General features: G+C 40.0%; 3 protein-coding genes across 3 annotated transcripts in view; all 3 read left to right on the plus strand.

The window, feature by feature from the left end:
- The first annotated feature begins 12,065 nt into the window (after positions 1 to 12,065).
- On the plus strand, positions 12,066 to 42,418 carry VEGFD (vascular endothelial growth factor D). The gene is made up of 7 exons (XM_032680590.1): positions 12,066 to 12,687; positions 29,408 to 29,618; positions 33,618 to 33,808; positions 36,173 to 36,321; positions 37,580 to 37,677; positions 40,079 to 40,274; positions 41,750 to 42,418. The coding sequence occupies exons 1-7, from the start codon at positions 12,598 to 12,600 to the stop codon at positions 41,874 to 41,876; spliced, it is 1,062 nt and encodes a 353-aa protein (XP_032536481.1). The 5' UTR covers positions 12,066 to 12,597; the 3' UTR covers positions 41,877 to 42,418.
- Positions 42,419 to 54,388: 11,970 nt separating this feature from the next.
- On the plus strand, positions 54,389 to 62,985 carry PIGA (phosphatidylinositol glycan anchor biosynthesis class A). Its single transcript, XM_032680563.1, has 6 exons — positions 54,389 to 54,752; positions 54,976 to 55,634; positions 56,177 to 56,309; positions 57,356 to 57,488; positions 58,708 to 58,914; positions 59,912 to 62,985. Exons 1-6 carry the CDS (start codon positions 54,712 to 54,714, stop codon positions 60,152 to 60,154), a joined length of 1,416 nt encoding a protein of 471 aa, XP_032536454.1. The 5' UTR covers positions 54,389 to 54,711; the 3' UTR covers positions 60,155 to 62,985.
- A 3,051-nt stretch (positions 62,986 to 66,036) lies between these two features.
- The window catches only part of ASB11 (ankyrin repeat and SOCS box containing 11), a 13,186-nt gene continuing 7,133 nt past the window's right edge, over positions 66,037 to 72,089 (plus strand). Inside the window, exons 1-2 of the mRNA XM_032680355.1 lie at positions 66,037 to 66,229; positions 69,226 to 69,305. Of these exons, the coding sequence (XP_032536246.1) occupies positions 66,052 to 66,229; positions 69,226 to 69,305 (258 nt within the window). The 5' untranslated portion in view covers positions 66,037 to 66,051. The remainder of the gene's footprint in view (positions 66,230 to 69,225; positions 69,306 to 72,089) is intronic.

The raw sequence follows: 72,089 nt of genomic DNA on the forward strand, positions 1-72,089 counted from the left end.
ACTGCTGTGCTCTAAAGAAAAATGCCCACAGAAGAGGTTTATATTACGAGATTATTATTTACATGCTCAATGTCATCTATCAGATCTGTTTTCCCACCTGCTGGAAATGATTTAGGACCCAATGCTCTCCACTCTTTTATCTCAGTGGGGCTGCATGCCAGCACACTGTTAGGGGAGCACAGGGGCCACCCATGGAGAGCAACCTGGGGGGAAAAGCTGTGACCCTGACAGTACATGTTCCAGCAGGGTGACCTAGATGTTGTATTGCAGCATCTGACTGCTTAGCCCTCCTGTAATCTCTATACAGTAAATGGGTGAATAGGATGATCAGAACACAGGAACACAGCTTTCCCATATTCATATCTGCAGTCCTAATTCTCTTGCTGAGACGTTTACGGCAATCTTTAAGTTTGCTCAATACTTCCAATCAAAAGACAAAGCAGTAATCGGAACTTCACTATTTGTGCTACAGTTTAATTGATGTGGTCTGTATGTCTCAGGATGGTGAGAATTATTGCTTAATCCTTAGTACTAGAAGAAGGGAAGCAGACTCAATGGAGATTAAATGTGGTAGCCAATAAAGGTCATACCCTATGAAAATATTACAATTAGAAATGAAATACAGTCTTTCCAGATAGCTTTTCTTGAGCTTTTACAAATGTTTAGACAGCCTAATCTAACGACATATTTAGAATAGCTATTTTCAGTGAGACCCTTATGAACTGTGCTGTTAGTTAGCATTCTTGGCCCAGGTTAGCAATGGAAAACATTTCTTATCTGATTTGGCTGTATTTATAAGTGAAAGACATGTAAAATGTATTTTGTCTTTTGAAACTTTTTTGATTTACAAAAAATAACTGTTCGTAATCTATCAGAAAAATGGCCTGTGAACATTTACATAATTGTCTTTGATGCTACTCTGCAACTCTTTTGTAAGCATTTTATGTATAAATAACAATGTATTTTACATATATAATCTAGGTTTATATAGCTATTTTTCTCCATTGTTATAAACAGACTTCAGTGATGTCTGGGACTATAGACAAAGCTCTGCCATTTAACCATGAAGCCAGAAACTGACAGTCCATCCCTTTGAAAAGTGAGGAAAGGTAAAATGATCTCATATAAAGTCAGAAGTTCAATATTTTGGCAAACTGGTACTAGTGATGTGTAACGTAGAATTCTTAGAAAGGATATGAGAAAACAAATTCTCCAGTGAGTATATATATCCTTTATTAAAAGGACACTGTTGATATATCCAAATTACAGATTACTTCATAAAAAATTCTATCTGTTGCTCGAAAAATGGTAATTAAGGCTTAAATGGAGACAGAGTGACAGAGAAGACCTTGTGGGACAGCCATGTTCAGACAATGAAATGTAAGTCACAAGATTATTTGAATGACACTATCTGCTTTTTGAAGGGGACTCCTCTCCTTTGTATCATCTTTTGAATTTAAAATATGTACTAGCCATTTCTTACACATAGTCCATGCAACAACAAAAGATTTTGAGCCATCCTTTATATAAATCCTCTATATGTTTTGAGAAAAGTCTGGCTGCAGACATCTAGCTTGAAAGAAGAGGGAAAAGCGCCTTCTTTTTTGGTAGAAACACTGAGAAAGTGTAACTCTCAATGTATTCAAGAAAAAAAATTCTTGTAGGGATTTTGAACTGATTTTAAGAGAAACATAAATATTTCTGAGCAAAAAAAATTTTCAGAAGTGTTTATAAAGAACATACAGCTCAGTTCCCATAATTTATTTTCTTATTTAAATGTCTGTTTTATTCAAAGATCCTGATGATGCCAAACAGAAACTTGAACTTCATCATAGTGTATTGACTGACAGTGACTGCTCAGTTTGAGAACAAGGTACCTCTGCCCTAAATGATTACAGTCTGAAGAACACCTACTGACAATATTTAAGATGAGATTTGTTGACATTGTTACCATAAGCCATAACTGTGGGTTCATCACCTTTGTGACACCTCCTTGCAGCCTTCAAAGTACAAATTTACAAACATACTCTCAGAATTTTAGATCAAAAAGCTCCTAAATATTTCATAATGCTTGTGTTTTTTATTAATTGGTCAATTTTTTCTTGATTTTCGTGATACATACCAATCCTTCAACCTCTGTGTTAATTGTGAAGTTGGAGCTATAAAGGGGACCTTTCTGTTATCAGCAGGATCAGTTTCACATGGACTGATCATTCCTTTTAAATTTCTTTTGCAATTTTAAAAATTCAACTAGACCAGAAAAAAGTTCCTTTTCCTAAAAATCGGACAAAAGGACAACAATAGGCCAGTAGAAACACTTAGCATGCTAACTATTCTCCAGATGAGTTTGTCTCATGTATTGCCTACTTTTCCAGCCTTGGGGATCATCTGTGAGATTGTATTGAGGAGACAGTGTCTCTTTGGGGAAGCAGACATGCTCAGTCACTATGATTCTTCATGAATCTACATCCTGGTGGGATCTTCTCGTTCTCTGTCTCATCTGAGTTTTTGCTGTGTTCTGCTTCCTCTAACACTGAATGCTCTTTATTGTAGCAATAATAATGGTGGGTGGGGTGTTATGCACGCCAGAGAAATTTTCTGCCTGTGAAGTCCAGCTTGGCAGAAAGATTCCTAAGTAATTATCTATTGAAATGTGTTTACTGTATTTGCTTTTGTCCCTCAATAGCAAAAGGCAATTAAAATCAGGGAAGTGAACATTACTTGTATCAAAGGCCAAAGAAGATTCAGAACATTCCTAATTCCACACATTTTCTAAGCCTGGGTAGTCCCTTGGACTATTCATATAGTGCTGAATAAGAGAAGAACAGGCCTTCTCCCTGAGGTCAAGATACTTTTGACCAGATTGCTTCTGTGAGCAGGTTGTGAATCTGGGCTCTGTGGCATTTGGCCAGACATCTCCTCTAAGCTCCATGTAATGGTCCTGTGGCTTTAAGTTGTAATTATCCCTTTCTTATGAATTTTTAAACATTATTATCCTTAATTACTTAAATATTAGATCGTAATTATGTATGTACCATGCCTTAAGGCACGGCAGGAAGACACTTTTGCATGTTTGAAGATGCAAAGCTTGCTTGAAGACTATCGTAAAGCTCTGTGTGAGGGTAATCAGGGAATCCCCTTGCTACAGCCTTCGAAAGAGATCTGTGGAATGATCTATTGCCAGGGCCATATTTGGGTGTTGCTTTGGAGTGAGATATCTAGAGTGGTCCAAAACAGGACCATGGAGCAAGGTAACTGTGAGAGAAGTAACTGTGGAGAAGCAGAGATCCAATACTTACAACTCTGTCACTGTCTCTTTTATATTTAACAATCTAGAGGTGTCCTCAGTTTCCGGGCAATTATGAAAAAAAGGATTAAAATCTGCTTATTGGATTAAAATGTGATTTTCAGTGTCTTTTATGGAGCCTGAAAAGAATTTACATCTCCAGCTCTTTAAAATCTTGTACCTGTCAGACAAGGACTGATCTTTTTACTGAAGAATTCTGTCAAAGCAAAACATTAGAACAGCAAGAGTTGAAGATTTAGGCATGAAGCATGTTTTGCAGTTTTTTTCCAGTGTTTTAAAACTTGTTAAAATTTTTATATTAACTACTAATGTTTTCTAACTTGTTACAGCACTGCTCCACTCCCAGAGGGCTTTTAGCAAACTAAGGTTTAATTTCCTTTGGACTCATGTATACTTGTTTTCTTTGTGGGTTGTTTTTTTTTTTTTTTTTTAAATTTTTATTTCTTTCTTTAATAAGTAACTCCTATTTCGGTATCTAAATAGTGTTCACTTCTTATATTGGATTTTTTTTCTATAAAATTTCTCCACTGCATTTAAAGAATAATGTATAATTCATATGAACTTAATAGTATCTCATTATTTTACTTGGTTGTTGCCTTTCTCCTCTTGTTTTAAACAGCACAGATTGGTTTGCTGCTCTCTTACTGCCCTCCTGAACCTAGGGGATTTTGTTATGAATATCCTGGTCAAAAGGTAGTGCTAGAGGCTTAAGTTCATGGTATATTCATCAAATACCAACAACAGAGTAATTCCCAGATGGATAAGGAGGTCTCTCCGAGCTGTTGTGATGCTATAGAATAATCTGGTTAAAACCTCATGGTTTATAAGGCCAAGCAAACTCTTCTATCCAACACCATCATGAGTGGTGAGTGATCCATCAGGCTTTCTGTGTTATCTGAACACAGTTGTAGAATCTTACACTTGGGAGCAGATGTGGGGAACAGCAGGCAGCGGTCTCATCCATAAAAAAATAAGTTTGCATTGGGTGTGAGACCAGCAGGCTCAGAGATGAATGAATACCAGGGCACTCTTTGAGCTGCTTCAGGATTCCTCCCATCCTTTGAGAAGCCTTGATGGCACCTGGTCTTGTGAACCCTGACATCAACCATGGATGGGCATTAGAGATAAACAGATCATTTCACATAGGTGACTGATCAGATGATGACAGATCTGAAGTGTTGCTTTGATCTTGCATGCAGGCAGTCAGAGCTGGAGCAGCAATAACAACTTGGGGATGAAATCTCTGTAGAAGAGTCAGTTAGCCAAGCCATCTTTTATTTTGTCTTCAGGAGGAAATATAGGGTGAGGTTGACAAACTCTGTTTATGCTTATACATTATTGATAGCAACAGGATGTAATAAAAATAGGAAATGGGGGTTTTCTTGTGAAAACACAGAAATGCTTCTGTGATTTGTGTCAAAAAATCATCCTATTAGAGCTAGAGATGAACTTTATGATATACATACTTTACAGTATACATTTACTTCTCTAAACATTTGAGAGAGATCATTAATTCTCCCCTGCCGATGTCAGGGACCTGATTTATCCTTTTATTGGCCTAGTGTTTGCGAATGTTAAAGCAGTGAAACCAAACGTAAATAACAAACGTTTCATCTTCAAACTTTAATTTGCACCAGATGGATTTTATTTTTGTATTTTTGAGCTGTTGTTACTCTAAAGTGACCTCAAATAGGTATAAGTTCTGAAATTAACTTTCGAGGCTTTGCTGTGATTGTAAACTGGTGTGTGCACACTCTTGGGTTGTTCCGTGCAAGGATAATTATACCAAACCCTATATTTGTTCTCTGATCATCTGCTATATATGGATATATTGCTCCAAAGGATGCTGCTTCAGGGTGCTACAGAAGTAAGTAAGGAAATCACCTGTTGAAAATAAATGTATAAATCCTTCTATTACCATCCTCTTGCTGTCCTACCTCCAACAATGTGGTTTCAGCTTTTCTCACACTTGTAGCAAAATTTTCTCCCTCTGAACCTTTTAGCTTCTACTTCTCTGCCTGTTTTCTCTGATCTTTTAGTTGTCTTTATTTGTGAAAATGTCTATATGGGGAGTGGGAGTCTCAGTTTGGGAGAAATGCTGGGTGAAGGCAGTTGTTCCAAAGGCTGCTGAAAGTTCCTCCAAAAAGCTGCTTTGTTTTCAGCAAAGACAGCAAGAGGCAGGGAGGGTGAAATCTTTAAGCCATCTTGTGTTTCTGGGTTGGCCTTGGAGTTCCTTGATGTCTTTGAGGGGCAAGATGTTTTCACAGTATACTCTGGCCATACACATTGAGGCAAGAATCTGGGACTCAGGCACAGAAATTTTTTTCCAGGGGGTTGTTTCTTTGTATTTCAAGGCCTCATCTCCCTGACAGGACAACAGAACTAGGAAGCAAGAAAGATCTGAGCCCTGGAACTCGGCCAGGCACTTGATCTTGAGGTATTCTCTATTGCTTTTAAGCAAGAACTTTTTAAAATCAGATTGGATATATTAAAATGTCCAGAGAAAGGCCAAAAGCTAATTCACAATTTAGGTAAATACATTTGACTGTGAGACTAGGTATTCATATTTTGCCATTCTGATAGATTAAGTTATGCCTACAGTTCCACCAGTTGCTTATGTTGGTAAATTCTAGCCTGGTGTCTAAAGTGCAAAGATGAAACTAATTTTGCATTTTCTACTTCTGTCATGAAGTCTGCCTACCTCAAAGAAGTGTCATGAGGACTTGGGTGAAACTCTCCAGGAGCACTTGAAGGTGATGCTGTGGTAATGACTGCTTCAGAAAATATTCTTGCACAAATTCAGCTTTAACTGACCAGGCTTGTAACATATATTGGTTTCTTGACCTTTGCGAGTGCAACAGTCATTAGAATAAATGAGTGTTTTCTCACATAACAGATGTTATTTTCGTCATTATAAAGCTGTGTCAGATCTCCCTGATGTCTTGTAGCTGCTCTTGTATCAACTTCCACCCTACAGTTACTTGGATTATGGACTCTACTGGGTGAGAAGAAAATAAATGTTTGAAGTACAAGCTGTACTACTGCTGTTCCACATGGAACTTGCTCAAGACATTACCAGACACTGCAAGGTTAAGGAGGCTGATGTTACCTGCAGTCACATCTTTCTCTTAAGAAATTCTGGGCTTGATGTGCATAATGCAACAAGTGTCTATTCAGTTACACAAGTTGGTGCAAGTTGCACATACCCTTAAGTCCCAGGATAATTTAGCAACAGTGCCACAGGTGCTGGAGAAAATGGGAATGTATTATTATTTTCTTCTTTACAAGAATCCATGAGTTCATCTGTTTTGCTCTCAATGCATTCAGGATTCAGCAGTCTGGATACTCACTGTGCTTTGCAGTTATACTGTCCTTTCTTATTCTTCAGTAGCAGAGGATGAAGCCACAGAATGAATGTAGCCATTGAATGTTCATGTTGAATTCATCCTCTTGGTAACTGCTTCCTTCCTTGGCTTTGTGAACTGTGTCAGACACCTGACTTGAACATGTAGTGATCCTCAGACATACCTAAACACCAGCCAGTGTTCCACAGCCAGTGTTCCACAGCCAGTCTGGAGGCAAGAGCCTGGCTACTGTCAATAAGATAGGTGTGAAGGATAGCACCTGGTCAGAGCTCCCCCTTGCCCTCTTCCCCTTTCTTCCTTTTCTCCTATCCCCTTCCTCTGCACTTTTTTCTTTCCCTTTCTTCTCCTTAACTGTGAGACTTCTTTTATCCTTCTGTTCAGCTTGCCTCACTTCTCTGTAGAAAGAAGTGAGAACTCATAAAAGTTACAAGTGAAATAAAGGCTTGTAAATGCTATTACATGCCTCTGTAATTAAATTTTGATTATTGTTTCAGTTGTGCCCTCATTAATAGTTTTGTAAACACAGATGGATGTGAAGACAAGCAGACACAGAGCTCCCATTATTGTAGATAAGTATGAATTACAGGAATCCAGAGGGAGGTCTTGCTCTCTGGATCAGAGGCCCTGTAGGTTAGACTTCTAAGAAGTTGGAGTTACACAAATAGACAAAATGGAAGCACAGAAACAAAAGAAACACAAATTTCTTCATACTTGGGCTAGCTAAAGCTGTTGCTCAGCACAGTAGCCATCCCTAGAGTGATTTTCCATCTTTCCATGCATTAGACATTGCAAATGCGAACTAGAGAAGGGTAACAAGGCAGCTGTGCTTTTCATGAGGTTGGGGTAGAGCCTATTCAAAAATAGAGCAATTCAAAGGTGTTTTCATCTCTCAGAAGTTCAACCAGCAATGTTTGTTTGTGATTTTTATCTGCCTTTTGCTGACAGCACTCCTCTATTAACAGCAACGTCCCTCCGCGGAGCGGGGCCACAGCATGGGCTGGCACAGAACTGAGCCGGTGGACGGACGCTGTGGTTCGCATTAGCTAAAGCTAAGAGTATGCCTGCCCAAGGGTGTGCTTGCAGCTTGTATAGACATTCCCTAGTGAACTTTCAGCCAGCTAGATGAAGGTATGGATAGCAGTTTAGCTACGGCAGCCTGGAGCGCAGTAGAGGCACAGCAACCAGCGGCATTTACCTGCTTCTCCGACAGATTTTGCAGACTGCTCTGAGCTCTAGGTTTGCTGCAGCAAGTAGACAATTAAGTGATCTAATTTAAGGGTAGTTAAAGTGTAACCTGAGGAGATGAAGCAGCGTTCTGGCTGGCGTGAGGGCTGGCTCTGGAGCTGGCTGGGTGGAGCTGCCCACATCGCTCCTCCAGCCCAGCTACGGCAGTTTTCTTGTGCTCTGAATCTGAGATTCTATAGATGGGATTTTGCATATATTTTTTCTAAATTTTATCAATCCAGTTTAGCTTTAGTGTGATATACAAGCATTTTGCTATTTGACAGAAATTTCTAATGCCAATAGCCATTATATTAAACATTGCTTTATTTAAAAAAATGTTTAATAATTACTTGATAATTAACTTTAAAATGTGTACTGAGTGACTTCAAATTGCCATGTAACTGCAAGGTCATAAGTGTCTTATTAAATCTAAGTTAGATTCTTGTTTGCAATATTGGATAAACCGTCCCAATTTTTTTTTTCTAGGCAGCTTTCAAGAACTGCAAAAGTTCCTCTGTGTGTGGATTACTTAGAGGGAATGTACAGATCTGCTTATAGAATCATCTTACAAATACTTAATGACTTTGTTGGGAATAATGTTATTATCCTGAACATTGTGCCATGTTTAAACTTCTAATGGTGTGGAGTTTTCAAGTGTGATGAAAAAATACTTTATTTGAAGTAAAGCCAATGAACTGCCTTTATTGATGTCTAATTTTAACTTTGCGGTCTGAGACTGATCAATTTAACTGGAGTTTATTTAGGGCATACTGTCACAAACCTTCCGTGATCCGAGTAGTCCTATTGATTCATGGCTTAATCTTGTGTTAAAAGCATGAAACATCCTCCTTTCATGTTTTGTTACACTTTTCCAGATGAAGATGATTTTTGTTGGAGGTGTTCCCTTTTAGTTTTGTCTGGCAAATAGTGACACAAGTCTGGCCCTATCTGCAAGTGCAGTTTATTTTCAGATTATGGAAGGCATTTATCTGAAAGAATTTCAGCTTGAAGAATATGAGTTTCAGCATTGTCAAGAAATTCTGTTCCTTGGGTGTGTACACATCCAAGAAATGCATGAGTTAAATATGGTGCTGTTGTTTGAGTTGTAATCATCTGTACTGACCTTTTTTCTCTTTTTGTGCTGTGAAGTCCAAGTATAGAACTTGAAATGGTAAGTAGTTCTGGTAAATAAGCTGCACTTGGTCTGCATGTAATACTTTAAAAATTAGTGGAAAGTATGAAGAAATTCATGCATCTACCAAGTTCTGGGTCACTTCTCTTCCATCACAAAAACAGAGTATGGAAATCAGTGATTCAGGGTTTCGGTGCAATGTATGTGAGACTGTTACTTTGGAAGAAAGACTCATGCTTCAAATATTATTGAATGAATTATACATAATGTTTGCAGATAAGTAGACTTAAACATCTGAGACATCAATGTCGATCAATATTTGAAACAGACTTATCTAAACTGAATTTTTAAGCTCTAAGTTCCAAAGAACTGAGTCATTACCACGGTGTTAATCTATTACCTGCTCACCCGAAGGTAACATAAACGTTTGAAATCTCAGTTCATTACGCAGTATTTAGCCTTGTTGACATCAATGGAAATGATTATTCCACTACAAAAGTAATGTAAATAGTCCTCCAAATTTTATTTAAGTACTCTTTTATACAGTGCTAGATTTTAAAAGAAATACAAACCCAAGCCCTCCACAGAACTGAGCAGGTGGTTCTACAACAGCTAACTGAGATAAAAGAAGAAACTAGAATGTGTGTATTGTTAACTTGTGTTCATATGTTAAATGAAAACAGAGATGTCTGGCCAGACAGCGAGTCTGTTGACTGCTGTTGCAGGCAGTCTGCAATATAATCTCAACATACTTCTAAGTTTCAAGCTCCAGTGCAAAAGTATTTAAATTCTTCTTAAGCAGTAGGCAGGAAAAATCATAAGAAAGCTGTGTGAAGAGCAGGGCTGAGGTGATGTTGAAGGGAGCACTGATTCATTTCATGAGGTGGAGGAGAGAGAAGAGCTATAGGGGATGGGATGGGCACAGTGGTACGGATGGTGAAAATGCTGTTTCATTATCAGAGTTGCTCTGCTGTCCTATCACCTGGTTTCTCTTGCTTTGCCTTTGCTTTCACTAACAACTTTGAGGCAGATTTAGAGTCCTCTGCGGTTAACAAAAGGTTTTTTTCCTTCTCTGCTAGTCTTTGTGTCTGAGTCCTAAGGGAAAGACTAGGTATTTTTGTTTTCTGCCTGCAGCATCTAACTTGCTCTCATATAAATGAGTTTGATTCAATGCCTGAGGGTCAGTTCAGTCTTCCTGCCAAAAAGCCCACTGAAGCAAGAGGTGGGTGACCTTTTCTGATGAATGGTTTCTTTAAGAAAGATGCAGGTTTGGTCTTTCCAAATGTATTTATAATTCAGAGCTGAATTTGGTAAGTAACAGTGATGAACTAAAACACATACAAAATATTACTGAGATATTTCCCTCCAACATTTTCAAAAAAAACAGCCTTGATTTTCTAGTGCTAGGTTGCTCAGAGTCCTGTAATTGTGGCTCCTTGGCATTTGGCACCAGCCCTGCCAGGGCAACAGAGCAGCTCATCCTTGAACTGTGCTGGAGACTGGCTGTGTAAGTGTCCCACTCACAGGCTTTTAAGGCATGAGGACACGTACTGCTTATTGACTTTTTTGTGAGTCGATTTCTGTGTTTCAGATGACCCCATAAATGAGAGGTAAGTATGGCCAGGCACTTCCTCTAGTTAGCTGCAGGTCGATAGAAAAGTTATTTCCATGCAGTCCTAAGACCATAGTGGTTATTTTCCGTTTGGTCCCTTATCCTAAAGCTGTGCAACTGAGGCTATGGCACATTAATTTCTTTTATCAGGCTTTCAGCTCCTGCAAGGAGATGGATATTAGTATTGCAAGGGAAACAGAGACATTAAATGAGGTCAAGGTGACTGTGCATAAGTATTAGATAACACATTAATTTAAAATTATGAATTAAATAGTTAAAGTATTTTAATGGTAAACTACCGTACAGACATAGGATGACTCCTGTAGCGTGGGGCCTTCAAAACTCTGTGAATATTGCTGGCAGCCTGGGTGCAGGAAAGGTCTGAGGGGGAGCAGCAGGTACACAGACAGAGCAGCTTTTCCACATCCATTTCAAAGAGGTGAAATTCCTGCTGTCTTTGTACAAACCAGTGTGGAATGAGTGGGTGAGAAAGCAAAAAAAAAAGAGAAATGGACTGCTTTCACAAAACAAGTGGCAAAAGACAAAGCTAAAAAGTAATACAGTTACACGTTTCTAAAACATAATGACAGTTAAATGACAACAGCTGGAAAGACTGGATTAAAACAATTTTTTCTCTAATGTCAATTTGTAATGAATATTTAACCTATCATTAAACTAATTATAGGCACAGAAGCGTGACTTGTATTTAAGAGAACACTTCTTGGACACCAGAAGTAGGAAACTAGGGCTCTGAAGTATTGTGTACATGCCTGTTTTATGTTAACAGTTGTAGAGTCTGATTCTGCAAACACTAAGATATGTGAGACTGGAACTACTCTACTGAACACAATATATTATACGAACACAAAAATATAGAGTTAACATGCGTAATTATCAGAGCCTTTGTCTATCTTATGATTTTAAATGTTAGATCTCAGTTTTTAAATCTCCCTTGTTGACTGAAAGGAAATATACAGAGAAAATGCATGCTCATCTTCAGGCAGAAATTATGATTTTATTTTACTGCAATAAGAATAAATTTTGCCCCTTTATATCTGTAACATCATGAGCTTTCTTTTAAAAAACCCAAAATCTTGTTTGTTGTCAAAGGTAGTTCTTAAATTTCCTTTTTAAAAATCTATTCAGAAAATTCTCTGACACATAAGATAAAACACGTTAAAAAAATCTCAGTCTTTCTCTTTTCCTTACCCTCCCTCTTTTTTTTTTTTTTTTTAAGAAGTAACTTAAAATACATGTGCGGTGTAAGAACGTGTGCTGAAGTTTCATGTTTCAGGTAATCTTCTTTAAAATAATGGGAGTCTAGATTGCATCAGTTAGTTTAAAAGCTGCTATGCTATTGGTAGGAACAAAATGGGATTAGAGCCAAAATTTGCCTGTGTTACTGCCAAAGTCTGTATCAGATTTAAGACACATGCTTCTGCAAGCTTCCCTGAAGGTTGTGAAAAAAGTTTTAATACAGAGTTGGATTACAGCTCTCGGCTCAAAACACTGGCCATTACACACCATCTTAAAAGCCTGCCGTAACACAGAGCACAGGATCGAGCAGATTTCTTACATTTTCTGGACCACAGCTGGATTTTGAATGCCTCTTTGTGTCTTAATGGAAGATATATTAACTTCATTAACTAGAATCCATACCTGATCCCTTGTGAGTGTGTATACATACAGATATATATCTATTTAAAACTTCATCATGATTTTATTTCAAGTGTATCTAAAATCTGCTCTAAGAAATGACATTTTCTAGATGGACTTACAATTGTTTTGAGCAATAAAGAGACAGATATTTACTCTTGGATGTTGAAATCCTTTGTGAGTTTATAAGAGAAATTCTGGAACCTTTTCTGTACTGGTGGTAGAGAAATGCATTTTGAAACAGACGCCTCTAGCTGTATGACAACGACTGCGTAGTAACCTGTGGATTTGAAACATCAGAATGTACAAACCGTGGGCAATTGTGAATATTTTCATAGTTTCTTTTCTACATCTGCTGCAAGGATCTGACTATGAGAACGGATCTGTGAAGGTAGGTGATCTTTATTTACTGTGCTTCTTAGTAATCCAGTTGTCAGAATTACCTACATTTAATGTGCAAGGTGATAGTTTTTTGCTCTTTTAATACTTGGTTGTTGAGTTTTTTTTGGTGATGGTTTAGTTGCAGAAATGTTTACCAGCCACAGAGGAAAATTAATCTATAAAGAAGTTAAAGTCTCTGTTTAATGTTACTTTTTTACTAGCTATTAAATACCGGTTGTAAACTTCATTCTTAAGTTAAAATTTTGGTGTCAGTCAGTTATGCAAAATAAAAGCAAAATCTGAAAACAAAAAAAGTGAGTCAGAGCATTTAGAATACTTGTTAAATACACTTTTTTATTTTGGGTATTTATAATTGCAGGAATTGAATTTTTGGTATTGAAATTTTTCCTCTAAAGACACGTGTTCATCTGTTGTTCACTTGTTTCCCAGAAATCAGAGAAACATTTTTCTTTTGCTTAATTAGGAGATGTTATACAGGATTTTAAAATCAACAGCAACTAGAAATAATAGAGCACATTGCCTGGAAATTAACCTTTCTTCTGAATATAATACATGCAACAAAATTTCAGCTGAAGCCTCACCTTGAGAGTAGGTTTATTCAGATCTCACTTTCTGAGACAATGTGAGAATATCCAGGACAATAATTTAGAAACATCAGAACAAAAACTGGAACAAGTTCCTACATGTTCAGTCTGTCCAAAAATGATTAATTCAGTGTGTGGTCCAGAACAAATTATTTGCTTTTCACCAGCAGAGCAAAACAAGATAATATTTTTGTTTTCACTTCAGAAAACCTCCTGCTTGCAAGAGATGACCACACACTAGTCTGTGAACTGCGCTGCATTCTGACCTGTGCTTTAGAAAAGAAATGCTAAGTTATGTGCCTAATTGCAGACTGCTGTTGCCAGCCCAGTAAGTCAGCAGTGGTGAGCCATGTGTGCCTCAGGATGACTGGTGACTAACCCCTCTGCCTGCTCACTGTTCACAAGCGTTTAATTAACAACCTCAGCAATCAGTTCTGTGAAGACATTGGGACCAGAGTAATCAGTCTCGTACACATTACCTTTGAGAACTGCATGACAAATCACTGGTTTGTATATGTAGGAATCACTTCATTTAAACCAGAAGCTGCTTTCTAATACAGAATACTAACCATTGTATAATTGGCAGAGGTGATAATTCTGTCCTCATGTGGGACACAGGTTTATTCAGCATAATAGTAAACCCACTAGAAAGTCCTTTAATTAAATTTTGAAACCATATCCACTTTGCCTAGAGTAAATTCAGGATCTTTTCTTGCTCGTTTAAACTGTTTATAGATTATTCACTGTGATAGGACTGTCCAACCAACATATGTACATATGTGATGATTTTCACTGAAATTAGGGTACTGCTCTCAAGCAGCCAGCTTAGCCACAGGGTACTGTACTTAATAACAATTCACTGATAGTTTCCAAGACTATCCTAAAGGAATCTTGTAGATCCCAATAAAGAGGGCTGTGTTTCACGTGCATTGGCTGCTGATTATATTTGTTTTAATGTTTTAAGAAGGTTGTTTGATTTCTAGGTTGTTTTCTCATGTATGAACTATGGGCTTCTGTGTGCGTACATATGTTGATATACACCACAAAAAGTCCTTGATGTTACAGTGTTGGATGGTACACAGGGTTATGCCTATTCTTACCATTTGCACCTCAAATTGAATTTGCAGAACACAGAAATTACATATTGCATTCACCTGCCATACCTTATTTTTGCAAAGTTCTTTAACTTCAAAGGCAGTATTGCCTGGATAAAAACCCCGAGGTCAGAGTACAGGTAATACACAACTAATGAGACCTAGGAAGGGTTAAGCACCAGCAACCTGCTGTCCCCTGTTATAGGAGTCCAAATAGCTGAGCTCAGCCCAGGATACCTGAAGTTTTAAACTTGTTGATGCTTTAAACCATATCAGGTGGTGTCAGTGTGGTATCATGCAATAGAGTTTTGGGGGGCTAAGGATTTAAATACTCTCTTATCCCCCTTCCTCAAATATCCTGATTAAAGATGTGAACGTTAAAAAGCTTATGTACAAGCTGCCATGATTCAGCAAGTATCTCCATGGTGCTTGGCTTTTCCCAACCCTTCAGAAATGCCATCCTCTTCTGGGCACAGGAATTCCTTTTCCCCACCATGTGCATGAGTGTCTTGCCTGTTAGGCCCAGCTCCTCCTTCCTCTCTCCATTCCTGACCTGTTCTACTCCAACTTTTGACTTGTATTCCCTCACCTCCAGGACTTAGGGTCTCAGTTTCCCCATTGGTCTTTCATTTGTGCTCTCCAAGTGCCCCCCCCTTCCCACTTGCTGCCTCCTGGATGAGGATGTCCTGCTTCTCGGAGAGCATCAGGAGTCCTGTCCAAGCTCCTCATAGACAGGCCTAATGGACCCTTTTGCTTTCCAGTCATGTTTGACCATGGTCCTTGCATCCCTCCTCCATCCCTAGCTTCTCACTTTGTCTCTGTGGTTGTAACTTCCTGTGTTTCCTTTTCCTGACTCATTTCTAGCTCTAGTCTCCAAGGATGCTCTTAGCCTCCTTGTCCGAGTCTTGCCCTCTTACATTAGTGTTCATCTCCTTTCCCTTCCACAGGCAAATCCAGCAGCTTCCTTTCCCTAGTTACTGGATGCCTGTGGCCTGAGGGAGAGGAAGGGCAGTTCTGTGCTCTCAGCCCCATGGGCTGGACCTCCAGCAGCCTGCAGCAATGTCCTGTTCTGCTGATGAATGGACTGGAGTCAGCACAGGACCCATATGTGGAAAAGCCCTGGCAGGCCTCTGCTGCTGCTCTTAGAGGCTTTTACATTTGAGTGAATTTTTTTCAGAGATAGCAGGAGACATATCTGGGCCAAGAAAGATTCCTGAAGTGTCAAAACTTCACACCTGTGATCCACAGCAGGGAAACACCAGACGTTTGCAAAGAGGAGACTGACAGAAAATGTCTTTGAGTTGATAAAAGAGGAGCTTCATCCTCAACTGCGGGCAAACTATTTTGACAGAGAAAGCAAAAAAAAATTATTAAAGTCATTTTGAGGCAGGCATCTGGCATGGAAAGTTTCAGCCTGAACATTGAATGATGTGAGGCACAACTGGAGAACAGGCTCATGATGGGGAATAGTGGGCAGCCTCAAGCAGGGGCAGCACATCCATGCAGGTGTCCAGCAGCGCTCAGCTCTGGAGCTGGGCTAAGGTAAAGGCTGGCAGTCATCACCCTCCCTTGCATGCAAGTGGCTTGGTTCAGGGTGCCAACCTGACATAAAAAGTCTTCATGGAACAGTTAGATCTCCACATGGGTTTTCTGAAGACTGAGAATTATTTTTTTATTCTATTTTTTTTCTATCAGGAAATGCTTTAAAAATTCTTTATTGAAGTTTTTTCCCGAAAGTCTCTTACATTTTGGAACCCCTAGGCTAGAGAACCGCAAACTTCACTGTCTCTATTCCTGCTTCTCCACCACACATTTTTCTTCTCCTAGAGCAACGACAGACATAGGTTATTTTTTCCAGAATTTTGAAATTAGATGCAAAGAGCTATGTCCTATATTCATCAGAGCTGAGGCAAATTTTTTGCCAAGAAAAGCCAACGATCCCTCAGAGCTACTTCTGCCTTCCAACACTAAAACCACCTCTCTAATGAGGCTTCAACGTCTTGATCTCTGAGAATTTGAGTCTCGTTGCTCCTTGCCCTATTCTGCCCCTTTACATTATTAATGAACTGTTGTGAGGCAGGCAAGAGCAAGGGACAACTGGTCATGCCCAAGTTAAGCAGCCTCACAGTCTTTTCCTCTTTAGAGGTCTTCTCCCCGTGGTGAATCCTCCTTTGGTTTGTTAGAGAGAAACCTACAGTGGATAGGCCTGAGGAGTGTCACTGAACTATAAATCTGCTTTCTGATCAAAAAACTGAGGGTTAGACATGCTTAGCTGGGAGGTAAATAGGGGTGCTCTCTGTTACATGCACTGCTTTTTTCACAGCTAAGTCTTTTTTACTTCTTCACTAAACATTGATAGAGCCTTGAGTGGTCGTTTTTGCTCAAACACATCTTCTTAGATTCAACAGTCTCATATTGTCACTGTAAGCTGGACAGAGGGGAAGCCCCTTTCCAAACACAGCTGGCACACAGTCCTTGTCCACTGATGAGAGTGAAGCAGCACTTCCCCATCATCCTGAGGCCCTGGACCACCTAAGTGGAGGATGCTTTTCCCTTGGGAAGGCATGGAAATACTGGAGAGCCATCACACCATGAGCGGAAGGAATCAGGAAGCTCTTTACATCTCCCTTCCTAGAGCCAGCTGCAGTCTGTCTGTCTGTACAATCAAAACAGCTCTGTGAAGAAACCTGAGCAGCAGAGCTGCTGCTTTTGTGTCTGTAATTACTACTGACAATGTTTCTCGGATAGATTGACACACCTCTCTAATAACTGCTTGCAAATGCTCAGTTTCTAGAGAAGTTAGATTCTAACACATCTTCTGTCTCATGGGATGTCTTCCACCAAGGCAGCTCCTGAAAGTACAGCAAACTGCTCAACTGCTAGAAAAAGCAACTGGAAATGCCATTTGAAACAATTTCTCTGTTTAAACTAGGCTTTTCATCCTCAAATCCAGCTTCCTTTCAAAGTTAGGAAACTCTTTTAAACAAATATTATGAAATTGTGGTTTTCAGAATTGTTTTATTATCCCAGTTTTGTCACTGCTGCTTTTGATTCTCTGTGATTACCATCTCTGATAGGCATGATGAGCCAAAAATGTGTGAAAATGTACTTGCTGCATTCCTGCAGAAATGATTGTTTGTGCTTTTCCTTCAGAAATGGGAAGCTACCAGGGAGGTTGTGAGGGAAGTCACTCTGTTCTGACTTATCTGCTACTGCCTTGACAAGGTACACTGAAGGATAAGAGAACAATCCTGTATTGTTACCATGCCACACAACATCCCTCCTTGCTCTTATCAATTTGGAAAGGGAACTACTAACACATTGCTACTTTATCAAGAGCACTTCTTGCTCATGAGAAATAGAAAAAAAATCCCTTCCAGCTGCTGATCCAGTCCAGTCCATCTCAGCTAGGACTGTAATGTCTGAGAATTGAGCAGAGCTTGGAAAAGTACATCAGGCTGTGTAGATTAATCAGATGCAGCATTTGAGATATGAATTATAATAGTTAGATGTTTGAAATTAAGACAGCAGTAATTAAAATTAGCCATCAGTTGTGGCTCTCATCTGAAAACCTTGTACAGTACTTTTTACAGTTACTGCTACAGTGGGATCTGTGTTTCTTTTAGACCTTTCTCTCAGGGCAAGTAAGTCCATTTATAAAACTGGCCTTTGCTGTTTCTTGGGCTTGGCTTTGAGATGTAGTTCCAAAAAGACTGTATTGATCAGCTTTGCTGGGGGGAAAAACAGCCCAAGATACTCTGCTGCAGGGAAGTAAATCTGATACAATAACTTTCCTACAGAAACCCTTATTCCTCAGAGATTTCTTATTCCTCTCACTATGTGCCATTCCCTTATCTACTTCTCTGCCTGCTTCCTACCTCCCCAGCATATTTTGCAGATCTTCATTCACCTTGCTGGGATTTGAGGAATGGAAACAAAATGCTGAGTGTCCCCACTACAGCTGCTGAGATCCCATTTGCCCATGGGAAGAACAAGAATTACTTTTTTTTTTTTAATGCCCTTGTGAAAAAGCAATATATGGGCTTCCATATCAATGAATAGCAGACCAGTTGCGTAGGCTATTTTAGTTTGCTTACATTAGGAAAAATTCAGCTTCCTGAAGGACAGCTGCGTATTTTTTATATTTTCCTCCTAATGTGAGTTAACATGTGCAACCACTCAGCTGGTGGTAGGACGCCATCTAGGGTCCTTGCTGCTTCTGCAGAGTCCTACTGAGTACAACTGACATGCAGTTGGACACGTGGGATTTGGCAATTCAATGTGGGCACCATATGGATGGGTTTGGAAAGGTGTGACTGCCTTCCTTATTATCAGGATGTCAGGATGGGTTGGTCTGAGCCATGCTTTCAGACAGGAGGCACGCTGTGTTAGTTTTGGTTGCAGCGTGATCACTGTTTGAGTGCAGTTGGGGAGGGAATTCTATTTGAGTCATGTTGAATTGTGAGAAAGTTGCATCATGTTACTATATCACATGTCACTTTGCACGTAGAGAATGTGCCACACTAACAGGCAAAACTTTTCACTTTAATTAGCAGTGTGACTAAGAAACCATGTTAGGATACTTTCCTGAATTGCTAGGGAAATATTACTTAAGAAAAATTACAATTCCAGGAAAATGTGTGCATGTGATTGGGGTAACATAAGTTCATTCAGTATTGGCAATGGTTTTGCTTTGTGAAGTGACATTTTGAAACCCAGCTGTCCAATTGGCTAGTCACACTTCCAAAACTTTTACTGAAGTGTCTTGGGGCAAATCCAGAAACCCGTGAAAGAACTAACTGAAGGACCCTTCAACACATTAAAAAATATTTTCAAGTATTAAAAGAATACATAGTCATCTGATTTCATCCAGGTCTCTGTTACTGAGCCATTCCAAACTCACTGTCCAAACCACAGTGACTTCCAAAGAATGGACAAATATCAAAAGAAAGTGACTACAGCCTGGATGTGCTTTTTGTAAACACATATAATATGCTATTTTTGACATGTGTGCCCTGTCACAGTGTTAGACCAGCACTTAACCTCGTGTATAGTGAAGTGAGTGCTACATAATGTTTCTAGCTGTACTCTGTATTCAGCATGACAGCTGCCTCAACTCATTGCTGCAATGCAAGACCATACAAACCAGGAAACAAGTAGAGGCTCAGAAAATGTACTGTAAGACTCCCAAGGCTGTCAGTAGCATTTAGGATGTATCAGCAAGTTGCCACACTGGATGTTTATGACAAATCACCTGTGTTTTTTCACTTATCAAGTGAATATGATTGGCGTGATCACTTTAGGAGGGACCTAGAGGTAAACTCTCAATGCAGATGATTAGGCTGGAAGAGGAAGAAACTCCATACCTTAGCACACCTACTCTTTTCTTCCATCTACCAGTCCAGCTTTTCGATTAATGCCAACAAAGTCATGCACACTGAATGTTGTTACCTTCAAAATCACATTCAGCTGCTGTGAGGATGTTTCCCATGAGAGCCAAAAGACCTGGCTGTGGGGAGAAGGATTTGTTTAATGAGATTTGTAGTTGATACTCAGAATGTTTTCTGGCTGGAAAAAAACCTCCTCATTTTGGTGTAAAGATACAGCTGGCTAAAAGTATATAGTTGTAAGAAGTATTTTGATAAAATATTATAAGTTTCTGATTGCTTTGGACATGAAAAATTATCTGAATTCTTTTGAGATTTATGCTTTCACAAAATCATGTACAATTTTTCAGTTATTTGTTTTAAATATTTTGATTTATTCAAGACAGAATACAGCAACCAAAATGTCTCATCTCTGAGGATTTTGATAATGTAAGCATACTACTAAAGTACAAGAACTCTGATTTGTTTGCTGTAGCACCACAAAAGATCTATTCTAGTTCAAAAGGCCATTCAAAATATAAAACAGCTGTTCTCTTGAAGCCGTGAGGTAGTTAATGTGATTTATTTATGAACACATATCATCTTCAGCTAAAGTAGAAGCTTTTTTATCACACCTCGACCATGAACTTTAGGAAATGAGTAATTAAGTCTCCAGACTTCAGTGGAAGTAGAACTGGAGCACAGCAAGACAGACTCTCAAGAAGGGGAGTCTGGAAGAAACTTTTTACTACATTGAACATTAGAGATGGGGCAGTGCAGAGCTTGCTTCTCCAGTTTTAGGTCTCAGTCAGATGATGTACTGACAAGGTTTTAGCAAAAGCAGCCCTCAACCATCACATCTGTATCAATGAGAAATGTGACAACCCCAGGTCAATGTCTCCCTGTCAGCCGCCTGTCACCTCATACAACACCTGATCAAACTATTAGTTTTATCATTTTATGTCCTTACCAAACCCACAAGTAACATATCTGTCAGTCTCCCTGTAAACTGTAGTGATCAAATGAATATTTAGTCTGGACAAGGCAGTGCACTGAGAGAGCTGAAACTTTTTTAGAAGAGATTTGAGTATTCGTTTACAACAGTCAAGGTTTGAAGGTGGAATGAAGTGTTTCATGCTCCTGAAATTTCATCCATGCTTCTGATAATGATGACAAAGACTGTAATAGCCACTTAAAAATCTCATGACAAGCCCATCTGTTTCAGAGAACAATATTAGTAGGAAGTCAAAATATCTAATTGTTTTTTCTCTCTGTAGTCATGTTCAATATAATTAAAAATAGCTTATTTGTGCACTAATATTACACAATGATGCTTCCAGGGGGGATGCAGCCAGGGATGAGACTTCATATATCAGAAATTCATAGCTGACAGAGAATCAAAATTATGATTTTACTGGAGCTGTTGAAAAGTAAATGCTCTTTCTCTCCTCAGAAGTGAAATACAATGGTGATGGTAAAGTTACTGGAAGCTAATATGTGTCAGACGTGGCAGAGTTAGATGCCTCATGCTAGATGTTTATGGGGTGATGCAGTTGCTTGTTGATAAGGCAGTAAGTGACTCCTCCAAGCCTCATGTTTTCAAGCTGCAGAAGATTTTCTCACTATTTTATTATCCATTATGCAACACCCCAAGGATATAAGATGCTGTATTAGAGACAAAATTTTTTATGATAAAATTTGGCAATAGTTGAGCTCCTGCTATCCCCAACTGTGGTCCATCACTCTGAGCAATATTTTCTGTGTTTTCTTGGGACTCCCTTTTGGGTAAATACCTTCCTCTGTTTTCTCTTATCTTTAGTTTGGTTGTAGGCACCAGTTTAGGTATTATCTCTTTATTTTGTGTTTGTACCTGACTCCATACTCATAGGAGACACCATAATGCTAAAATACTACTAATAATGATAAAAAAACCTCAAAGGAGTTCCTCTTACTGGAGACTCCATGTAAGCTTGCCATTCTCACCAGGAAAATGTAGAATCTTTGTGTTGGCCTCACAATGGCAGGAGCTGCTTTATTTTCCTGCCAAGAGAGAACAAAACTTTTCCACGGGAACTCCCTTTCAGTTTCCTGGCCACATCAGCTCACAGTCTGTGTGCTGTGATCCACAGCATGGCTGGGCAACCACCCCGTAGCTTTGAGACCGGGAATGGAGTGCATTCCCCTGCCCAGCAGCTGCCAAGCGCTGGCCTTCAGCCAGTTCCAGGTCCTTCAAACCCTGGTGCAGTTGCACTTCCTGGATGGTTATATTTGTGTACCTCATAAATTGCTTGTGCTTTGGATAAGGAGAGGGGATTTCATCTCATTTGACTGCTCTCAGCTGAGTGGGATTCAGGTTCCCTTGCTACAGCTAAGCTGGCGATCTGCTGATTCATCTTTCAGCATCAATGGAGAGGAAGAGGCAGTTTGGAGACACAGTTTATTCAACAGGCTTTAGAGGGAGATGAATGTTCCCCCAATGGATCTATTTTTCTCCATTAACTGTAAGAGGAATTTTAGATAACTAGTTCATATTCAGTCAGGTGAATAGAATCATAGAATCAGATTATTTTTTATTTTTGATAATTGTGGGATGTTAGGGAGCTATGGGCACTCTATCTCTGGCAGATGAGCCTGCAATTATAATCAGCTCATACACTGTTGTAAAAACACCTTGGGGAATGTATCATGGAAGAAAAGAAGGTTATTCTCAGGTGTAGCATACACAGAAGCAAAGTTCCTTGGTATTTTCATGTGGCAATGAATCATCTACCTAGTATTTAAACTGGTTTGAGTCTAGTTCTGAGATTAGCCTTCAGGCAGCTCTGGCACAAGGGGAATTCAGCTTTGGGTTGCATCAAGTCTGTCTTCCACATGATTTCTCTTGAACTGAATGCAGTTGCTACTGCTTCATAAAGCACACAACACTAGCATGAAGGTTCAAAATGTCCTCACATGCTGCCAGTACTCTTTGTGTTCAAGTGTCCTCACTTTGAGGTGAAACTTCCACCCCTCCAGATTAGTTAATTTTGAAAGATTTAGTCTGACCTTAGTTTAAGTCTCTGGCCAAGTTTGTGATACAATGGCACTAATAAAATCATCACTCTGTGTTATGCAGCTACAATCTGCTTTTACTGGCAAGATAAAACTGTTACCTTCTTTTTATTGCTAACCGCTGAGAGGATGGATCATAAAACAGTGCAAGGTTATTGAGAGGTTCCTTAATCATTTGTCCTGGCCCGGGACACAGTGAGAATGTTGAAAATTTCCACCAGTATTTATGCAGCACTTGCCACGATAGTATCTGTGACCCTAACTCAGAAAAACATTCCTTATCAGAAGAGCTCTTACACATGTTTAGCTTTAAGTAGAGGTTTATGTCCTACTGTGGAGAAAGACTGTGAGGCTGGGGCTTCAGGAAGGTAGTCGTCTGTGTAAAGCTTTCAGGATGTGTTCTGGGTCTGTGAATGTGCTTGAGTACAGAGTGAAATGCAAGCAGGACTTTCCTCAGATTGAGCAAAATACCGAGTTCAATCAAGCTTTATTTTTGCCTTCTCATGCACACAAAGTATTATTCACCATGCATCTGTTTTCTTAAATAAAAATACTGATAGCTTCTGATGGCCTTGAAAACAGAATCATAGAATCATAGAATTGTTAAAGTCGGAAGGACCTCTAGGATCATCAAGTCCAACCATCAACCCAGCCACCACCATGTTCACCACTAAACCATATACCCAGGTGCCATATCCACATGCCTCTTGAACACTTCCAGGGATGCTCATTCCACCACTTACTTGGGCAGCCTCTTCCAATGCCTTATGAACCTTTCAGTGAAGAAATGTGTCCTAATATCCAGTCTAAAACCTCTCTGGCAGAACTTGAGGCCACTTCCTCTTGTCCTGTTGCTTGTTACTTGGGAGAAGAGACCAACCCTCACCTTGCTGCAGCTTCACATGTATTTGTGCTATAGATCCTGAAATAAATTTAGGACCTTAGCAGGCCATTTTTTTTACTATTATATTCCATATTTTTTGCTATTTTTCAAAATACCTCCAGGAGATCCTGAAACACATCGTTAATGCAAAGATCATTTGTGTCAGGCTGAAAAGAGCAGCACATGCAAAAAAAAAAAGGGTTCTGAAAAGGTGGGTTCTGCTGGCTGTCTTGTACATCAGTTTGAGAAGCGTATTTTTTTCCTAGCCAAGAAACCTAGGAGCTTGTCAAGGATGGAGAAAAGGTGCCAACTGCTGAGCTGCAGGTCCCGATAGGAGATGGTCAACACTAATACTCAAGAAGGAGCCCAGTTTGAACAATACGGGCTATGTGTGGGATTGTGCAACTGTATGACGTGATGCATAAGCCAAATATTTGAATAGCATAAATCAACGGGGTAATGAACTCAGTGCCTGATTTAAGTCAGTGTCCAAGGTGGGAAAGGCCACTGAATGTATCACCACTTTTTCTCTTGTTGCTCTCCAATGCTAACTACTTCTAGCGCTTTTCTGGCATCCAGGATTGCTAGGAAGAAGAGAGATAGCCCCTTATGGTTTCTTTTGGAAGGACAAAAGTTGTAATTTTCCAAAAATCACAATGCTAACCCACGTTATCATTTCCTGATGATGTTGCTCACAGCACAAATAAAGGAAAACAGATATTCCTCTTTGTGTTGAAGAATAATTTTAGAACATATGAGAGGTCAGTGTTTTGAAAAACATACGACATCATTTAATTATGAATATGATTTATCTCTGGGTATGGGATCCATTTTTAGGTAAGGTATTTACAAAAATGACATTAAGAGCACCAGCAAACTGAGGAGATAAGAATGAAGTACTTAAATCTACTACTTTGATATTTGTTATGAAAGAGTTCTACTCAAACATTTCTCACAGGCCATAGCCTCATGACTTTGGTGGACTACAGGGTGTACATTTACAATACCAGAAGTTTAGGAAATTTGGAGTTTTCCAGTGATATGGCTGCACAGGTAATTTGTTCATTTTGGGAGCATGAAAATGACATTGTCTTGGCCCTTTCCCAATGACTCCTTCTTTAGTTTCTTTTTCTCTCAAGACTTAATGCATATTTTAAATTTTCTGGGGCCAGAGATCATAATTTTGCTACTTACGTGTACCACACCAAATGCAGTGAAGTTCTGCTCCACATCTAGGTTGCAACCATTACAACCAACAACTCCCACAATGGTGACAGCTCACCCCAGCTGACTATTAAATCTGTGTCAATGTAAAAGAAAGTTGAATGAGGGCATGGAAGAGAAAAAAAATGGATGTTCCTCTGCACCAGGAGGCTGAGTAGCACAGTCTGAGTTAGGTTTCATTAGACTCTCACCTAGCAGAATATGGGGAAAGAAGTAAAAATAAACAACATGAAAGCACAGTGGGAGCCAAAAAGTACAAGATGATGAGAGCAGAGTGGAGAATGGGAGGGGAACCTGGAAGGAAGGACTGTAGTTAGCAGAGAAAGACTAAAAAAGGGAGGTAGGGGTTATCTGAAAAGTGGGAAACAGCATGTGCAGATGGCTACAGTCAGGAGAAGTAGACAGTTGGCACTGTTCCTCTTGCTTTTTGTGAGGAGCTGGATCTTCCAGAAATGTCAGTGAAATGTCAGTTTGACATCTATCTTTTTCCCTGCTCTGTAGCTGAGTGGGGAGCTCCCCTGCTGTTCAAATGCTAATTTTAACTGCTGTCCACTTGATATCACTGTGAGAAGGGATAAAGTCCTAGATCATCACATGACAGGTAAGTCTAGGACTCTGTTGAACCTAACACCTTCCTCCAATTTCACATTTTGAAACATTTATTTACATTTCTGTCCAAAGCTGTGCTCTTCTAAGTGGGTCTTTTCAGTCAGCCAGAGTATGTCTGTGTCTAAACAGGGCTTGAGTTTAAATTGCAGCATATGAAAGAAGTCTCCACCTCTGCATGGTGCCAGCAGCTCTAAGACACTTCACTCATGGTATTATCTGAAACTGTAAGAAGTTCTGTGCTTTCCTTTGGTGCTGTCCTTTTCAGAACAGCATGACTAGAATTGGACACTCTGGAAAGATTTAATGACAACATGCTGCTGTGCTGCAGCAAGAGAGTGCCCAGCCAAAGCAGTTCAGTCTGTAGGGCTATGTCCTGCTGGTGGAGCAGGACGCACCTTCCACACTTTTCATTTTTTTAAGCTTTTAGTTTTGAATGCTTTTAAGTTGTGGACAACCACCTCTATGGTCAAAGTGTATCAGGATGAGGGATACCCTCCTGACTGCTGAACAGTCTGCTGGGTTTAGAAGAACATTTAGGATAAGAGCATTGTAGTAGTCTCAAATGAACCAAAAGGTGCTTTCCACTGTTCCTGTTTTGGCACTTAGCAAGATTGAAACAAAATGAGGTTCTTCTCTTCAGATGTTTCATACCCGAGATAGTTATGTTGAGATATGTTTGACCAAAGATCTACCATGCTGATCCATCTTCTGATCTGGCGAGTCTGGCCTTGCTGGGCAGCCACTAAAAGACTTTCAATGTGATTTTAAATGAATCAGGCTCTAAAAGTGTCTATATTTCTCTGTCTTTGCTACAGAGGGAGCTGAGAGCAACTAGCTCACAGAAAAATAGATGTCCCCACTGTAAAAACCTACAGCTACTTGAGATTCAGACCTCCCTTAAAAGCCTTCAGCAGTGCCTTCAGCTCACCGTCTTGTCCCGTGTCAGCAATGCTCAGAGGCACAGACCATACTTTATCCTAGTGCTGCTATTGTTGTGGGAAAGGGCATCAGGAAATTCTATTCTGGATAGGGAATCCTATGAAGAAGTTATAAAGTCATCTGTAAAATCTGTTCCCCCGAGGAAGAAGTCAAATATGAGAAGAAGGAATACAATTATTCTAGTGGTGTCATGGTAGGAAACAGGCTATCCCGTCAAACTGCAGAGCTTGAATAGGTGTTAGGAAACATGAAGAGGGTCGGGGCAACATATTTACCTCAGGGCTGAATAGCCCAGGCAATGTTGAGGAGAGCTGGATCTGACAGAGAAGTGATAACTTCCAGTTCTGAGGGCTCTGTGTGAGTTTTGGACAATCATGATTTAGTTTATTAGGATACATTTCTGATGACTGCAGAGGTAATTCTGTAATGAGCACTGCTCCTTTCATTTCCTTTGACCATACTCTCCAATTTCCAGTGTATGAAAACCAGTAAGAGAAGGAACAACCTGAATACATAGGTAGCTTTGTCAGTACCACTATGATGCATCAATATCAGAGGTGGGTTTTTTTAATTGTCAGAATTCAAATCCTATTGGAGATGCATTTTTTTTGTATAATAATGACCTCTACTAATCACCTTTTTATACAATAGTATTTGTGAAGGCATAAAGTTAGTTAATTTCAGTGTATTCTGTCCACACTAAGGAATTTGTATAGCTTAAAAAATATAAACTCCCCTAAAACGGTACAAATTCTTGCTTTAGACAAAACCAGATATCTTTGCTTATCATGAGGAGGCATGTCTATTTTTTCTGTACTCTTTCATCTTAGGTTTAAAACTTATTTTGTTGATATAAGAATCAGGATAAGAATCAGGTTTGGTGGTGAAAATGGTAGTGGTGCTGGCCTGACAGTTGGACTTGATGATCTTAGAGGTCTTTTCCAACCTTAACAATACTATGATTCTATGATTGGTAAAACCCCTTGATATATAAGCAAAAGAAATGGAAAAGCTGGTTGTTCCAAACTACTGGCTCTTATAAGAAGTGCAGGGATATGTCTTCTAAGTTACAGAATACTTTCATCTCATTTTACAGGTTCTCTGCAAATTCAGTCTAGTAGAACATATTTTTTACCACAAACAGAGAGAAAAAAAAGTCAATGGGTAATAGAGTTCAGTTTTGAAATCTTTGGTCCCATTACCATGCCAGTGCTGGTCCTACACTTGCATGTTTTGCAAGATCAAGGAAACAGTTTGTGAATGGGAATGAATATAAGCTGTGGTTCTTAGAAAAAATAAGTCTTGACACATTGACCTCGAGCTGAATTTCAGCTTTCCTGGATCAGCAAAATTCTGGGCATCTTGTTTGTAAAACTATCTTGAAATTCAGTTACTGTTGCTAAGTATTCACATTCCTTCTGAGCTATTAGTCCATAAGTACTGAGATGGGGTTTCCAGTTTTTACCACATATGAAATGCATGAGAAATCATTCACCTATGAAGCAGCCATCTCTATAATGAAACATGGCAGCTTGCTAGAGCACAGTATAATGTTCTGTATGGGCATAAAAGAAGAGCAAATAACTTATTCTGAGTTAACTACACAGGGAATTTTAGGTCAGTGGAAGGTAATTACCCAAAAACGAACTTGGCCCGTATGTACAGGCTAACATCTGTATCATTGCAAAATAAATGCCACAGATGTTTTAATAACAAGTAACATGCACTCCGTGCCTGGGTTTCAGATCTCATCTAAAAATCTTCCTCTTATAGGTCACGCTTTCCCCACCCCTTCCCCAGTCCTATACAGAGCACTCGCTTGCTACCAGTTCAGACTTCTGTCTGCTGTACATCTCATCGACAGCCTCCTGTACTGCAGCTCTGCTTTTAAGAGCTGGCATTTTATTATGACAGCTGGCACTGCGACCCTTTATTTTCATGTCAAAAAATGCAGCTCACTGTATGACCAGGGAGTACAGCTGAGAGAGCACCAGTTCAGTGCAACAGACATTTACAAAGATAACCTTTTACTTGGGTTGGAGGCAATGTTTTCAGCAGATCTGGTGAGTCAGTGGAAATAAATTCTCAATGCCTTGATAAAGGCACAAACACAGATGTCAGAAAGCAGCAGCCAAAAGAAACCAGTATTGTTACGGGGTGCTGTGCTATATTAAGTGTTAAACAGGTGTTTTTAAAGTGAATATCAACTTTAAACTGATGAGGTAGGTCTTTGTAAGAAGTCTTCTCCAATAAGAGAAGATAGTGGTCATGGACATCATACAGGTGGAAAATGCAATGACCGTGCTAATGCTGCTGCACAGCCACAGCCCTGAGGCTGGACATGAGGCCGTGTTGGCTGACTTGGGCATGACCCAAACAGCAGTCAGAATGGAAGAAGGCAGATGCATCCTGCACTTTGCAGCATGTTGAATGCTATGTTTGCCTGCCATGTGGATGGGCCCTTGTACTTAGTGCAGCTTCCAGAGGTATCACCAGACCTGCAGTGGTGTCTCATGGCTGGAACCAGACTTCTGGCACCTTGAGGTGGCTTTTTGCAAAGGCACATGGATTGGGCTCACCAGCTGAACTCATTCAAGTTGCCTGTAGGGGTGACCTGGGATTCACGCTGGCATGACTGGCCAGCTCAGGCACAGCAGTGATGTGATCACTGTCTGCCAGGTTACCTGTGGACCCAGGACACAGTAAGGTCTGCATTTGTCAAATAGCTCTGAGGGCTGTGATGAAGTGGGTATCTCCCCTTCCCAATTTATACGGGCACAAATCCTGCAGATCAGTCTGGTGCTGCACACTGTCAAAGCCCTGGACATCTCTATGTGCTGCTGTTTTCCCAGGTACTCTCAGATGTCCTCAGTAATGTGCTGTCATTTGGTACAAGTGCTCCATGCACTGGGGACAGGCTGTAAAGTTCCAGCTTTCTGACTTCGCCCTTTCCTTCCAGAGGACATCTCTGTCAGCATTGGAGCGATCAGAACAGCAGATTAGGAGAGCATCCAGCCTGGAAGAGCTGCTTCACATTACTCACTCTGAGGACTGGAAGCTGTGGAAATGCAGGCTAAAACTCAAGAGTCTGGCCAATTTAGACTCACGCTCTGCATCACATCGCTCGACCAGATTTGCTGCTGCTTTCTATGACATCGACACACTAAAAGGTAGGTGCAGGTTTGTGGATGAGTCTGATCGCAGCTTCAAGTCCCCTGATTCTTGTGCAGCAAAGTGTTAAATACAAGGGGCTTCCTAGAACACACCCATACTGGAAACAACAGGGCATTAATGGAAAATGACTGTGTAAGAAAAAATGTCAGACAACAGTCTGAGTACACCTCCCTGTACCATGTAGGGATTTGTCAGTCCACAAAAGGAGAAGTCAGTGTGCAAAGACTGAGTCAGAATGATTGGCAAAGGGGCCAGCCAGCAGCATTGTGCTATATCTCAGAATTTGCTTGCAAGCAGAAATGAATGAACTTTACTGCAGGCATAGAAATCCCTTTTTTATTAGGTGTGCTCTGATACAAGGCACTGCATCAGCAGCAGCGTCTGGGTGGGAATTGAGAGAAAGAAGGTATTGTCCTAACCTCAATCTATTTGAGGAAATTCCTCCAGAGAAAAGCAGATCTTGAAGCAACCAAACAGCAACTGAAAGTCAAGAATCACAATCTACTCCCTCATCTGGAGCAAAAATGAATTTTATTCCTTGTAGCTGAAAGACTCAAAAGACATTACATGTTCATGGATATAAAATAAAGGATCAGTTACTATATTTTGGTCTAGCAAATGGATTTTCTACAGCAAAGTTACACTGTAGCCTAATGAAGGACAGACAGCTAATCTTTTTTGTTGTCTTTACCCTGAAGTGATATGATCATATCACTTTCCTTGTGGGAAATCAGATATTGCTGATCCTGTTCCAATACCACTTTTACAACAACTTCAGCCACATTCACACCCCATTATTCAGCTAAATTATGTCTGAGCGAAGGCCTTAAACTGCTTCTCTGAGCCACAGCACAGAAATGCATATACAAGTGCCAGTCTGAAGAGGGCTTTCACATCACAGGCATGTTTTAAAACTTCTCATAGAAATTTTGTACAGAAAACAAGTTAAATCAAATACACACCTTTGGAACAATTAAGATGGCTTTAATTAATGATGAACATTTTGTTTATATACCTTTATAATTCTAGTCAGCAACATTAAAAATCCATAGAGTTATTTGAAGTGGTACCCAGTGTCAAATGCTGTAATTCTCTATTAAATTATAGAATTCTCTGTAACTCTCACCATTGATCATTTAGTGAGCACCAGCATTTCTGCAAAATTAAAATATTCCTTTTGTCAAAACAGCATGACAAAAGAGAATGTTATCAGGTGTTATTGAGGCAGGACATACTGAAATGGGCATTTTTCACTGGCAGAATAATATAATTTAGTATTTATAATGTAAATATGTATGTAATTATTTATAATGTAAATAATGTTGAGGTAATAAAGTCAGAATGCCATTTAGTGTGCTGTGACTAATGTGAGATTGTCACAGAGCTGGAGCATCTCTCCTATGAAGACAAAGAGACTTGGGGCTGCTAAGCCTGGAGAAGGCTAAGTGGAGACATAATTGTAGCCTTCCAGTACATAAAGAGGACTACAAGGGAGATAGAGAGGAACTTTTTCCAAGGACGTGTAGTGACAGGACAAGGGGGAATGGCTTTAAGCTGAAAGAGAATAGGTTTAGATTAGATATTAGGAAGAAATTCTTTACTGTGAAGGTGGTGAGGCACTGGAACAGGTTGCCCAGAGAAGTTGTGGGTGCTCCATCCCTAGTAGTGCCCAAGGCCAGGCTGGATGGAGCTCGAAGCAACCTGGTCTAGTGGGAGGTATCCCTGCCCATGGCAGTAGGGTTGGAGCTAGAGGATCTTTAAGGTCCCTTCCAACCCAAACTATTCTGTGGTTCTATGACTATAGTCATACAGATACAATTTTCTACTTGAAATAGCTATTAGGTTGCTTCCTATTTTTCCTTTGAAAGCCTAACTCTAGACACAGAGATGTCAGCTTTCTCATTTAAAGGCAAGTCACTGAAATTCGAGTTAAAAAAAGCCTATTGGGTCATTGTCTCCATTCTTCCATCCAAAGTGAAATTATCCCAGGGCAGAAACTACATTTGTTCTAATATCTTAGTACATTCAAGGTACTAAAGCTCCTTTTAAAAAAACCCAAGCCTACGAACATGTATTTCTTTCCCACACCCTTTCCAGTCATTAAATAGTGACCTTTATGCCAAGGCCATCTGTTTTGTTTTAAGAGTTTTGATGAGAAGGCTGGGTCGAGACTCATCATTGTTTCACTAGACCATCTTCCACAGCACCCTAAACTCCAGCAGGGCAAATTCAGGACTTTATTCCTCCTTTCTAGAGCTTTAACGACGAATTCACTGAAAGTTTGCATTACTTTGTCTAACCACAGCCTCCTCTGAGCAGCTCAGCTCACTAAGAACTGCAGCACTTTCAAGCTGGAGTCCTTATCAGAGCCAAATTTCTCAGCAACTGCCCTGTGCTTGCTCACAGGAAAGATCAGGGTGACCATGATGCTTCTGAACAAGACACCCAATTCCTATAACAGCCCTTCTGTTGAAGAAGTGGTTAATAAAGTGAGGATGTGTTCTGTTGGAAAGGTCATCACTGCTTACACTCATTGAAGTGATATCTGAAGTGATTACATGCACATACCATAATGACTTTGGCAAACACTTTATTTTCTATTTTAAGGCTAGGATTAGATTGCTATTTTGATAGACTGACATTACTCTAGAAAATTCTATTAATTTCAATGATTCTTCTCTTAATTTATGTTGTAAAATCAGAATTCAGACCCCAGGCTCTTATTTCCTGTACTCTTTTCATGACTAGGAAAGGGAGTGAATCAACCCCAGGGGAAGGACTGTAGGAATAAACAAAATGATTTAAATATACACAGACAGTTGAAGAAAAAGTTAAAAAAAAAAAAGAAAAGAAAAGGAAAGGCAGGTAGGAAAGGGAAAAAAATAAATGCTCATCTGAAGGTAAGGTATAATATGTAGGTTAAAATTATTTCAGGTTTTTTGTCCCCAGAACTTCCCTGTAAACTTAGGCACTCCTTTCACAATATTAGGAAGGTGGAATACAATGGAAGAGAGAGCATTTTTTTTAATAGTGTAGAAGTTGTCTTTGATCTTTCATAAGCTTGATGGGACAAGGGCAGACAGGAAAAATGTTTTTCATAATTTTAAGAACTTAAAGCATAAGCATTGATGACTCTTGAGTAATTTCATAACTTGAATCAGGTAAGCAAAAGCCAAAAAAAGCAGGGACATTTCTTGACAAGACTCAGGACTGTATTATGTAAATGTCACTGTTTTCTCTGTCTGGTTTAATCAGTTAATGCATTATTTCTTCTTACAGTCAGAATGTGACAGATCAGTCAACTCTAGTCCACTAGTCTACAACAATTCAGTATTTGAAAGATGTCACAGTGTTTTGAATAGACAGATCATGCTTGAATTCATATTCCTGTTATTCAGACTTGAACCCCCTGATGGTACTGAGGTGTGAGATTGTTTGTCTTGGCTTTCCTTAGACATTTTGGAAACACTGCTCACTGGCTGACATCCAGCAGGAGTATTAATACTCTCTGACCAGAATCTGCTGATCATTAAGGTGCTTTTGCACTCGGGCCCCGGCTCTACTGAGAATCTGTGGTGGGGTACATGCAGAGTGAGGATAAAATGACAAAAAGGAAGGTGACCCTGAAGCGAAGGGGAACAGGGTAGGGAGCAGATTTTTTAAGATGATGTGGAGCTGGGGGACTCTCAGCTAGGGGAAATCGATGCAGCTGTACCTAACCAGCCAGAATTAATAGAGATTTTGTTCATCTGCATTGAAATCTAAAGGTGGATAAATGCAACAACCTCTCTGCCAGTAAGCTGCTGTAAGTTACTGGGATAATTTTGAACTCAGACTCTCTCTGATCCTTAGATCGATCCAAGTAAGTGCAAACTGATCCAAGTAAGTGCAAAAGGCCTGCCAGCACTTCATTTGTATTTAAATAATGCTTCTGCTTCACTAATCAAGAGGTTTAACTTTGACATAATTACTCATAAAAATGGTGTTTTCTCCAGTCATAGATGAAGAATGGCAAAAGACTCAATGTGTGCCAAGGGAAACCTGTGTGGAAGTTGCCAAAGAGCTGGGTACAACAACCAACAAATTTTTCAAGCCCCCTTGTGTGAATGTGTTCAGATGTGGAGGCTGCTGCAATGAGGAGAGTCTGAGCTGCATGAATACAAGTACAACTTACGTGTCGAAAACGGTAAATGAGACTGTTCATCTGTTTTCTTTTTACCCTGGCTCTCCAAAAAAGGAGGGGAAGAAGGATGTTTGGTTTCTGAGATCCTGTTATGAAAGATCTGTCTGCACTATCATAACAAACAGAAGAATTAATTTTTTATTCATGCAGAGTGAATGTAGCATGTGTAATAGCATTTTACATTCATGTTGCATTATTAGACATGAATTATATATGTGTAGAAATGGAAAATCAGGCCTTGAGAAAGTGACCGCAGGCTCACTGTTAAGAAGTTTAATCCTTCTTTAATGTATTGTTAGTTGGACTGGGGAGACCTTGAAAGTATTGGCTTGTGGGAATCCTCTGTATCAAAGGTTTAAGAGAGACCCCAAAAAATTTTGTTGTGTGGGGCCACTGCATTTCAACATTACTGTGCCAAGAAGGCTGGCTAATAATTTTGGATGTGCAATTTTGTGATCCAGAAAAGGACACGTTTTCATCAAGAGAGACCAGATGCTCTTAATTAGAATGCCTCAGGATCTGAATGTCCCAAATAACAAGTCACTTAGGAAAAGAAAGGCTTGAACGAATCATCAATTACTAATTAGTTACAACATGCAATAACCCAGTTTTAATGGCCAATGCCAAAAAAGTGAGCACAGAGTAGCCAGAAAGCTTCTTTCTGTAGATTCCCACTAGAGGCTATGTACAGAGATATCTTGCTCCCGTGGGTGGCTGAGCAGAGCTCCAAGTTTAGTGCTCTCAGTCTCCTCTATGGATGAAACCATCTGTGTTGATCAGCAGTCTGATCTAGTGGGTGGCATCCCTGCTCATGGAGGCCGGGGCGGGGGTGGGAGGAACTACATGATCTCTAAGGTCTCTTCCAACCCAAGCCTTTCTATGATTCTATGATTTATACCCACAGAAGAAGCACAGGAAACTTCATCTTGTGCATTCCTACTTGACTTGGCATAATAAATGAAGTTCTACTTACGAAAAAAGGCTTTTCTTTAAATCAGAACAAAGATCAAGGGCAGTTGTTTTAAAAAGAAAATTGAAGCCTTCATGGGGAACAGATCCAATTCACTTCTGTATTTATTTCGTGTCTGTTGGACTGTAATTCCACTGTGTCTGGTTGTGCTGGAATATAGCTGGAGTAAAATAAATCAGGGCCTGTCCTTCTTGCGTCAATGCTCATTAATTGCTTTCATTCCACACCAGAAGGAGAAAGCTCTTATGAGCTGTTGGCCACACACAAAAGACATCCGATCAGCTCAGAGAGCTGGGTCAGGCTAAAAAGTATTTATTTATTTATGTGTTTTTTGAGTAGCAGTTCAAAAAACTGTTGTTGAAAAACTGCAGTTTTGCAGAGTGTAACATTCCTTTAGCATCCTTCAAAATAAGCATTCCTTCAAAAGCCCCCAACTAAGTTCCACTTTTGGATACACCACCATCAGTCCAGATTTACTCACCTAATGGATTTATTCCCATATTCCCATTGTAGTAAGAGCATTTTTTCTTTCCTTGGTGTATAATGTCCACTGAAGGATATTAATGCCACCTGAAGTTAGATACTAAAAATCCTAAGTTTAAATGTCTAAGCACTCCAGCATAGGAATACCCAGTCCCTGTACGTGGATGCAGCATTAAGCCAAAACATGCTGGCACACCAAGATGTACCCAGTGTTTTAGTTTCCATGAGAAGGAAGCTGGTCTGGGAGGCAGAGAGGGTGTGGATCACTTCAACAGCTCCTAGACGTAGCTGCCCAAAGAATCAGAGCCTCCACAGGGCTACTCAAACATTACCCTTAACAGTTTGGATGCACTGAAGACAGGCTGCTTTGTTTCTTAAGCTCCTGCTATAGTCAACAGAGAGATGTTTCTGGGATGATTCCCTGCAGAAATCCAGCTGAAGCAGAATGAACTTTTCTCTATTTACACGTGTTTTTTCCCTCTCTCAGTAGTCTGTAGAGGTTCAGTTAGGCCCCTAAAGATGCATACTGTGATTATACCTAAGGACAGTTTAATAGCTGTCTTCATAAGTGGTCGAGATTCAGTTGATGATATAACAAAGTTCCCAACACCTACCTCTTTTCCATTTGTCCCTAGCATCCAGAAGAGGTTTTTGAGTTTGTTTGCAAACAATTTTGAGTGGTCTTGGATGTTTAATAGCTGTTAATACAGTACTAGGACCACCGTTTTGGCAAGTTCCTACTTTGGTGGGCATTGGTTACTCTTCAAAACTCTCATTTATACTTATGGTAACTATCTCTAGAAAAGAGCAAGGGTGGCAAAAATGATGTCAAAAAATAAGACATTTTTATTTAAAACTCAAAATATTAACTGCATAATGGAAACTGAAAAATAAATATTATTTCACCCACCTAGCTCTTTGAGATCTCGGTTCCCTTGACAAGTGTTCCTGAGCCTGTGCCCATCAAAATTGCCAATCACACAGGCTGTAAATGTACATCAAATACCCAGCACCACCAGTATACCATCATACGAAGATCTGTCCAGTACCCAGAAGAAGATGGGTAAGTTCCCTCATTTGCAAACTTCTACACATATTCAAATTATTTTGTTATAATGGTCCATTCTCTTTCTGTTATCCCAGTGGTTTTTCTGAATAACTTGATTATCACTTGGGGTTAGAAAGTTTTACTAAATCTGGTGAATTATAAGTGAATGGACACCAGAATCCAAAAAACTGCAGGCTAGTTCAGCAGCATCTGGAGTCACTAAGACATTTAGGTGCTTGAGCAGGGACTCAAAGTGCACATATTAGCACTATGCTCCACTGGAGCTATTTGGGTATGTGTGCAGACTTTTTCAACTTGACACAGCAACTCTATTCATGCATTATTTAGCCAGGGCACACTGAATTATGAGCTCAAGCTAAAGCCCTCTGCCATACCTTATGGCACGCCAGGTCAGAATCAATGTGAATCATGGCTTTTCACTTTTTGGTCCAGTCCTGGTTTGCATCTGTCAGGCTCATGGGCTGGAGAAAAGTGACCTCACATCTAACTCCAAAATAACTTCATACTTGTGCTCCTGGTGAGAATAGGCTACATCAATTTAACAAAGACTCTAGAAACACAAATAGCCTGAATGACTCATTGGAAGACAGCTCGGATGTCTCTGTCAAGCCCTGTGTATGGGCTTGTCCCATAATTGCCCTTCAGTTGGACATCTGGGCTGGGCAGAGGTGCCATTTCAGCAAAGCCACTCCAGCCTTCTCTCCTGTTGGCCACTCTAAATTCTCTTCCTAGACAAATACAGAAATACCTCAGCTTTCCTTCACTTTATGAGTTGCTGTCCCAGAGAAAATGGCCTCAAAGTCAAACTGGCCTTCTCTGATGTTGAAATAGTCCATTAAGCATCGTCAAATTCAAAATGGAGCTGCACCTTCTGGCAGAATGGCAAAATTGAATATACAGTTACATGGCACAAATACTACAAGACAAAGACTACCCTGGGTGGGATAATGCTGTTTTATGGAAAAGTGGAGCTGCACAATTGTAGCCATTTCTTAAGGCTGTAATTTGAAATACGTGCTTTACTTGCTTCTTGTAGTTGCTGGGAGCCAGACAGCTCAACCCTATCAGCAGAACCACCCAGTCCCAAGTTTTTCTCTTTGCAGCAGCAATGCACACAGATGCCAAGCCTTCATGTAGTACAAGTGGCAGACCCAGCAAAGTAGCAGGTTCTTTTTGCCAAATGACTACACCGATGCACCTAATCATTTTTGGTTTTGTTTTAATTTTTATCTCAATTTTGTTTTTCTCCTAGATGCCCCTTTACCAACAAATTTTGCCATAGTGGATGGATCTGGGATAGTGACAAATGTGAATGTGTTATAGACACACAGCACTCCAACAGACGTGAAGGTAAAGACAAAACGACAAACATACACTTTTGCATATTATCTCCAAGCGGCTTGTGTCTCATTTTGGGTTTTTTCTCACTTTGTTTTCCATAGAGAGACACAGTTTTTATTCCACATCCCCAAATATACTTGGATTACAGTGTGGAAACTCATCTGAAAATAAACACTCATGTGTTTACCCCCATATCATGCTTTCTGCTTGGATGTTTTGCTCTCTCTATATTAGCAACCTGACTAAGACATAGGAAAGTATTTAAAAGAGTTTGTGAAGTAGGCACCCTGAATACATTTTTATTTTACATTTTTATTTATTGGCCTTAAATTGTAAGATGGGCATTAGTGAAAACTTTTTAATTGTAGAAAAAAAATGCCCTGGAATATATTGCATGGAGCAGGTGCTGAATATTTATTGTGGGAAACTCTTAAGAAGGGACTTAATAAGGAGTAAGATAGGTAAAATCAGCTGTGCCTGTTAGCTATAGTCAGTGCCAAAAATTATATGAACTTTCAAAGTATTTGAGTATTTTTATGATAATATTAAGTTATTTAGGAGGCTTTGAAACCGATATGTCCTATGTACTCAAGAGTACGTGTGTATACACCTCCAGGTCTGGGGAAGGAAATAGAACAGGGTAAAATTTGTAGAAGGGAAACTGCTGCCCTTCATCCTCTGCTTCTCCTGTAAATTTTTAATCTGTCAAAGAAATTTGCAGGAAACATTCTGGGGTGGTAACTGTGTAAGTCTAAAGATACTGACTAGCAATAAATATTAAGAGAAGCTACATTTTCTCCAAGTCCTGTTTAAGGATTTTAGAAACTGTTTTTCTCAGGAAATTGTACTGGTCAAAATAACACAGTCATAGCACTAGAACAGACAAACACAGAAGGAAACCCTGCCTTTGTGGTTTAACCTACACACATCAAGCAAAAGAATCCAAGGCTTTGGATAAGAATAAGGCAAGTTGGCGAGCAACTTCTAGACTTGCAAACTAAAATAAAACTAAATAACCTCATAAACTGGTCTGCTGATTAAGAAATCCTAATGTTAATAAGCAAGAAATCCGTTGCATAGTGGTTTCTGTTGGATTTTTTCTTACTCTGGACCAGATTCTCTGACCATCAGGTTAGGTAGTTAAAATCAAGTCAGACTTTTCACTCAAGAAAGGATTAGTACTCTGTATTTCAGATTAAGTCCAAATGACTGTGAATAGTAAGAGTTCTCTTAACTTAGCCTTTTGTAAGGTCAGCTTGGAGCATTAAAATTTGTGGCTCATTGAATTATAGCTTTCATTGAACTAGACTCAATACTTCCTCAGAAAAAATATGATTCTCTGAAGTACATTGTGTTTGGCAAGTGTCTGGGACAAAATAACTTAAAATCTGTCTTTGAGGTTGAAACAAAGTGAGATCGAAATATTCTGCACCACTTCAAACAGGCTGAGCTTTATCACCCCAAGGAAAGAGTTTGTCTTCCAAGAATTTTAGGCAGATTCTTTCCTGCCTTCCAGTAGGCCTTGGGTTTTATTCTGTCTGGATATTGGTTTTCCAGCATTAAGTAAACAATAATGAAGGTTTCTTTCAAGTAGTGTGCCACTGAGATCAGGTGGCAGAGGTCACAGATGCAGGTTACATTCCACAGGTTACATCCAAAAGCTAATTGTAAAACTACAGGAAATTACCTTCCCAGTGACATGTTATATGCCATGACCTTTAACCGGGGATGTGCTGCTTGCATTTTAATAAAGCTTTCACAAAATGTGTTTCCTTTTTGCTAGGATTAGCTTCATATTGTACTCCAGATGTGTATTTTGAGGGAAGATAGATGAGGTATTTGACAGTGTGTTCCCTTGGCTGGGGTTTTGTTTCTGAAACAAAGTATTTCCTTTTATTTTTATCTGACAAGTGTGCACGTGCTCCTTGCTGAAGGGCTAGGCCAGCTTACATCTTACTAGACATAGCATTACTCCTTAAAAATTTCTGCAGTGTATGTGTAGTGGTGTGTCTTAGGGGGTCTGGTAGTTTGCATGGATGTGTCTTTTTGTCATGGGTATAGACTAAATCCTTTTAGAGATTTTCTTTTTGAAACTTGCTGTCAGTAAAGATTTATACATTCCAAAGCATAACACTAGGCTCTTGTAATGTACATCCTCAAAAATTGTTGTGTTGGGTTCAACTCATGAGAAATAGCAGTATTAGAGCAGTATAGAGCAGTAAAATAATCATCCCAATTCTCTCAAGTCCTTTTCTGCACTGTACGTTATAACAGAAATTCTGAAGTCTAGAATCTATCAGAGAGTACATGTGTGAGTCCCAGTGATTAGAGAACAGAGAGAGTTAGTCTCTTCAAACTCAGGATTTAGTCACGTAAAGCTTACTGCTAAAAGATGTATGTGCTATTGCAGGACTCCCTTCTCTTGCTGAGCTGGCTATGTGTGGACAACATATGGAATTTGATGAAGAAAATTGTGAATGCATCTGTAGACATAAGTGTCCCACAGATTTCTTTCAAAGTAAAGAGAACTGCAGCTGCTATTTGTGTAGGGAGAGCCAGGAGAGCTGTGCTCTAAAACACAAGATATTTCATGCTGAAACCTGCAGGTAAGTGATCCTTGTCATTCAGTGTCTACACTGCAAGATCTGAGTTAGCTTGCCTAGATGTTAGAAGTGCAAGTGCTGAATTGGTAAGGAGGTCCAACTGGGATAAAATACCTTGCTGAAGTTAGGGAGATAATAATAATGGCAATTATATTTATAATACTTACCTCAGGAATCTAAGATTTATTTAATTGTGTTTTAAAGAAATCTGGACAAGGCTGATATTTAACTATCAATACTTATTACTTTTCTTTCCCCTAATCTTAAAGGAATGATGATTAAAACTACACACCTGAAATTAGTTTTTGCAGTGAGATACTGAGTCTTGCATTTGTAGGTAGGCAACTACAAATGCAAGACTCTCTGTGACAGCTGAATGCAATCTCATGGATGTTTAGGGACACAGGCTCCCTAAGTTGGCACACAGAGCACACAGGACATTCCTTATTCCTCAGACCAAGTGATTTGCTAGACCTAAAGCAATTTTGTACACATACAAATCCACTCAATCAGCTCTGACTCCACTGAGAAGCAGTAAAATTTTTCTGGGGCTACTATACTTCATGCATTTCCCTAATTTTTTTGTATAATTAGTTTTGAGGTTTCCATGCCAAGACTCAGATAAAAAATACACTCTTAAAATACCTGTTTCCATGCATTAGTTTATTTTTAACATTTCTCAGAAAGCCTTGGTCCCATGTAGAGACCCACAAGCCTGCAGTATCTCAGTCTCAAAGTTTATGTAAGGAAAGTCCACATCCAGTGTCCCCGGGTACCTTGGCAGAGCTGCAGCTCCCTGAGTGGTCACCCATAGGGTCAACTCTCAGAGACCTCATAGGTTCATTCATGGAGAAGACTCTGGGGAAGAAGCAACCTTTGCATCTTCAGGTTCAGCTTTGAAAATAAGGACAAACAATATAGTTGACGAGTACAAAAATAGCCAAAACAATCAGCAGAGCTGAAAGTGAGCATGAAAGACTTGGTCGTTTATGTGCTTCAGATGGGTGGAAGGGGAGCAATGTAATCATTTGTTTACATGAATTTGGCTTCTAGAAATTACTATAATCTGGACACAGGACTTTAATGCCAGACATCTATGCCCAGTATTCCTGGAGGAGCAAAGCTGAAGCATCAGGTGGAGATAAGGTACTTTGCAGAGTTTGATGGCAGCACTGTCCAGTGCTGACACTTGGGACTTGACTGCTCTCAAGAAATGAAAGCATCACCTCAAGAAATGAAAGTATCACTTAGGTCATAACTGTGGACAAATAGACAACTACAAGACACGTTGCCGTAGACAATAATTGTCAACCAGGAAATTCTTGTCTTCCTGCGTTGTAGGATGTCAACACTTTCCCAAATGGTGTCTAGGGAGCATTGCAGTGTTCAGTGATGAAAAAGCTGAGGAATGTGACAGTGAAGAATTATCATATTACAATGCTTGTCTCTTTTTGCTTTCTTTCCCCTTTATCAAACAGCTGTGAAGACAGATGTCCACCCCAACCCAGAACATGCCCAACCGCCAAGCCAGTGTGTTCCAAGCATTGTCGTTGTCCGAAGGAGAAGAGAGGTTCTCATGGGTCCCAAAGCAGAGAAACTCCTTGACTGAGCTTCCCCTATTCTTCAAGAATTCACTGCTTTGCAAAGTAGCTGTCACTGACTTTCAAACCATAGTAAACATGAACATCTTCCACATTAATAGCAGAAGAATTAATCTAGTCTGCATTTATTTATTAGAGTAATCACTAACTGCAAGTGAATCCTCTGGGACATTGGCAATTGTTCTCTAAGAGGTAACAGCCAGTGAATTGCTGGCTGCATGGAAGAAAGATTGGAAAGTGCCAGTTCGATGTTACATTATGGAAGATGAAGCTGGTATATTGAAAATAGAGACACGGTCTCCAGCCAGTCTTTCAGAAATTGAGACTTGATAATGTTAGCCTCTGAATCCTTAGCCAATGCAGCTCCTGGATAAAACTTTCTTCAAAAATTCAGTGTACAGATTTGGCTTCTAATAGGTTCAGCACTGAGTTATTTGATCTACTGTCCAGCTTCGATTATCATTTTGTGTCTATTGTACAACTACTGTCAGATGTGCCATATTTAAGTGTATATAAGAAAATAAATACATCAGTTATTCGAATGGATTTGATTTTTCTCTGTTATTTTAAAACTCTGCCCAACAAAAAGAAAATAAGCAAAACCCCAAAGACATCTCAAGTACAGCCTTATTACGTTTGTTCCACCGGGACTGGCTTCTGCCCAAATCCAGGTCGAAACAAGGTCACTTGATCCAATAGTTTCACTAAAAAAAAAAATCCTTTTCCCACGTCTGCCTGACAGCCATGTATGATTTATTTATTTGTTCCTGGTGTAGTGTGTTAATCTCCCTAAGGGGATAAGAGCCACACTAGTGCTAACTCTTCAGTGAATTTTGGAAAAGCACAGTTCACGAAAAGATGGTTTTCCTTCTAGCTTACGGTGCTATGAAAATATCTCCTTTGCACTGAAATTCCTCACACCAGTGTGAGGCCTGAGTAACAATGCTTTAACCAGGGCAGCATTATTTTCTGAGCCACTGAAGTCTGGTGTGAGCCTGTCCAGAGAAAATATTATGAGCAATAATCCTGTACTGGAGGCAGTAATTTTGACGACTGAATCATTTTCTCCCTTTCCTCTACACTGCACTGTGAAAAAAGGGAATAGAGTAAATGAAACAACCTACAGGGATGGAATGCTTGACACAACACAGGGAGTAGGAAATGGCTTTTTGATGTGCAACTGAGATATTTTTTTTTTGTATTTATATAGGAAAAATAGATTGCTTTAAAATAAAATTAGAGCCAAATCCCGTAAAATTGATTGGATTGTTGGAGAAAGCACCAAACAATTTAACATATCTTTTGTCTCACTAAGGAATTCAGGATTTGATTCTGAAGTGTTTTTGATTCAGGAGTGTTCTGAGTGCTTCCTAAGCCGTCTGGGATCTAGGTCTGCACAAAAACATCTGCAGGCTGTTTTTGTTACCTGTTCTGTGAACTGGGATCCTCTGACCAAGCAGCATAAGCTGACCTGTGAGCATCTGGGTGGGGGCCCTGCAGCAGGGTTACCTACTGGCCTGGCCTGGGCTCGCCTGCTTCTGGGTTTTCCTCCAGAGGGAAGGACACGTGCCCCCAGCGTGCACTGTGCATGGACAGGAGGGGCAACATGACCCCAGTGCAATACCAGGTGAAGCAGCTTGGCAGCAGAAGCACACCCTTACATTTCTCCTGCTCCTCCAAGAGGCTCTAAATTCAAACACATGTGCATGGTTGGTGAATTCCCTGAGCTACACAGGGGTCCATAAAAGGAATTAACTGCCCCATCACTTCTCTTCTAGCTCAGTTGGGGGCACCCTGACCAAATGGCTGGACTGCCAGTAGGTTACACCATTAGCACATTCCTCAGAAAGCCAGGGAGCTGCAGAGGCAAACCTGACACTTAACGTGTAGCACCAGAGATATATGGACTAAAAATACACCCTTGTGCAAAACCATACAAAAATATTTGTAAAGCAAAATTCTGTGGAAAGAAATTAAGCTTTTAAATTTCCTAGCTTAAACTGAAGTTTAGCAACTGGAACCCTGTATTAATTACTCCTCAGTCTCGTCAGTGTTGATCTGTAGAGGCTTCCTCAGTTTTCTATCCTGACCAGTGAATATATTAACTTCCTTTTTCAAAACTGAACTGCTCCTACCTGAGAGAAAATGAAGTCTGCTTCAACTCCAGAAGGCTGTTACATAAAGCAGTCACTGAGAGGCTGAAAACCATATTCAAAAGCTTTTCTGACAGAGACAGAGAGGGATCTGGACATGAACCACCTAACCCAGGGGAGTGCAATAGCCATTAGGATACCTAGGCTGGAAAGGTACCATCACTAGCCACCACTGTAAGCCCTGCTCTGAGGTTTTCACACATCCCTATTCCACTGAAAAACAGACCTGTGCCTGGAGGTCCAATGCAGGGCTGAAGATCCCAATGGGATGGAGTGAGATGAGATCTTGCCATGTCCACAGGCTTCTTTCAGTCTAAGCCTCTGGGTGAATTTAACCTTAAGCCTCAAAATTTTGCTGTTAAATCCTGTGTATTACTTCATTAAACACCTAGGCAAATATTTTTGGTAGTGTCATGGTTTAAACCCAGCTGGTAACTAAGTACTATACAACCTCTCAGTCACCCCACCGCCACCCTAGTGGGGAGATTTGGAAAGAAATGGTAAACCTCATGGGTTGAGGTAAGAACAGTTTAATAACTGAAACAAAATAAAACATAATAATTATACTGCTGCTGCTACTACTACTACTAGTAATGGAAAGGAGAGAGAGGAATAAAACTTGAGAAACACAAGTAATGTACAATAACAATACAATATAAAACAGACCCACTGACCAATGCCCAGTCCATCCCCGAGCAGCAATCAGCACCCTGTCCCCGCTCCCAACTCCCCTAGTTTATATACTGGGTACGACATCCTATGGTATGGAATATCCCTTTGACCCATTCAGGTCAGCCATCCTGGCTATGCTTCCTCCCAGCTTCTCATGCTCACTGACAAAGCATGGGAAACTGAAAAGTCCTTGATTTAGAGTAAGCACTACTTAGCAACAGCCTAAACATCAGTGTGTTATCAACTAAGCAGAATATTAACTCTATCCCAGCCAAAACCAGGACAGATAAAAACATGCTCAAATAAGAGAAAATGTGTGATTACCAAAAACACACCTGAAGGTCAACATAAAATTCAGTGTTATTTTCACATATAACCCCCTACATTTTCTTCTACTTGTGAGGGATTTCCATTTTTCAGGAGTCGTGTGCCAGAAAGCTTGTGGATTCAGAATAGGTCTTAGGCTTACTGTGAAAATGGAAAAGGAAACCGTTTGTGGTAGCAGTCACTAACAAGAGTGATCTAAGGAGCCAAAACACTTAGATTTTTACCAGGTTTATGACTTTCATGCTCCTTAGGGGTTCTTGGCCCCATGAATGTCCTTATTTATGTTCCAAATATGATTGTCAACTGTGGTATAACCTACAGGTATCTTCAGTGTACTTCCTTTACAATGAATTCCCACCCTAGCAGATCATCTGCTCCTAAGGCCCTGTGCCAGTCTCTGCTTTGTAGGGCACTGCTCTTTTCCACCCCTCTCCCGTATCATTAGAAAATTACCAAAGCTAGAGTATATTTGTAACATTCACTGAAATACTACATGGAAAAGCTCAAGAGTTTAAGCACAATGTTGTAAATGCCCAGTGCCAGGTGATGGTCTTCACTGCCACAGCCCCAAGAAGATCTGGATGCCACTTAACACCATGGCATAGCCATAAATCCTTTATGTGGAAAACCAGGACTAAAAGGAGGCTCTGGGTGGAGACGGAAACACAAACAGACAATTTGATGAGGATTTATAAAAGCTCATAATGGTATTTACGAAATTCTGGATTCTTTGTTAAAAATACTCAACAAACTTAAAAATAGAAATGCTTTATGTTATCTTTCATATTGATACAACAGAATTTAATGAAGTATTTAATATAACAATGCAGAAGACTTAGATGAGGTACGCAAAATTCATAGCAGATCTGTTTTTTGACTGATGTCATTAGCTCCTATGACTAAATGACTTTCTCAGGGGGAAGGTTATTGAGCAGTGGAATGTTCACTTTGAAGCTGGAAAGGCCTTAGCAAGGCATTAGCATGACTTGCTTTTTAAGCATAAGGACAGGATTGACAGACTTCACAACCAGAAGAATAATGCTAAAACTTCCTGTTTTGGTATGTCTTAATTTCCATATAGTGAGGGATGTCTTTAATGTGATATTTGTATTATTTGTTTAATAGAAATGAGGGTACTTAAATAATAATTGTTAATTCTAAATAAACACACATGAAGTTTATAAAACCATCAGTTTTTATGAGTAGCTAGCTTTCACTTGCAAGGGCTTTTTGCAGGAAGGGGGCAAGGGAAAAACTGGATCAGAATAATAACTAAATATGCATATTACATTTGGAGGGGTCAGGAAATATTCATCTACTTGCAAAAACTGCACTTGACTTCCAGAAGGACAGCGGTATGTGTGATCTTTCCAAATGCTGGTGACACTGATGAAATTCAAGCACATCTTGAAAGTACTGCTATCATTCACTTCAAAAGCCATCACAGGTCATGTACTGTGACATTGCTTATAGCAAGCATTATTCATAGGAAGGTTGACAGCACATATAAATCCTGTCATACTCATATACACTGCAAACACATAAATCTAAATGTATCCTTTAGGCATCAACTCCAGCTGACTTGCAAAGGCCCTTTCTCTATTCCAGCCAAAAAAAAGTGAATCTGCTTGGGTTTATTTTTGTTTTCTTGTACCACTGTAACCCAGGATTTATGCTATTTAAAGCAAGAGTTATTTTGCTTTATAGTAGTGTAAAAACAAGGAAAGGAAAATCTTGAAAATCGAAAACAAAATTGTGGTTTTGCTCACCTGCCAGTTTCCTTTGTATTTTTTAAATAACTGGTAAATTCATTTCAACTTTAAAATATCAAATAGGTTGTCACCTTCTAATTCTGGACTTGTGGAGTGAATTGGTCTTTCTGGAACTACAAAGTGGTTACCAGGTCAAGTGAATTTGTGTTCCATTTATTACAGTCTATGTCAAAAAAACCCCAAAGTTTGTTTGTCAGGGGTTACAAGTGATGTACTGCCATTCATTTTTTATATCAGACTCCTACATCAGCAGTTACTCAAAAACCTCAATAAAAACTTTTAACTCAGGGGTAAAAAGCCTGTTTTAAATTAAGATAAAAGGAAACTGCTCCTTTAGCCAATAAAGCAAAATGAGTACACAAAATGATGTGGCAGGGCTTGATCTGCTTTTTTACTTCTATGCCATTAACACCCTTCTTTGTTTCCACTTTTATCATTCTTTACAATACTACTCAATGTGAAAGGTCCTTCCAGGTTGAGAGCATTGAGGATTCATAACTTAGCGTGAACTGCTTCCTTTCTTAAACATCTAAAGCTACCTTTAAAATGTTTATGGCTGAATAGTCAATTACTTAATTCTAGTCTGCACTAGTATATGCTATTTATTTAAAATTACAACAGCAGTTATACAAAAAATATCCAGTTATTGAGTGTGATTACAAATTAGGCATCAAGAAAATAGGAAGCACTTCACCTAGTCTTTTGCTCCACGTTTTTATGCTAAGTGTTATTTTAATTGGTGAAGACTGTATCTCTAATGTGTAGCTTAGTATCACAGGTCCAGCTGAAACTGTGATGCAAGATACACAGAATAATCCATAAGTTTCTGTGAGGTGACTCACTGGCAAAGCATTTATCCAAAACTTTCCCTTGACCCCAGATCCGACTGTCTACACACAGTCATGTACTTTTGTTTCTTGGGAAAGCATTTCTTGCTCCCTATGAAAGGGCTAACAATTCAGAATATATTTAAACACTCAAATACAGTTGCATAGTGATTACTTATCTTCAGTCCTCAGAATAAAATCACCAATACACGTGATGAAACACAAGGGAAAAGTTAACACACCCACAAGAACTATGCAACACTTCTTAATGATATTGTCTCACAATAAATGGCAGTATTGTCCTGTGGCTCAGCTACAAAGGTATTAGAATGAAAATCACTTGAAAGTCATCTGGTCTCTCTGATCTGCCATTTACCTGTGCATCCAATTTTAAAACTACACAGCTCAGAATGCCCATGCCTTTCTACCTGTTCCCTGGAGTCCAATCACCTTATCACCTTGCCCTGCTCCACATTAATTAAATTAACCTCAGAGCAGTACTTTCCAACCTGCAAAAGGCTTGAGATCTGTGGCTTCCCTTTCAAACCTCAAGAAGGGTTTGTGTGCTTGTAAGTCTCTCTGAGTCTTCTCAGTTCTAACAGTCAAATAAAAATTACTGCTTTCTCCACAGACCTCATCTTGTTTTTATCTGTAGATATTCATGGCTACAATAATCCTATCAACTTAAAGAAATCTTTGTTTCATTTAATGGATTTTAAAGTATAATTAATTATTCTTGCTTTACAGATTGAATCTGGATACAAACTATCAAAATATTGGACAGTTCATGCTTAGTTTTCATAAGAAACTTGGTTTTCTTTAAATTACGAAATATACAATGCAGGCAGGTACTACACTAATGCTCTGAGACTATTTTGCATTGCCACCAGGACAAACACATTTTAAGTTTCCAACAGCTCCATCTACTGTTGTCACTGCGCCTTTTTTCCACCTCCACCAAGAAGTCGTTATTCTTGTGGAACTTTCAGTTAAATCCATTTTGTTAGCATTTTAATGCTGAAACCCACCTGACAGTTCTGGAATTTCTGTTTGTATTGACTCATGGAATGTAGAACTCTACAAAACAGATTCCCAGGAGTTTTTAAAAGAGTTTGTCAAGTACAGTCTTAGAGGTACAAAGAGAAAATCTCTAGGACAGGCCTTCTCTTCTAATACAGCTGATGCCTGACTGTTGAAGTACTTTGATGTGGTCTCAAGACTGCAGAAACAGAAATTTAGATCTTCAGCTAAACAGACTGTAAAATCTAGTAAAGCTGAGGGGAAAAAACCAAGTAAAACCAAGTCCAGTGTGGTCAATAGGCTGTGGCTTCATAATTGACACCAGGTGTGTCTTACTATACCTGATTTGACACAAATCAGACACAAGCAGAATTTTTTTTCTGTTAAGTTAGTCAGATGGCTTGTTAGAGAGTTGATACTGGTTGTATGCTGGCTGCAGGACAGATATCCCCCAGGTCTGCCAGTACAAAAGCAACCAGTCCTCCTGATGGACTTAAAATGTCAGGGAGAGCACAGCCATCACTTCACATTGTGTGCCCAGGAATCTTTTTCTGCCCCATTTGAGGGGTATTCAGGCTGGATTACCGCCTCATCTGAGAAGGTAGAAGACAGACACCATCCAGGCTTTGTTTGTGAAGGACTCTGGAACCAAGTGCTCAGGTACCCAAATGGTTCCTGCATGGAAGTAGTAAATGACTTATGCGCAGCTGGTGTAAAAGAGGATTATTCTCAGCAACTGTCAATGCACTGCGAGCAGCTGTCCTGTCCTGGTAAGGTCAGAGATGTAACCTGTTTGTAAGCCCAGAGGACCAGAAGCTAATCCTTCTATATACTCTTTAGATGCTCCCAAGCCCTCATGCTCTTCCCCACCTTCACTGTCCTGATTTGAGAGGGAAGAGAATGCTCTGAGCTCTGGGAGGAGCATTTTAGTACACAGAGGATGACTGAGTGATTCAGACTTTGGGGCGTGTGTGAGAGGCACAGATTACATACAGATGTGAGATCTAACAGGCACAGCCTTGCCAATCAACTGCTCCCTTCTATTAGCAAATTCATCTGCTACAGATGAACTCCAACCTGCTTGGAAGGGAGATGTGTCTTTAAAATGGAAAAACAACCCTTTTTTCTGGCATTGAAGAGAGAAATTTGGCTTTAAAAAAAGAATCCCTTTTTCCAGTTTGTGTTTAATGGTAATTTCCTTCATGGACTACACTGCAGTTTGTTAAGCTTTCGACTTGAAACCTGTATTTTAGAAGTACATTAACATGTCATTTCAGCCAGCTTTTATGGAATTCCATGAACAGGGGAAAGTCTGTAAGAAAATCCAGGTACTCAAATGAGAAAATCATGATTCCTCTTGCCTGCTTTGTGACTGCTATTGCAGTCAGGTAATAGGAGGGGCTGTACCCAGTGGAAACCAGGCAAAATGAACCTTTTTAAGGTATTATAGAAACCTGTTAGATCCTGCTGGTAGTTCCTAGCATCAGAAAACAACCACTGAGGTAGACACTTGGGCCCTCACTCCTTCTAAGCAGGAATCTTAGGAGAAGTGACAGGCTCTCCAGCCTTACCCTATAAAAGTAAACCAAATGGAAGGAGTTTGTCCTTTCTCTTCAGCAAAAAGATTTAAAATACTGCTTTCCTCCTTGTTTTAGAGCACATTTATTCCAGCAGGATCAAAACCTGCAAACACTGTGGTTTTTAAAACAACGTGTTGTGTTGTCTCTGGCTCTCTCCTGTTTGCTATCACTAATCACTCTATGCTGCATCTATAGGCCACAATTCTCAATTCAGCAGTACTATTTTTCACTGATCTTCTTCATTTGGGGCTTCCAACAGTTTCTGCTTTCCTGAATCATGGGAAGAAAATGTCCAAGAAAAAAACACTGCTATCTGGTTGTGCACACTCACACCACTATTCCATGTCACAAGATTTCTTTTTCAGGAGCACTACAGCTCCCTTTCCATGGCATCAGGCTCTAGAACAGAACTGCTTCACAGTTCTGTTGTGAACTACGTTGTGAACAGCTGATGGCTTGTTTCTGTCAATTACTAATGTTTTGTATAATAAATATGCATGCTTTAGGCTTATAAAGTGTAAATAAATACACCAGCTTATAACACACAGCAAAGCCTCTTCACCAAATAGTGACAGTTTTAGCTCCATACAGACATGCAATAGGAACATCATCCACCAGACTGGGGGCTGAGAGTAGCAAATTCAACCTGAGAGGAGGCTGAGCGGGAGGTGATAACACAGAGTATCAGCAGAAAGTTTCCATACAATTTCAAGAACAGTGAAGTGGTCTCCTTGAGGAACGATGGCATGTGCTACTAGAACAAAGCCACAGGAGTCTCCTTAAGTGTCCTCCATCTTCTCTCTCCATTAACTCAATTTATGAGGATGCTTTAGAGAGCATTCAAGGACCAGGCTTGGAAGCAGCAATTACTGTGCTGTCACTGGTTTAACATCTTTACTCTCTACTTTACATATTCCACAGCCTCACTCTGACCTTGTACGTGCTTTAAATGAGGGAGTGAATACATTGACTGGAAGCATTTAGAAAGTAAGAAAATTTGATTCTCTCTTCAGCTGTTGGTGCCTTTGATATCAGTTCCACCTCAGATCAGGGCAGGACAGACTCTGGATCTGTCCGGGATCTGTGACAATTTTCTTACTAAACAACACAACACAGTGAAAAAATCTGTTACCTCATCTTTGTGAACCAGCCATGGAAAGAAAATTTAGCAGCACTTTTGCCAACTTTCCATTAAGGTTTTTCCTGGACTCCTTGGCAGACCAACTTTTCAAGGTCCCTTGAACATGACAACCAGAGAAGGCTGCTGATATAGGGGGACTGATTGGACCACTGACAGGTATGACATTAGGCACAACTGGACATGTTTAATGAAGAACACAGGTGTCAGACCACCAGAGCCAACATGCTGGGCCAGAGGCATGAAGGCTTGGCCACAATACTTTACCTGATCTCCTTCAGAAAGACATGTGGAGCCTATGGCCAGCTGCTGGGAAAGTGCCAAGTCCCCTCCAAAGTTCAGACAAATATAGAGGGATGAAAAACTACAACTGCTGTGGCATAAAAAGAAGTTTATAAGATTAAGTGGACCTGTCCTATTGCAGGTTTTGTAGGTCAGTGCCAGCATTCTGGCTTTGCACAGTAGTGGGTCAGCATTAGTTTATGGAACACATCAAATCCCACTTCTTTCACTGAAGAAAGGGGCTGCTTTGTCATTTACCATTTATGATTTCTCTTTGGTTTTTAAGCTCTCATACCAAAAATTACATCTTCTTTTGAGAGTGCAGAAAAAGAACTAGTCTAAAAAAATCCGACATTTACCTAATAGTTAAAACCATAAGCATTGTTTTTCTGATATCTAAAACTGGTGACTGGAACAGCCTGATTCTTCAGGCAGCCTGACAGCAAGGGAGGTCACCACCATCATTTACCAGGGCTTACATCGTGGTGTGCTGCAGCTGAGAACCTCCTTCTCCTGGCACTGCTTGGATGATATTTTTGGGGTTTTCTTCATAGATGTAATTTACACTGCTTTACACTCAGGAGCATCATGCTAAAAAAGATTGTGAATAGGGTAGGAGCGAGAACGCAGCCTTGTTTCACACCATTCTTAATTAAAAAGGGCTCAGAAAGTGTGTTGCCATACCTGACTTGGCCGTGCTGATCCTCATGAAGTGAGATGATCATTTTAAGGAACTTGGGGGGACAACCTAAACGTTCCAAAATCTGCCACAGACCTTTTCTACTCACAGTATCAAAAGCCTTGGTGAGGTCACAGCAGACCTCGATGATCAGGACGGTATCTACATTCGATATCGTACTGATGGAAGCCTGTTCAATCTAAGGCGTCTGAAGGCCCACACCAAGACCCTAAACCATCTTGTCCGGGAGCTGCTCTATGCTGATGACGCCGCCCTTGTTGCCCACACAGAAGCAGCTCTGCAACGTTTAACATCCTGCTTTGCAGATGCTGCTGAGCTCTTTGGGCTGGAAGTCAGCCTAAAGAAGACAGAAGTTCTCCATCAACCTGCACCTCAGGAAGTCTTCCATCATCCCCATATCACCATTGGCGAATCAGAGCTCAAATCAGTCCAGCAGTTTAATTACCTAGGTAGCCTCATCTCCTCGGATGGTAAGATTGACGGGGAGATAGACAACAGGTTGGCAAAGGCATACAGTGCTTTCGGAAAACTCCATAAAAGAGTATGGCGTAATAAACACTTGAAGAAAAGCACAAAGATCAGTGTTTACAAAGCCATAGTGTTGTCTACTCTCTTGTATGGTTCCGAATCATGGGTCATCTACCGCCACCACCTGCGTCTCCTAGAACGCTTCCATCAGCGCTGCCTCCGTACAATCTTAAACATCCACTGGTCAGATTTTGTGACCAATACATCTGTTCTTGAGCAAGCAGCAGTCACAAGTGTAGAGGCCATGCTGATGAGAACACAGCTGCGATGGGCAGGGCACGTCTCCAGGATGAAGGACCACCGCCTCCCTAAGATCTTGCTCTATGGTGAACTTGCCACTGGCTGCCGCAAGAGAGGAGCCCCGAAGAAAAGATTCAAGGACTCCCTGAAACAACATCTCAGCCTTGGCCTTATTGATCACCATAATTGGTCCACTCTGGCCTCAAATCGGGAGGCCTGGAGACACAGCATCCATAACGCTGCGGAAGCCTTTGAGAACACACGCAGGATCACTCTCGAGGAGAAAAGGCAACGCAGGAAGAACCGTGTCTTGCGGAATACACCATCTAAGGAGTCTTTCTGTTGTGCCTTTTGCAACCGGATATGTCTGTCACGTATTGGCCTCATAAGTCACCAACGTGCCTGTAACAAATGTGGATAAAGCCTTCCCAAATCTTCGTTCGCGAAGCTCAGCCATGATGACACTCAGGATACAATTTCTTCTAAGAACTAGGACCCCTAAGGCCCCTTTCTTCTCAGTCTCTTCTTCTTTCACACCCTGCTGCTGCTGGTGAGAAGCTTCCCCTCTTCTGGCCTCACACGCAGCTTCTCACCTCGAAATTCAGGTTCTTGCCACACCAGAGCAGCATCCGATGATGAAATCAGACTTGCCAATACCGATCCCGTCTTTCTGAACATGTAAGAAAAAATCAAACAAGCAATGTTTTTCTTATTGAACATACTAGTGTCTTTCATGTCTTTCAGTCCCTAGAATGAACTGCCTCCTCGGTTCTTTGTGGGATCAATGCCTCCAAAGCACGTCTGTCCAAGCTTCAACCTAACCAGGAATCCAGCCAGCACTCCAGCCTAGGTCCGCTTGTACTCACTCATGACACATATATTTGCATAGGAGTGATGACAGAATTGAATCTGACAACATTTGTATCAGAAATCTTGGCAAGAGGAAGGACCTGCCACACATAATTGTGGGACTACACAGGAGACGCATGAGCAACCTCAGTCTGGTGAGATCACACCCTTCCTGGCAGTCAGAAGCAGTCAGGCCGGTGCTGGAGCTGCAAAAGACTGAGGGCAAAACTCCTCCAGAAGATCAGGAATACACAGCCAGGAGATGCCAGTCCAGGCTGTCAGAGCACAAGTCACGCAACTCAGATGCTTTCCCAGCGTTTAAGCTCCTGGGCCGCCTGTAAAAATCATATTTGTTTACTTAGAGACAGCAAGCTTCCAGCACCTGTGGCAGAAGAATCGAGAACGCTTCGGGGGATCCAGCTGCGATCGAGCCAAACAGAAGCACTCCAGGAGAGCTCCTCCACTGAGGGCAGGGCAAAGCCATTGGAACTGTGAGGCAATTCCTTCCCTTTACAGCACGCTCACCTCTTTCCATCACTCTGGACTACACTTCTTTGACAACTGTCCAGGGTCGTGCCGGAGGGCGGGACCCCGGGATGAGGGACTGACGCGCGGCGCCCCCGCCCCCGGCACGTGCCCTCTCCCCGATTGGCGCTCCGTTTCCCGCGTGACGCAGCGCAGGGCGGCGATTGGCTGCGGCGCGGCTCGCTGCGGGCGCGCGCGGTTGCCGCGGTGACTGGGCAATGGCGAGATGGCGCCGGGCAGCGCGCAGGGAGCGCCCGCCGCCGGCAGGTACGTGCGCGGTCTCCCCGCCCTCACCGCCCCCGCGCTCCCCCCGGGGCGGCCGCCGGGGTGACCGGACCCCTCAAGGGGCCGCGGCGCCGCTCCCCGGTGCGTGCGGCCTGCGCGGGCCTCGCGGCCGCGCCCGGCGGCGCCGCCGGCAGTTCGGGGGCCGGGGGTCGTCGGGGGCGGCCGCCGGCGAGTGATGGCGCCTTGTGGTTCCTTCCCCCGGCAGGAGCGGACCCGGGACGGCGGGCAGAGGCCCCGCGGCGCACAGCGTGTGCATGGTGTCGGACTTCTTCTACCCCAACATGGGGGGCGTGGAGAGCCACGTGTACCAGCTGTCGCAGTGCCTCATCGAGCGCGGCCACAAGGTCCTGGTGGTCACCCACGCCTACGGCCACAGGAAGGGCGTCCGCTATCTCACCAGCGGGCTCAAAGTCTACTATCTGCCCCTAAAGGTGATGTACAACCAGTCCACGGCCACCACGTTGTTCCACAGCCTGCCCTTGCTCAGGTACATCTTCGTGCGGGAGAGGGTGACCATCGTGCACGCCCACAGCTCCTTCTCCGCCATGGCCCACGACGCGCTGTTCCACGCCAAGACCATGGGGCTGCGCACCGTCTTCACGGACCACTCCCTCTTCGGGTTCGCCGATGTCAGCTCGGTGCTGACCAACAAGCTGCTGACAGTGTCCCTGTGCGACACCAACCACATCATCTGCGTGTCCTACACGAGTAAGGAGAACACGGTGCTGCGAGCAGCTCTGGACCCTCGGATAGTCTCTGTCATCCCCAACGCTGTCGATCCCACCGACTTCACTCCAGACCCATCAAGGAGGGATGACAGTACAGTAACAATTGTTGTTGTCAGCAGACTTGTTTACAGAAAAGGTAATGGGGGTTAAAATGTGAGTTTATTTGCGTTCTTTTTTTTTTTTTAGGAAGGTCTTGGTTAGGTACCACTTATGCTGTGTCTGTGGTATGGATGGAATTTTCAATGGGAGTGGTGAGGTGGCCATTCTGAGCTTTTGTGTCTGTGCACTCAAGAAGAAATGTACATTTTGGTTTGCATGCATTGGTTGAGAGTTTTGTTTCTTCTGTAATATTGAAGATACTGAAAATTGCAATTTATAAAATGGAAGATTTGGTTTATGTTGGACATGTGATTTAGGCTCTAATCTATCTATTCTGTTAGAAGTGTTTTAATAGTTTTTTATTTAATGAAGTGACAGCAACTTAAGTGATTTTTCATATTTGTCTCTTAAGAGATCAAAAACTGTGGGGTTTTTTCATAATTTTATATATAACAGTGTAACTGTCTTCAAGAGACTTTTTTTCCCCTACTCTTGAATAGAGTTATTACGGTGGGATACATCATGAGAAGTTCTGAAATCAAGTACAATAACTACTTGCCCTTCATTTTCTACTCTTAGGTATAGATTTGCTTAGTGGTATAATTCCTGAGCTCTGTCAGAAATATCCAGAGTTACATTTCTTAGTTGGAGGAGAAGGACCAAAACGAATCGTGCTGGAAGAAGTCCGGGAAAGATACCAGCTCCATGACAGGTTTGTTTTGTGAATGTCTATGACCTTTCAATGTACTTCAGGGGTGGGGAACTACCTGCACCCTCCCCCTAAAAAAACTGAAAATTTGAGGCTGGCAAAGATGAAATTTATTGAAGGCAAAGCAAATAGACCAGACACTTGCTGAAGACTTTGAGAGTTGGACTGTGATCCTGCAAGTTGATTAATAAAAGTAGACTCTAAATGAACCTTCACTCAAGTCATAGAAAAGTTGACTTAGATATAAATTTGTCATATTCCTCTCTGCAACCATGATACTTGGATCACATATTACTGTGTGGCCAAAGGTGTTAGCTCATTTGTGTCACTGCTGCTGTGATGGTGACTGCTAGTAATTTTTTTTTATTTCACTATGAAACCCTTGGCATAGTGCTTATCTAATGCTCTTGTGGTATTACAAACATGTACCGTGTTAACAAAATGTTTCCATGATACATAAGCATTTATGTATTTTTGAGAGTTTTCATGGTCAAAGCCAGTTTTATGTTCTTAATTTTTCATTTTCTTTTGTTGTCTATTTTGTAGTTCTGTCAATGATTCCCCTCATAAAATTATTTTTCAGTATCATTCTCCTTTTACTCTTTGCTGTTTTTTTGGTATCTCTTAAAAATAATAGGTTCTGATCATAAATACTTTTCCCCCTCAGACTCTGATTGATCAGACCTCACAATGAAAATTTAAACAATGCATTTGACAAGTCTTAGTTACTAACTGAAGGAAACCATTTTCTCTTGCAGAACTGGAAAGCTCAGTAGCAATGTTTTGAAGGCAGTTGTCCTTATAACAGCAACTTCTCCCCTCAACTTTATTTTCAGAAGTTTCTTTCAGTTTGACAATAAAAAGCAGTCTTCTGTTTCTCCATTGCTGGAAAAATTTAGAGAAAATGGAACCAAGGTGCCTTTGTTCATCCTCTCACTGTACAAGTGTGAACCATTGGTACCTTTTTCAGAATATATGTAACACTGTATAGCACTATTACAGTCCAAATTTAGTGTTTATTTCTATTATTTCTGTCCTCTTATATGCAGGGTACGTCTTCTTGGAGCCTTGGAACACCAGGATGTTAGAAATGTGCTAGTCCAGGGACACATTTTTCTCAACACTTCCCTCACTGAGGCCTTTTGTATGGCTATTGTGGAAGCAGCAAGCTGTGGTTTACAGGTAAAAAAAAATCTCAGTGTCTAGAGAGCATTTATCCATTTTAAACAAAGGTCTCAGTCAAATAATATGTGGTTGTAACATTTGGTTTCATCTGAGACTCTGTCTTTAGAAAGGTGGACAAATATTATCCCCATTTTCAGATCACCTGGAAACTGAGACAGGACGGTTAATTGAAACTGCTTAAGCTTTGAGAAGAAATTTGTGCAGAATTGGAAATAAAACTTAGGTCTTCTATCAGTTCCCCTAACTAGCCAGACTGCCTCTCCAAAATGCTATTTTGTATGTACTCCTTTACAGAGTTTTGGGATGGTTGATGTTGACAAGCGTTTACTTTGACACTGCTTTGAGAGGAGCTGCAGAAAAATTGCCTGACTATGTAGGGATTCAAGACAAGAGTTGGAGAGAGAGAAAACTGTAAAGTCCTTTCTGGCTAATTTACAACTCAGATTAACAATTTGAAAGAAGTCGAATCAATAGCCATAAAGAACTTAAATTTTCACATTAAAATATGAAGAAACTTTATTAAAAAGACTGACTGATAGAGTATCTGATTTACAGGAAGCATAGAAAATATGAGCAACTTCATTTTTTTCTTTACTTCAGTCTTTTGATGGCAGTTGCAACCTAGTTGTGGTAGTTATTCCCTTGTCATCTGTTCTCCTCTTTAGAGGTGAGGATGTTATGCAGTTTCTTTTTGTTGCCTGCTTTTAGAGATGATTGCACAATGTGAGTTTTAGTAATTTCCGATTTCCTTCTAAAAATAATAATTCAGATTAAAATTACTGACTGATAAATGAATTCTTGTAAAAGTTCAGTAGCCTAGAAGGCATAGACTGAAAGTGCATGTGGTAAAACTGTCCTCTCCAAATAGAGGTAACATATTTTATGAGGGACTTTGGAGAGAGAGTCCAAAACCTGGTTGCACGGATTTAGTTTTGTACTGTTACAAACACCTTTAGGAAAGATGTCTCATAAGCACTCATTCGACCAAGTCTTCTGGTTTATCATGCCACCAAAGAATCACTCTGGACATCGTTAAAGATAATCTGCTATGCCAGGTCTTTTCTGGGGCCTACACCTGGAGTTCACGTACCGATCAAATTCCCAAAGCGTGATATTTTTCTTCTCAAGTGCTGCATCTAAACACTGTATTAGCAGTGCCACCACACAATTTTATTGCTGTCCTGTATATGTACTGTTTCTTTTGCTTGTTTCCAAGGTGGTGAGTACAAGAGTTGGCGGGATTCCTGAGGTACTTCCAGAAAATCTCATTATTTTATGTGAGCCCTCCGTGAAATCTTTGTGTGATGGATTAGAAAAAGCTATTGCCCAACTCAGATCAGGAACACTTCCATCTCCAGAAACTGTTCATAATAAAGTAAAGACATTTTATACATGGAGGAACGTTGCAGAGAGAACTGAGAAAGTACGTATAACTGCTTCTTTTAAATTCTCATAAAATACATTTCTGAAACAGCTGCTGCTTTGAAATATTACAATGTACATTCTCTGTGTAATCTTCCAGTGTAATTTTTAAACAGGTTTCCTGTCAAACATATATGGTTTTAAAAGGTTCAGAAGATGCTTTTTGTTTTCCCCAAATACTTCCCTAGATACGTGGGGTTTTTTCTATTTGTATTTTTTAATATGCCGTAACTGCTGACAAATATTGTGAAGAACAGCCTAGTTCTTTAGTTAGATTTCTACTCATGTATTTACTCAAGTCTTCACATGAAGTAACTTTTCTGGCATAACTGGAAAATGTGCTGTATAAGATGTATGAAAATGTAAAGACAGGTCATGACTAAGTTTTGTCTTCCACGTGCTAACAAGGGGTTTAAAATTATGAGAGGTAGTTTAATGCCAGAAGGCTGAACTATAGCTGAATGTACATAAGCTGTCATTGTAATGGAAATTAATTTTCATAGTTTTGAAATGGTATTTCAGAATTAGAACTGCACTTCAGCATAAAACCTCTGCTGTTAGTGAAGAATGGTAACTGCAGTAATGTTACAAAAACCTGTGGAGATGTGTCACTTTTGACTTCAGCTCCTGTGTTTTAGGAAGGAGAGAACAGATGAACCACATGCTTCTTCCTTACACTGTAGTGCACTTAGATATATATCTCTTGTGAGCCACCTTGAAGTATCATGTACAACCAGTTTATCATTTTCAAGTGCCATCAGTACAATTAATTTTATGATTTTGTAACTTCAAGCAATATTTGAATTGCAAAGTTTTTATAGAAGTTAGCCTAGATTTCAGTTTCTTTTATGTAGCCCATTCTTCAAAAAACCCCACCAAAGCTCTTGTTAGGAAAAATGTTCCTATAATTGGCAGAAGTATGCATGGAACTCACATCTGTTAACTCATGGTTAAGTTACCTGTTTTAAGACCTTATTTTATGTCTCCTCCCCATTTAGGTGTATGACAGGGTTGCAGATGAACTGGTTTTACCAATGGATGAACGACTTGACAGACTCATGTCTCACTGTGGCCCAGTGACTGGGTGTATTTTTGCTTTTTTTGCTGTTCTGAACTTCCTTCTCTTGGCGTTTCTGAGGTGGATGACTCCAGATTCCATTATTGATGTTGCAATAGATGCCACAGGACCTGAAGGTGCATGGACTAAACAGTATTTTTCGGGAAAAAAAAAGAAGAGTTAAAGAAGAACTTCCAAGCTCCTGAAATGCTCGAGTGGTGAGGGAAGAATGCATCAGTCACTAAGGAGTTTAATTCTTGCTGACAGAGACCTTACTCTTACAGTTCTTCAGTTTCTTTCTGACGTTCTTGGAAAGAAACTTGGTTAAATGTGCTACCTCAATTTAGGATGATATTTTTAGTTTAGTTTCAGATTCATGCAAATTTACAGACATCTCTTTGCACTTAAAGCTGGGAGGAGAACATGGCTTTTATATGTGTTAAAAGCCTTTGAAACAAAACCACAGGATTTTTCTGAATATTTCAGAAAGTGATTTAAACTTTAGTGGTCTTTGGAAAAGCAAAACACAAACATTATTAGCTTACAGTAGTCCCTGCTAATCCGTGATATTTACTGTGATCTTTATTAAAGACTTCTTTCAAAATAACTCCAAACTCAACAAAACACATTTTTTCTGTCCTCAAATGAAAATGGCACTTGAAATTAGTCATAAACTCCATTACCATGTAAATTTCAGAGACTTATTTCTAATAGTTGTGTCCCAGTGACAGTGTTTTGCCTGCACAGCATTATTATGTTGAAGTTCTTCCCTAGTCAGGTTTAATCCTCCTGTTGCTAAATGAAAATTTCATAATGATTTTTTGATATTTTCAGAGGTGCTAAATCTATTCAGTTCACTTACGTGTATGAAAGTGGTGTAAAGCTTATAGCAGTTTTTTTCAGTACGTAGCTGAAGAAATAGTATTATTTATAGATAATACAGCCTTCAGAAACATCTCAGGCCTGAAAACTTCCAGCAGACTGTGCCAAAGTGTGAAGTAACGTGTGTGAGAGAGAGTGAAATCTATGAAGGGCTTAACAAGTACCATTGTGCTTGATCACTCTCTCTCCCCTCTCACCTCCTACCCACCGGGTTTTTTTTTTCCCCCTCTTCTCTTTTTCCTTCCCCTTACTTAAGACCAAAGTGGCATTTCAGTCCATCTCTGGGAGAGACAGTGTTCAGAGTGTGAGATTTCACCTACACAACATCTGAGACACTGTCTGTCAGGTTCTGCAAGTGAAATCTTAGGAATCTTAGGAAGGTATCCCTTAAGTGGAAGGTATTCCTTAAGCGGCTGCTTTTCACGGAGAGGTAAAAAAAAATGTGGCTCCTTGCAATTGTTAGGATTCCTGAGCAATGTATACCTGGGACAAGAGGCAGCACAGCGTGCCAGTGTGTGAGAGGAGGTGTTCATCTCATTTCTGTTAACCACCTCTAAAATTCCCCCTTGTCTAATGCACTGGGTTCATTTATTTTCCAGGCATCACTGATGACTAAATTTTATGACTCTTGAGTATTGTGTACTGTCAGGCACTGTATTATTAACACTGTGCAATATGAAAATACTGTTTCCAAACCCTTGAAGGGTAGTATTTAAAACACAACTTCGTCTTGTTTGGTTAGAGATGTAATTCCACAAAAAGAATTTCATTGAACATATTTTCACGGAACACAGAAAGGTAATGTAAAATAAGCGCCATATACAAAGACTATTTTCTTTTACTAGAATTTTTAGCCTTTGATATGTAACATACAGTGTGTTGTATTACATTCTGAATTTTTTGAGCTCTACATTAAAAGTGGAGGTCAACTACAATGGTGCCATATGGATTAAGGATAAATGGGTGGAATTAAGATAATATATTACTTTTCTAAGTCACTCTTTTTTTGTTGTTTTTTTTTTTTTTTTTCCCAAACATTCAAGTTTCTAACAACTTTTTGAAAATACTAATTATCACTCCAGGGAAATGTTATATATATATTTGTAATAATATTTTACTGATTCTGGTTTATTTCTTTTTGGTTTCCTACAACATCTACAAACACAAATCAAAGAGATTGTCAAAACCTATTCAAAATACCTTTTTCTTTTGTGGAACATTGTGTACTTAAGAATAACATAATAAAACCTTGTTATACTCTTGTTTACAAGCCCAGTGTAAAGTTTATGTAGAGGTTTATTAACCTTTCCATAAAGAATGGATAAATTTCATTAGTATGTGGGAACATACAATTAGAAAGTACAAGAATACACACCATGTTGCTGCTTCCCATCACTGGTGGTTGGGAATCATCTTTATAAATAATCATCTTTATAAAAAGATGATTATTAAAAAACATTCTGTACAAGCTGCCATAAAAACTTAATCCATGACTGGTTTGACCACAAATATGCTGTTTCTCAATTAACACCACTTGTATTACGCAGAACTCTCTGCAGGAATGATTCACTTTCTGGCCTTGTGCAGTGGGATAAGGGTGATGTCTCTGAACCATTTTTACAGTTTTAAAAAAATCAGTGGGTGACATGGAAAAAGTTAAATAAAATAATCATAGCACTAAAACAATGAACTGAGATAATGAGTGTAGTTAGAAATTTATAAAATAACAAAAAAAATCTAAAATGTTTAAATTGTGCTTGTAGGTAACATGATCATTATGAAATAACGAGGAGATGTTACCAAAGAGAGAGTGATACTCAGGTCTTGCACAGAGCAGAGCCTCTGGTGTGTAGGTGGAGGGAACACCCAAAAAACACCTTTATGGAGGGTCCCCCAAAATCTGCAATGAAATTCCATCCCCCAGGCACAAGGAGAAATGGTGTTTCCAATACATTAGATGCAGATGCTGTGAATTAAGATGTGGACAGTGTGTTGATAATTGAAAATTGTATGTTAAATGAGAACAAGCCTCTACTTAAGTATGGATGTAAGATTAGTCTTTCAGGTTACATTTTAGTGGATGTGCACAGATCTGCATCTTTTTGAAATAAACATATTTTTTCCCTTTTGATATTTACTTCTCTTCACTAGTCCCTTTTTTTCATATGTGTGTAGGCTTTTAAAAAATAATTGTAAAAGTTGATCTTTCTGATGCTTCCGTAAAATACAGACTTTATATAAATAGATATAAGAATAATCAATCTCAAAATGGTTTTATGGGTTTTTTGAATCAAAAATATTTAGATATTTTTAGTGTTTGATTTCCTATCTTTAAACTACTCTCATGATATTTCCTGTGCATCATCACACCTATAGTATGTTGACTTCCCTAATTTTTCCTAATTACTTGAGTACTGACCTAGATAAAAGGTGGATATTTTTTAAGGGAACAAAACTAAAGGGAGGATATGGTTATGCATCTGAATTTACCATTTTACTGAAATTATGCATTTTTCTTGTAAACCCAGCAGGTAGATTGGGTTATTTTCAGGTACTGACTTGCTTCAACACTGTCATAATTCTGGAGATGATATTTGTGAGGGATTCATCGAACTTTAACTCTGAATAAATGGTTGTCTAGGAAATGCTAGTTCTTTAAGCTCATTGTTTAAGCAGGACGGACCGATGCATTACTGGCCAACACAGGTGTTGGAGGCAGATGGGGGAAATTAATTGCCTGCTGGAATTTGCTGTCTTGCTGCCCAAGCAGCAGCAGGAGTTTCAATAACCAGACCTTACGTGCTGTGGTGGGTGGCAGATAGGTGAGATGTACCCCACATTGCCTTGAGCAACTAGTGAGTCAGTCTATACATCCCTTTTCAAAAGCAGGAGTGTTGTAAGTGTAGGGATGCAAATGAGGCAAGGCTTGTATGGGAAGTAGTGTCATTTATTAGACCCAACTGATAGAAAATAAATAGCTCTCTGTACAGATGTTTTTGTTCTGATCTCTTCTGGTCAAGACAGGGTGTTTCTGTCTCCTCTTTTTCCCCACTTGTCTTACTTTGAATATATTTAATGTTCAAACTCTTGATGATATAAGTTAGAAATACAATGCTGTAATTCAAAGATTGTCTAGCATAAGAATAGACCAATACCTTTTTTAATTTCTTTGAGATGAGGATCCCTCCAATTTTTATTTCCTTGCCAAATTCTTCACGTCACATCTGACATTTCTCCCTGTTGGATAAAGTTACAGTCAACCAAAATGAAAATCAGTTGTCTTCTAAGATGGATTACCTTATCTTTTGTTCTTATTCCTTGCACATTTGTAAACTAAGGATATATAAACATTATCTTTCCAGTTCTTTGGAGGATCTAGCTAAACTACTTCTATTCATCCACTTTCTCACGACATTTTCTTGATATTTTGATTTAACAATTTATTAATCCTAGTTGTAAGCAAGAGTGGTTCATGGAGTAGTTTGGGCATCTTGCAGAAGTTCTCAATGAGGTGTGTTTTATCTGTGGAGGGCTGACTTGTTCACTCAAGTCTCAACGGCGTTGTATAATCCACCTTATTCAGCTCACAATGATGATTCTGCAAAGAGCGAAGGAGGAACAATGAGAATCCTGTTTCTGCACTGTCATTGCTGGTCTCTTGTGTTCTACCTGTTCTCATGCCTACATTGTGTTGCTCACCTCTCTTCAGTTTAAAAAATACCTACCATTTCCCAGTGATCACTCCTGATCTTGCAATGGTTACCTGACTACCACCTTCACCAATATTGTTTCCATGTGCTGTTCAGCCATCTTCCCACTGATGATTTTCTTTTTAATCCACCACAGTAATTTTCCTAGTGCTCTTGTACACTAAGAACAGATTAAGAGATTACACAAACTTTTCTCAAATGACTCATTCCATAATTTAACTGAAAATCTTTAGTTGTCTTGTTCTGAAGCCAGGAGGATAATTTTGCTGCTACACAAATAGAGTTTGTCCTTCTGGAAGAGTCGTGTTCCTGTGACTGCTTCCAAGTGGTCAAACTTGCTCATGGTGTTTTAGAGCACCTGGAGACCTCTTTGGTATTACTGGAATTTCACTAAGGCGCTAAGCCAGCTATATTGCTACAAACCAAAAGAAGTTACCTCTAAAGTGTCCAGGGAAATAATTCACTGCAAAATTTCCTTCTGCATATCCACTATCTCTTTGGGATCCCTAAGAGAGGAGAGTCATCCTGCTCTTTTCTTTGACAGGTATATAAATTGAAGAGTAAGAGTACCTGGGCAAGGAGGGGATTCATCGAAAGAAATAAATCTCCTGTGGTGCATGTAGGAAAGTAGGAATCAATCAAAGTTTAAAAGAAAAAGAGGTGGATATTCTACACAGATTGAATTAATTACACGCAGAAAAATACTTTGTTCTCTGTGGAAGCCGTGTGCCTTCAGAAAGTAAAAAGGGCAGTTAAAGAAAGGGTACATCTTCGGTTTCAAATATTATACCTTTGAATCAATGATGGATGAAGTAAAAATATTTCTATTTTTTCAACACAGTAAGATTCTGTTTGCAAGAGATACCAGTGGACAGCATTCTTTATCCCTGAGTGATGCAAAATACCAGTATGTTATCATGTGTTTCTTATCACAGAATTTCAATGTATTTTTCTCCTCCAAGAATAACTTTGACTTCTTAGCCCTGGCTTTGGAAATATGTGGGTTTATTTCAAATTATTTCATGATAATGCTTTTCTTTGACATGTTTTCTTTGTTCTGTATCTGAATACCAACAAAGCCTGTTATCAAGATGGGAAACACAGAAAAGCATTCTTTTTGCTGAATCTCTGAATAATTTCTGCATCTTTACCTATGCAGTCTTGTAAATGGAACTGCTACATCAAAGAATTAATCTAATGTGAATGTTCAGGCTTTCAGGTGATATGGAGAGCATCTGTCTGAAAATTTATGCTAATTTATGTGGGTTTGGAAAAGTGTTTCTGTTTTTTTCTTGTACGCAGAGATGTTCAAAGTATCTTATCCTTGGTTATTTAGTATCAAATAGCCTCTACCAAATAAAACCAGAATGTATTTTTGGTAAGTGAGGAACAGCAGGTCCTGAAGGGTTTAAAATAGATGACATATGATACCAAGAATAGCCCAGTGCCACTTAGCCAACCTGAGAAACTATTCAAAGAGCAAACCAAAATGGAGGGCAGTTCTATACTCCATGCTTTCACTAACATTTATTTTGCCATTTTTGCTTTGTTTTGCTTCAAGCTTTTAATTAAGATTTCCTTGGCTTTGCTGACCCATTTCTATATTGTTAAAGGCAACAGAAAAGAGGCTGCCAGGATAGCAGAAGAGATCTACGGAATAGTCCCAGGTAAAGTAAAAATATGCACTCTCTAACATTTAAATGTATATTTGCTATATTTTTGTAACTTGAGGATTTAAATCAGTGAGTTGCCATGAAATGAGGAATTTGTTGCTAAATGCATGCGTGAATGTTTTAACCTGAAGTGCCTTCCATTTCTGGGGTCTTTGCAGTGTCAGTATGTGTTGGCATGATTTAGGTGTGTAAAATATGAGACTCCAGCTAGAATGAGAACAACATTTGCTCAAGGCACTATGGTAAATAAAAAGATTGTTCTCGGAAGCAAGGCATTCTTTAGCAGTGGTTACAGATGGTTTTACTAAATATCCAGCTTTACTGCCAGAGAATATTTAGGGAAAAGTTTTAGCACACTGATTTTTTGAAAGGAGATGCTAGGAGGATATAACTAATGACTTCATGAATCCAAGCCAAGAATCCTTGTTTTTTTAAAATCAGATGATAAAAATGAATGCAGCTAAAATTGTTCTGAAAAATATATGGCATATGAATATATTGTATTTTGTAGGTTATTTAGTAGGTCATGGTTTTGTTTTTTTCCAAGTTATTTTACTCCTTCACATCACTACCATAATAATGAGCAGACGTGTGTTTGCATGCCTGTTAATTCCACTAATTAAAATGACACAGTATTTTAAATTTACTGCTAATGAGGACTTATTTTTCTAGTTGAAGATTCTTATCAGCCTTGTGACATCACACATTTTTATGTGACTCATTTGTTTGGCACTTGCTTCATGATGGATTGTGCCATCATGAACAGGCACATGAAGAGGAGCAGAACATCAGTGGTGCGAGATGGCCACCCAAAGCAGAGAGATTAAGATCTGGCCAAGAGAAATACTGCAGCCAAGCATGTTTTACAAAGCCTTTATGAAGCCTGTATATATACAGGCATGTCTTGGCTGTTAATTTATTTTCTATTCTCCAGAATATAATTCCTGTTATTTAATACTGTCATTTTTTATCAAGCACCTTTATGCAATCATAGTCAGACTTGGCAAACAGCAGTTTTTCCTTCATGCAGGTTCTTATTGAGGTGCCTTCAAATTCAGCAGGCCATATCATATTTTTATTGCGAGTTACCATTTGCAAAAATCCACCAAGGATAATCTTACAAAATGTGAGATCATGTGATATTGTTGCTGGGGCACTATATCGTATTACAGTCAGAGCTTTGCAGCATTTCTCCTTGCAGTGAAGTAGCACAGCAGCAGCAGGACTGCTTGACTTATCCATAGACATTTAAAAGGAGAGTGCTCTCAGTCATGTCGCTCACAGCTGTGAAGGGAAAATGTGCCCCATATGGGAACTATATCTGCCACACGTTTCAGGGAGGTAGGTTGTCGTGGCTGGCATGGAACTGTGCAGCAGTTGTCATGGTGTGTTGTCATGGCGAGGGATGCGTGTGCATACACATGCATTGGAAATGCACTTGCATGTGTTACACTTCAGGCTTAAAAGGTTAAATAAGGCACTGTAGCTCTGTTGTCTGAGTTACTTCTGAATCTTCCTGCTGTATAAGGGCTCTGGGCTTTGTCACTTGCAATGTCTTGATTTTCTGAATTGAGCTTGCCTGTTTCAGTCACCAGCATGACGGGGGGTATGGGGTATTTTGGATATTTTCAGGAAGATGTTTCTCTCTCAGCCTGCTTGGTTCTTGTTTCCATCGTTTTGACTGCTGACTTCTACCTGGTCATTCAGAGCCTTGTCGTATATTGTGCCAGTTGGTCTTTCCATTCCAGCTTCCTGCCTTAGGAGCCTAGGAACAGCTCCCTACATAAATGGAAATAAAAGAAATAGTTATAGTTAAAAGCATAACCCCATGAGCTCAAGTGCATCCTGCCTCTTGGGTACTCAGAAGGAAACTCTCTTGGCCAAGAGTGAAACCTCTGCTGTGTCCTTGGCCTCAAGTCCCCATGGATATATCTGTGCCTTTCATTGATTTCTCACTGCCTTGGGTATCATTTGAAATGGAGATAAATCACCCTTTCCATTCTCTCTGGTGTGGCGTAGCTGAAAAAATTAAACAGAACAAGAGTTTCAAATAAGTGCCCATGGGGTTGCTGTACAACAGAGGATGAATGCAAACATTGGTGTTGCTTCTGTCCTGTGGCACTGCAAATGCAGCTGGCCTTTGGAGAAATACTTCCTACCCACTGTTGTGGTATGGTTATAAATTTTAATATGGAACAAGAAATTTTTCTCTCTACTTGAGTGGCAGGGATTTAACCTTGGGTGGCTGTATATGCCTGTAAGTAGTAGCTATGATAAAGAATTTTTTTTTCTTAGTACATAAATAGATTAAGATAAGAAAAAGGGCAAGCAAGACTACATGAAGGAGTCCAAACAGTTCAACATCTCAACATTATTAAAGAAGAAAAGTAAAACCTCAGGCAGAATTTGTTTTTCCATGCATTTTTCTAAAATCTTTCAGTGAAGAGGATGATGAAATATATTACCTGGTAGCCTGAGATGGAGGATGTTATTATGAAATTGTCAGTTCATGAAAAAAAGCTCACAGGGACATGTCAGAATTCATTTGATGGACAAGTCATCCCCATGTCTCCCTGCTATGCATCTCTTAACTAAGTGCCAGGGAAGCTGGGATGCAATTTGTGTCAAAAGCTCCCTGGGAAAGGAGGAGGCTGATATGGTTTGAATAGGAGAATTGCAGGGTTCAAAAGTCTCCCTATTAGACCCAGCAGCGCTAAACTTGTGATTTTTGCTGAAGCATGTTTTTAGCTGTTCTATTAAAAGTTCTGCCAAGAAGCTTTTGTTTAGGTCCCTTAGTGAGCAGCCAACTTTCTCAGGATTGCTGAGCCCTCAGCTGCTCTGCTGAAATCAATTTATCAAACAGTTTCACCACTGACCCCACATTGATTTTAGTCCCGATCTGCATTTACACGAGGCTGTGTTTCCCCTGTCCTCCTGGGATCTGCCTCTGCTGCTCACCTGAATTAGCTTCCATGCATTTGCTGTTTCAGGCAGCTGGGCAGACCGATCCCCTCTTCATGATGCTGCCTTCCAGGGACGCCTCCTCTCTTTGAAAACCTTGATTGCACAGGTAAAAGCCCACAGGTAAAGAAAAGATTGGGAAGCAGGGGGGTTTCGCATGATTTGCATCCATGAACTGGTAATAGACTGTATCAGGGCATAAGAAATATGGCTGTATGCATAATATATCAGCACAAATGCTTTTGGGCATGTATTAGTTTGCTTAGTTAAGATGCTGGGGACAAGCCCAGGACAAAGATTATTACAGCTTGTAGCTTGCTATATGATAAACAATGATCCTTGTGCTCTTTCTCAATGATACACCATCAAACTGGGCTTGAGAATAGGGACAATAAATATATATAGACTATTAAAAAAAAACAACAGTAGAAAGCTATAAAAAAGTGCATATTGCTTTATATAAAGGGAGAGCTGTCAGCCTGAAACCTTCTGCTCCAAATGGAACCAGAAGAAAGAGAGGAGGAAAGAATACACTAGAAAGGACAAGAAGCTGGATATGAAAAGGGATAGGTTATGGTTCTTCATGCTTTGCCAATTGTCTTCCTTACCACTTTGATTGAACTCAATGTCCTCATCTGGCTTGAATGGTCAACTGTCATCCCTCTTCCCCCTTCCCCCACAAGGCAACTGCAGAGAAATTAATTCCCTGAGCGTAAAGCTCTATGACTTGGCCATCAGACCTTTTATAATCAAGGTAAATAATTTTTACCAGTGTGGCCACAGCTCGAATGGAGAACATCCTCAAGGAGTGGAGCTGCCAGTGTAAAAGCCTCCACTCCAGACTTATATTGAACTGCAGCTAAAAGATGTTGCTGTTTACAGACAGTATATTTTTATGGAAAAGGAAGTGGTGGAGGTTAGGGATAAAAAAAAAAGAGGGTTTATTCACTGAGGGATTTGATGGTTTTCTGACCCTCTTTATCTCCACTTATGCTGACCTTACACCATCTGATTAGTGGAGCACCCAGAGTTGTGGTTATTCATTAGATGCCCTGGTTATGCACTGGTCACGGTTATACACTGGAGAAGCACGCAGTGTTATGGTTATACATCATTTATTTAATCCACCCTTTCTCCTTCTCTTGAAGACATTTAATATTAGGAGTAAAGGATGAGGGTCCTTGCAGATGAAAAGAGATCAGGGCAGCAATGTCTGTAGAGCCTGAATTGGAGCTGATTCACCACACCTTGAAAAATGTAATCTGTTCATGGATCAGCACAATCATTGCTCATTGCTTCTAATATAGTTACACTACTAGCCTAAAATTAAATGTTGGACTATACTTGAGTATATATGGGAGACTCAGAAGTCTCTACGGAAGGACCATAGCTTTCAAGAAAGCAGTGAGGCTTTGGTCCATAGGGAATGCCTGGACATAAGGAGATTATGTAGTGCTGGAGATTGAAAAGAGCTCAGGAACTCACTGATGCCTTTTTCAGCACCCAAACAAGAGTTTGATTTTTCATGTACGTTGAAAACAAGGTTTAACATGAGCAATGTTTGGCAAACAGCCACAGTAAGATCTATAACTCATTCTCCATTTCCTAATGGAAGGGATTGCTGTTTTGCCCAAGATACCAGTAATTATTCTTTCACTTGCAATGACTGAGTTTTATTTGTTAAATATATACATATATATATATATGTGAATAATGATTGAGAATAGGTCTCCTTAGGAGTCTCTAGAAGACATTGATCTTGAAGGAATATGCTGATCATTAAGTATGAAACAATTATACAATTAGAAAATGGAATCATCTCAATATTTTTTCAAGGTTTTATCTATTCTCCTGGTACTATTGTAATGCATGGAAAATTTTAACGACAACTTTTACATTACTAATATTTTCACATGACCTAAACCCGATTGTTTTTCTATCATAGAATGCCTAGCCTAAAGTGATTACAATGGTTGCTTTTAATACTCATGACGTCAGGACCGATGACTTTTTTACAGTGTTATGCTGCTCCCAGGTATTCATTTCTGCCCATCCCAATGAGTACTGCATATCAAAAAGTGCGTTGCTGCCATCTTGTGAGCTGTCCCGTCTATAGCACATCAGGTGGAGACAAACTGCGTTTCAAAACATGCCATCAAGCGGAAAAGAGAGCTGCTTCCAGGCCTGGTTGTAAAATCTTAATTATCAGGAGATTTAGTTGCATTCTGGGGAAAACACACGACTGCTGTTTTGTCCTTTGTGGATATGTCTTTGTGCAGGAATAGGTGTGGCAACTGTCATTTAGGTAAATACTTGTATTAATGTGTTTGTAAATCACTGTTCTTTCTTCCAGTGTAAAACATTTTCTGAGTGGTCTAATAAGAGGAACTGATCTGTGGGTGAGATTTGTCTCATCTATTTTATAGGTTTACCAAGTACTTACCACCTCTGAAGGAAACAAACTAGGTACTCCATATAACCAATGAAAAAACTTTTAGGACATAATTCATCTGACCTACTAGAAACAGCTGCCTTAGCACGGGATGAATCATATCTTAGGGATATCTCCCTACTGAAGGAGCTGCCGGCTCCAGCCGAGCTGTTGATACTTGTGCCAGAGGCATCCTCATTCAGGGAGGTGAATCCTACCAGCTGTAGCTCCTGGTGGTGGACTTATTAGGGGGGGTAATGGCACACTTAGAAGTTTAAGAAACATGATGTCTTTCCTGTGATTGACTGTGCATCATAAACACCCTAGAAACAGAAGGCATAGCTTGTCCTTGCTTCTTTTTTCACCCCATCACCAGCTGTGGTATGTGGGGACAAGAACTGAAGCACTGAACAGCACTAATCCAACGCAAGCACCTTCCCTGGACGTGCACCCAGTGACATG

Source organism: Chiroxiphia lanceolata, chromosome 2 (genome assembly GCF_009829145.1).
Source record: "Chiroxiphia lanceolata isolate bChiLan1 chromosome 2, bChiLan1.pri, whole genome shotgun sequence".
Classification (NCBI taxonomy): Eukaryota; Metazoa; Chordata; class Aves; order Passeriformes; family Pipridae; genus Chiroxiphia; species Chiroxiphia lanceolata.

Bases quoted from the DNA above. Each gene is read 5' to 3' on its own strand.
- VEGFD (XM_032680590.1), top strand. From the start codon at position 12,598: ATGTACAAACCGTGGGCAATTGTGAATATTTTCATAGTTTCTTTTCTA. The intron at 33,809-36,172 runs GTAAATGAGACT...TCACCCACCTAG, and splicing joins CAACTTACGTGTCGAAAACG to CTCTTTGAGATCTCGGTTCC. The intron at 40,275-41,749 runs GTAAGTGATCCT...TTTATCAAACAG, and splicing joins TTTCATGCTGAAACCTGCAG to CTGTGAAGACAGATGTCCAC.
- PIGA (XM_032680563.1), top strand. From the start codon at position 54,712: ATGGCGCCGGGCAGCGCGCAGGGAGCGCCCGCCGCCGGCAG. The intron at 56,310-57,355 runs GTTTGTTTTGTG...TCTTATATGCAG, and splicing joins AGATACCAGCTCCATGACAG to GGTACGTCTTCTTGGAGCCT. The intron at 58,915-59,911 runs GTACGTATAACT...CTCCCCATTTAG, and splicing joins TTGCAGAGAGAACTGAGAAA to GTGTATGACAGGGTTGCAGA.